General features: G+C 37.3%; 2 protein-coding genes across 2 annotated transcripts; one reads left to right on the top strand and one right to left on the bottom strand.

Annotated features, from left to right (window-relative positions):
• Positions 1-677: 677 nt before the first annotated feature.
• IMMP1L (IMP1 inner mitochondrial membrane peptidase-like (S. cerevisiae)) lies at positions 678-19,982 on the top strand. The gene is made up of 5 exons (XM_010191481.1): positions 678-819; positions 1,606-1,694; positions 2,555-2,681; positions 14,921-15,031; positions 19,822-19,982. The coding sequence occupies exons 1-5, from the start codon at positions 715-717 to the stop codon at positions 19,888-19,890; spliced, it is 501 nt and encodes a 166-aa protein (XP_010189783.1). The 5' UTR covers positions 678-714; the 3' UTR covers positions 19,891-19,982.
• Positions 19,983-21,040: 1,058 nt separating this feature from the next.
• On the bottom strand, positions 21,041-54,490 carry DNAJC24 (DnaJ (Hsp40) homolog, subfamily C, member 24). The gene is made up of 4 exons (XM_010191480.1): positions 54,358-54,490; positions 30,166-30,304; positions 22,161-22,229; positions 21,041-21,165 (listed from the first exon to the last, which is right to left on the bottom strand). Exons 1-4 carry the CDS (start codon positions 54,463-54,465, stop codon positions 21,041-21,043), a joined length of 441 nt encoding a protein of 146 aa, XP_010189782.1. The 5' UTR covers positions 54,466-54,490.
• Positions 54,491-55,604: the final 1,114 nt, after the last annotated feature.

Genomic DNA, 55,604 nt, shown 5'->3' with positions numbered 1-55,604 from the left:
CTTCCTCAGTTTAGCTGTGAGGATGCTGTTGAGTGTTCAGTTTTATATACTAGTGCTTGAAGAAAAACAGTGATTTAAGTTGCACTGTCTTCAGGTGATTAAAACAACTCTATCAAGTGTCATTTAATAAATAATTGCATCTGAGTTACAATACATGGTCCACTCAGGAAGTCAAAGCTTGCATTTAAAGGTATGAGTACAGCTTTCCAATTCAATTCAGCCCAACCTGGTGGAGGGGAGGATGTTCTGATAACTACTGCAGGTATTTGGATGTGTGGCAGGTGAGCCTGTCTGCCATCTCCAGCAAAAGAAGCCCAGCTGAGTCAGCAGAGAGCACTGACGCCATTCTCTCCCATTAGTTTCTCTAGTTTGGCAAAGGTGTTTTGTTTTGGTTTTTATTTTTGTTCTAGCTTCAACTCAACTGAATGTCACTAATAAGCTGGTGAGTGGGGTCCATTGGTTCTAAACATGTAAAGGTCTGTGTAGTAAATGAAAAGCTTCTTGGTGGTGTTTGCATTTAAACTATATTAATCTCCTAAGATATATCTGATTATTTGTTGGGTTTATTCACTGTTGTTTTATTTAAAAATATTGTCCATCAGCTGTTAGATACAAAAGATAGTTTTGTAAATGTTAGATTGTTTTTTATCAAGTGAATGATATTCTTCTGTTTTACTGTAGACTAGAAGCAGCTGAACGACGTTACACTGTACCATGCTTCTCAGTGTCCTAGGAAAAACCTTTCGATTTCTCGGGTATACTGTGCAATATGGCTGCATAGCGCATTGTGCCTTTGAGTACCTTGGAGGAATTGTTGTGGTAACTTTTCATTTTCCTGACTTTTAAAAGAAAATAAAACTATAATACTGAAACTGTTATATGCAATAATGCCAGTATTTCAGGTTTCTTCCTGATTTTTAAAGCTTTTTCAAGGTTTGCTTAGTAAGTGCCTTTTTTTTGGAGACAGATCCAGCCTTTATGAAAGTTATTTTTACTTTAGGTATTTGTATTTTTTGCCAAGTTACTGCTTGAAAAGTCACTGAAGCAAATGGGAAACATTGAGCATTTTGCAGAGTATATTCTTTCAAAAAGACCGGAGTCACAATGTCATATGAAATGCTCTTGTTTCCAACTCTGGGCACATTTCTGGATGGTTTATGCTGCCTCCCTCTCCTCCTCAGGTTCTAAACCTGGCAGTGCTGCTGCTGGACGTAGTGGAGTTTGGCTGTGAGCTGCTTTTGCAGCTTCTGTGACGATTCTCTTTTACAGAGCTGAAGAAAGGGGTAAACTGGCAGAGCTCCGAGTGCTGCTCCTAAGAACTTCCTGAAGATTTGGTGCTGAAATGAATCCATAGGGGCTCGCAGCACCTACTGCAGTGCAGGACCAGTCCTGAGCAGATACAGAGCTGTAACAGCAATAGAGGCACTCTGCAGGCTGTCCTCACCTTATAAATGTATCAGATGTTCCTTGAACGACTTCACTTTTTTAGTTGTTCTTTACATTACAGCTTTCTAATTTATTGGCAAATAATTTGTATATTAATGTATTTTAGATAAAAGTAATTGGAAATAGTAATTTCTTTTCTAATTTATTTTTAATTTGCAGTGTTCTGGACCTTCAATGGAACCAACCATTCAAAATTCGGATATTGTCTTTTCGGAGAACCTTAGCCGCCACTTTTATAGCATTCGAAAGTACGCTCTTTTGTTGAGATTAGATTTTACGTTCTGTTTGCCAGAGCTTGGCAATAGCCACATTCTATCCAACTTTTTCATATATTCTTCTGCTTCCAAATTACTATTTTTCATAAATCCCCTTTTATTGTGTCTGATGGAAGTTTAAGTAATCAGCATATACAGCCCATCGGAGAACTTGTCAGAACTTGCTTAGGATATAGCGTAAGTCACTTCTACAGCTTTGTCCAAAAATGGAAAAATTCCTTCCTTTTCCCCCCCCGAAAACAGTTGTATTGTGTGAATGCAACTTCTCTTCTCTAAGCAGTTTTGTCTTATTTGAAAACCAAGCTTGTAGGTATTGCTGCGCTCAGGTAGGTTTTTAGGAAAGTGATCAAGTGATGTAAGTACCACTTATCAAATGTCATTTTATTACTGTGTTGTAGAGCACAGTAGGCTCAGGGCCCTCACCCATTTTGTTGTGAACTGTTGCACTGTACAATCTAACGTATATAACCAGGAGGCAAAAGTAATATCAGGCTTTACAAATTCAGAGTAGACATTTGAAGTTTCATTTGAAGAGTAACATTTGGTCAACAATATTTAGGACCACAAAATCTGTTTTGTTCCATATTTATGTAGCAGCCGGAATGGCATTCATCTCATCAAAGCATTGTCAATTAAAGTATAGTCTTAAATGTTTCATAAATGATCCAAATAACAAAGAATCTCACCAAGTGTACTTTAAAAACTGTGTGTAAAATTACACCCTGAGTGAAACTGAGGAAACTCAAATTGTAGACAAGAATTTGGAGGAAGTATCTTTAATATATGTGAGTATTAAAGTTGTTTGTTTTTGTTTCTGTTTTTTTTCCTCTCAGAGGAGATATTGTAATTGTGAAAAGCCCAAATGACCCCAAATCAAATATCTGTAAAAGAGTAATTGGCTTGGAAGGGGATAAAGTCTGCACAAGCAACCCTTCAGATTTCCTTAAGAGTCACAGCTATGTAAGTATTAGTGTTTCTTGCTTTGTAAATTATGATATGTATCTCTGTATTTCAGTGTAACAGTATTTTCATTTTTCTGGGTATTGTTGGAAAAGTAGTAATGTTCCTAACTTGTCCGAAAGTCAGGTAAAAAGATGAAATAAAAAGAAAAAAATACTCTTAATGCTTACTTGTCCTTATGCAGATAGATTTAACAGAAGTTTGGGAAGATTTGTCACAAAATGTTTTCAGCAACTTCTTTTTAGGCTCTCATTAGAAAAATCATTAGAAATCATGATCACAGAAATGCGCTGTTTTATGGCATATGGGTGTTTTTCCTCAAAGCATATTTCACCATTACCCTTGTTCAGCACAGGTGTTTTGAATTTTAAAAGAAAGATACTATGTTGCCTTGTCATATCCTCTTCATCCTCACAGTTGGAATAAGAAGAATTAGCATCTGGCCCATCGCTGAAGTCCTGTGCTGTGCAGACAGGGAATTTCATGGAACAGTTCTTGCAGCCAGCCACCAGTTGTGGCAGATAAAGCTTTTAGGACCTTAGCTACCATAAAGACAGCCAACATCACCAGCGTGCTGTCACGTTTCGATGCTTCATTTGTGTTAAGCAGCTGATGTGGAGTCTGTCTTTACCAAAACCAATGGCAAAATTTTTGTCAACATTGCATCTAGATTCGAAGTCTGGATTTAGTCAAGACCTTGGACCACAAAGCAATAATATGATTCGTACCCTGTTCTGAGGAGTTGAATTCATTGCTTCTTCCACTGTAGTGTTGAGGCAAGACGTTTCAGGCACTTGGCTCTAATCTGCCCTTCTGATCAAGTGCCAGTACCACTGGAGCTTCTGTTTACACTTCTGGGAGTGGGAGTTTAGATGAAATGTGAATTTCCTAGAGCAGAATGAACTGAAATGGAAACCTGAATTCTGTGTATGCTGACAGAAGATGCAAACTGAGTTTCTCTGAGCATCTTGTTCATCACTTGTCTTAGGCTTGAAAGGAAGTCAAGGAAATATCCAACATAAGTTCTGCCCTAGGTGCACTAGTTCTTGTCTTCAATTTTAATACACAATATAAAGAGAATGAGAGGATGAGGAAGGCAGAGTCCATTTCCTGTTTTCTTGTGTATGTTTTTCATAAAGGCTAATGTGTGGAAATACAGCAAAATGACATGCAAGTTTTCTTAGTTCTTGCATCATAACTTGTATCTAGAGGGAGAAATTATCTAAATGGAAATGCTTAGTTAGTGCGTATCAGTTTTCCTGCTATCTTTAGTAGTTGTTGAAGCGCTGGATCTTTCCATCTGTTCAGGAGGCACTTCTGTATATTATTCTATCTATGTTGAGTATATTCTCAACATAGATATCTACACTTTATGCTCATAATTTACACTGGATTATTCACTAAGTAAATTGTTCTTGCTGGGGAGGGAAAAATGGTATGTGTCTGTTTAGGTAACTGTCTAATCACATTCCCTATTTTAGTGAATCACTGTGCTATGCACTTTTAATTCAAACACAGAATTCTTCAAAGCAAATAGCAGCAGCAGATATACAGAGAACTGGCTATTTGTTTTGTTGATGCTTCCTTGAGAAGAATTAACCTGAGTTGGGTTTTTGAAAAAGGAAAAAAAAAATAATAATGACTGTTGAAACTGCAAGGAAAGGCCTTGGCCAGGATCCCAAATGGCCCAGAGTGCTCCCTGGGGTGTCTAGCTGCCCGAGAGAGGTACAATTGCAAGCACTCTTTAAGTGAGCAAAGGCTAGAAATTTTCATGAGTTTTGTTGTTTATATTAGGCTAACTGCTCTTTTTAAAAACAAGAAATCTCTGATTGATACTTGAATACAGTGACTCCAAAGTGTGTAAGGTCAGAGGATTGTTTGTCTTTTATTACAGCGAACTGCTCAGCTTTGCTTGACTATAACTTGTCTCCCAGTCTGGGGAGCAATAGTGAATAGTTGCTGTGATGTGTGCAAACTTATTCCAGTGCAGTAAATACGAAGTATCGGATACCAGAAGTATTGCCAAATTAGGCAGTTCAGACCTCTGCTTCGTTCTTTGCTGGTGTTTGCCAGCCAGCGGTCAGGTGCTATGAGTTACTGGAGATGTCAGAATAATGGCAGTACCACCACCACTTTACACGGTTAAGAGTGAAACCACCTCTAAGCTGCTGCTCCTCTTGTCACCCCAAAAGGAGAATCATCGCGTTAGTAGGAATTGTGCTTAGTCTCCATTGACTGTGTCAGTGCTGGCATGTTTTACAGAGTTCAGGTTAGAGATTTTTGGGCTTAGAAGCACTCTCATACATGATTCTTACTCTGAAGCCTAAGAGAATGCTAAAATCAGATCCTGCTTCCAGTCCTGTTTCATTCATGAATATACTTCTCAGGATCGCTTATTATAGACAGGAGAATGGAGAACTCTGTTTACAATTTGATCTCTGTAAAATTACACAGATGAGATACTTTACTGCTGCAGACAACCAAGCAGATACCTGTAGATTAAAAAAAGAAACAACAAACCAACGTTCCAAGCTGTAATAAAAATGAAAAACTTAGAACTCATACATAAGTTGAATAAGTTGTTCTGAAAAGATATGCTTCAGTTGAGTAGAAGTGCAGTGTAGCAGTGGCAGTTATGTGAAGGTCTTTATAGTGGTATAAAAATACTTTTGCTGCTATACTTAGCTGAAGTAATACATCATTGGGGAAAAATTTTTGTCACTATGTGTAAAGCTGTAGCAAAAAACTGTATTTGATGGAGTCATTGTTGGATTACTGGCTGATGGAACTAATCCCACATATCAAACTGACTGGTGTAACTTAAGCATGTGCTTAACTTATAATTTAAGTACATTAGGAATGTCTTTACTTTGGACCCTTTATGGTACATATGCTAGAGGCTGGAGCTTATCTGCAGAGTAATAATGAGGGGAATCTTCCTATTTTCATGAAAGGGTAATGAAATTCCTTTTCCGAGTAAGCTGCTATAGTATTGCAAAGTTAGGAAAATGTAATTTTACTTTTCATTGCCTTTTTATCGATATTTAGTATGAAATGTAAGCATTAGGCATAATGCATAATATATTTTTACTGTATAAGAAGCAATGTGGTATGAACATAAAAATTAAGAAGGTAAACAACTAATTTTTCATGATGTGGTACTCAGACGTAGTTTCAGCTATTAAAATAGGACTTTGCTAATTTATTCATTTAACTATAAGTTCTAAATAATGAGGGTTAACAGGGAAATTACTCAATCACAGTAAACCCCTGAAATAGTCTTTAAGAAACACCTGAAAGGTTAATTTTCATATTTAGTTTTTTATTTCCTGTTTTTAAAAGTCTTAATACAGATCAAGGTTTATAATTCAGATTGAGTATCCTGTTGTTATATTTGAATTTGTTTTAATGCCATTTACTTTAGCTTTAATTTCTTTAGTACCATATGTTCTTGTGCTGCAGCTTCTATTTACAAATTGGAAAAAGTGAGGGGTAAGTCATCAGATTAAAACAGCTTGTATGCCATAAACCACCAATATGCTAGGCCTTTGTGTCACTTAAACAAAAGCAGTACCTAATAATGTCACTTAATACAGCTAGAGTCTGTAAATAAGGAACTGCCCTTTGCAAGTCATAGTGATAAAAAGCTGAGATACAAATCCATATCTCAGCAACACTGCTGGTAATCAATCACAGCACACCACTAACGCTGTGAGACTAGCTGATGTGGGGGAAGCATGTTTGCCTTGTGCTAAAATGAGGTTCATTGCGGAGATGGCATCTTTTTATCCTGTGGTTAACTCCAGAGCTAACATAATTCTGCAGATAATGCATCTTACTGTGTTTGCAGATTGGAGAAGTGGTGTTTTGCAGCGCTATTAACTCTTAAACAGTCCTCGTCAAATACAGTAAGAATATTATGTGGGTACTAAGAATAACACAATGCTAATGTAAACAACACAATATCTTAATCACTAGACAGTACTACAGATCTGGGATGCACAACGTAAGACACTGAAGAGTGGTTTGATATTTCAGAGCGCTCAGTACATTTGGATGGTCTCTTTAAAGGATCCTAAACAGCAACTGAAAATAAAGTTCTCAAAACACTAGTTCTTCTTCCTCTGTCCTTAGTATCTTAATAGCTAGTTTACAGTCATGGTTTAGTATTTCAGTAATCTAAGTTTTTATAGAGATCGGTCAGGAGAAAGGAAATATCCTACTCTTTTCTTCTTCTCCATAGTTTTACCGTTCTAGAGGCTTGAGAGAAAGTTAGGCCGTAATTTTAAGCCATAGTTACGCTAAATATCTGGTGGGAAGGGAGAATTGATTTGGTGTATTTGTTTAATTTTCGTATTTGTTTAATTTTCAGATTTGTTAATTTTGCACATCCCTCTATATCCCAGTACAGAGAGTTTGCCACTAGAGCTAATCTTTAATCTTCTGAGAAGTAATTTTAAACCAAACCTCTTGATTTGTCAAAATTAAATTATTCAAGGGAAAAGAAACACAGAGAATTTTATCAATCAACTTCCCAATATTTCCAGGGTTTCTTCTGCTCAAGTGGATTGGTCTTTATACCTTTGTGGTTTTATTTTTGATATTTCAAGAACGTACAAGTGGCGTGACGTGACAACAGCACTGGGACCATTCACCACAGCTTATCCTTATGTCTGTGGGGTCAGGGAGGTGGCGGCCAGACATGGGCATGCCCGCACCATAGCTCAGGCACGGAACAGCAGCAAGAGGCTCAGCTCCTGAATGAGCTCTCACCAAGGTCTCTTACATCTCTTTCTAACAGCTCTTTCTCCCCACAGTCTACACCAAGGTGAGACAGCTGCACTGTATCTGCTGGTCTTGCGTGCTGGCCAGCTATCTTAGGGTGAGGGAGAGCACTGCCCAGGCTCTGACACATTGCCCTGGTTCTTCTCTTCATCCAATGAATTCCTGAAGGAAAACAATAAAGAAATTTCCTCACTGATTTGAGGGAAAGTTTTTTCAAGATCATTAATTTCTGTATTTATAGCACTAGATGCTTTTCCTCTGTGGAATACAGTCTTGGCTGCAGTGGTCAGATCAGTTTGAACCTTCAGGATTTTATGATTCTGTTAGTCCTCTGTTCCAAGTTCAACAATAACTTCTAGGAAGCTGCTCAAGATGATGAAACCAACTACTTAAGCTCTTACTGAAGATTCTGAGCAGTTTTAGTCTGCCTGAATCAGCTTCCCGTCTGAATGAAGGACCTATTTCATTCTTTTCCTCCTCTATATGTACTAGCTAGGGCTTTCTGGATGTCTTACATGATGAGATCATGCAGAGATTAATCAGCAGAGATTCAGGTCACTCCTGATGGAGCTGGCAGACAATACTTTTAAGATTCCTTAACCCTGCTCAGAGTATTTATCGGCCATTGCTGCCACCAGGCTTATTAGCCAGGTCACTCTGTACAGGTATGCCTTTGTCCAGGGCATGCCAGTGAGGGGAATGGGTTTTGTGTTTTAACCAGTAAGTTCCAGCTGGGGTTTGAACCCATAGGTGTTTGTTCTCAAACCTATACTTTAGGGTGACCCTGTTACACCACCTGTTTTCTGGAGAAGAAAAGAATCGAATCCTTCTTAATGCTTGCTGTGAGAAAAGTCTGTGCCAACTGCTAAGTAATCTTTGCTGGATTTGCAATCAATACTTCTGTCAAAATACCGATGATCTGTAAATCAAGAAAGCTAATAATAGTCTGGAGTGATGAATCACAGAAATATTCTGAATTTTTTTTCAAGGGTTCCTAAATGTAGCTGGGAGATTTGGTTTTGAAAATTCTGGCCTATGAACATCTATAAGATAGGAAAATTTCAAAAAGCTTAGATAATTTTTCACTACCTAAGGGAAAGTGATTTTGTTTTCAAAAGACAACCATTGTTTTAATGCAAAGGGCTGTAAAAAGTGTGTGGAAAATCTGCACATTATTCTTCATGACAGTAATATTTGGTCACAGTTTTTATTCTATTAATTTTAACTTAGTTTTAATTTTAACTGATAATATTTTTAGAAAAGGAACGATGACTAATAATTTAAATTTAGCATTGCAGCTAGAAATTTTTAAAAATTGGATAGATAGCTTTTCAGGCTGATCCAGATCAGCGTATTTAACAATATGCTCTAGATCTGAACATTAAATGAGAATATTTACAGATGTAAACTAAAGAACACATGTAAGTATTTCAGTTATTATTTAACACAGAAACTTTTGCAACAGTCAAATAGTGATACTGAGAGAAAGTATGTATTTTTGTCATTTGACTGGCATAAATATTTCTGATTTGAGAATTCTGTGATGTTTCCCATAAAGCAGTGAATGCAGTGATCAAACCTTTCAAGTTCCAAGTAAGCAAGCTCAGGAACAGCAGCAGCTATTTGTGCATTACATGAAGTTCAGAAGGAGCAACAGTGGTTGAAAACCAAACATTCAAATAACCAATGAATGCTTTGACAGATTATTGTAATAGCTTCCCCAAATTTTTATGAAAGAACAAGGCTCAACTAGAATGCTGACACAATAGAGAAAAATGTCTTACAAATTCAAATCTAAGTTAATATACCTTAGTTTCCTCATAGCATAGGAGTTACCATTGCTACCACTGAAAGTTACGTGATTTGAATACTGGTTAATAACTAATTTAAAAACTTAAAAGTGAGACAAGTCTTCATATCTTACCTTTTTATAGATTTTCTGTTAAAACAACCAATTACTTAATATAGAGAATGAATTCATAATATATAGATATTTCATCACAGTGAATTTAATTTTTGTATAAAAACCTGTTAGTGCTTCACTGTCATCCTTTCTGATGATAATCTGGATCAGGTTCATAATATTTTCAATATGTGTATTTAAACAAACTGGGCCAAGTACATTATGCCCTTATTCATAAGCAGCTTAAACTTTAATAAGTAAAGGAAAATGCTGAACAGTTTGGAAGTACACTTAAGGTAAATTAATTGTTATATTCTATTAAGAAGTATTAAATTCCAAGTAGTTCAGCCTTTTAGTGATACTTAGTGATGGTGATTTGAGATCTGCTATACTGTTAAAGTTACAAGTTTGTGCTTTTTCGGGCACAAAAAATGAAATGTAAATGCTTACGCTGATTGTGAAAATACTGAGCTAATTCAGGTTGTTGGGTTTTATATAGATGGCAACCTTAACATGAACAACATTTATGATAAGCCTACAGAAATGGTGCCTAGAACAACTAGATCATTAAAAAACCTATCTGTTAGGCATTATTCACTCTTGGTTCTGGTGTAATAAATAAAGGATTAAGGAATAGTTATGTGAAACTTTAAGTATAGATTGATAAAACGAACTCCTGCATTTCTGTGGTGTATATTTTATCCTAACTAGATGCAATTTACTTAAATAAGGCAATTTAATCAGTATTTAGTAAATTTGTCATTTGATATTGTAGATTCTTTCATCATATTTCACTTTAATCAAGAAAGGTAACACCTGTGGTTTATTCACAAAAGCTTCTTTTGTTAAATGAACACCCGCAGGCCATGAAGCAATTACATTTGTTGCTTGTACCAAAGTAGGAGGCACTTAAACAGACCTTAGTAGGGATAGATGAGAACTTGCAGACTTTATTCTTTTGTCCAGGACTGAGATTAGTTCTTATCATAGCTCAAGAAGGAAGCCTCTGAACTGAAAAGAAAAGATGGGAAAGATTTAAAGTTCTTCTTAAGTTTGAAACTTTGATATTGCTTGAGGTGATGTGAATACCTGTGACCTTATGAAAGTTCAAACTTCATCTGCTCCCAGCTGATTGTGCATGCTGATGTTCTTTGGCAAACAGACTGTGCAATTGCAAAAGCAGAGATTGCAAGAGATTCATGTTTATAATTCTCCACTTATTAAAAATCCCCATTTCTCTGTCTTGAGTCATCCTCTTCTTCCCCCAAAGTCCTCCAAAATCACAAACAAAATAACCCCAACCCAAACCACAAAAGCCTTTCATTTAGTTGCGTTTGGGGGTATTTTTGAGGCAGATAATTTAATCTGTTAATCTTACTTGAAGTATATTAGCTTTCTACTGTGCCAGCTAATGCAGTGCAGGCATCACATCTCTTGAAACTGGTGAGATTACTCAAGGAACAAAGTTTGTTATAATCTAAAAGCACCAAAATAAGATAATTCTTTTGATTCCCCCTGCCCATTTATGTAAATTAACGTTTTATGCTAGTAAGTATGCCTCAAATATCTGACCTGTACTACAGTTTGCCACTTAACAATACCACGAAGTAAATGACAAGAGCCCCGCAAATGTAGCCAGTTTGTTGCAGTGAAAGATGCTTATTTATCTAAGCCAAAGCAGAGTAAGCTATTGCTACAAGCTCAGTTGTTCTGAGTGATAATCTTGCTCCCCTGGTCTATCTGCTGATGTGCTCCGGCCCTCAGAGCCTTGGAAGGGAGAAGGGGAAGGAGCCATGTGTCTGATCAGTGTCCTCTATTCTCATGCATATAAGCTGCACCTCAGATAACCGGTTCTGCCTGAGAACTCCTGTTCCCTGGAAATAAATCCCCAGATAATCTGCACAAAACCAAGGGCACAAGGATTGCTGAGGCAAAGGGAGTAGTCTGCAGACGATCAGAGGCAGCATGTGAACCTGCACTGCTGTGGAATCGCTGGTTTTGCATGTGACCCACTAGGTAGTCGTGTGGAAATTCAGCTGTTGGGCTCGTGAGATCAAGCTTTCACATCTTCCTTCTGGCCTATGTGTAAGGGAAAACTGAAGTGCTGCCCAGCCCAAGATAAATGCTGTTGACACTTTTGTCAATATTTTTTGTATCCACAATCTTTCCATGTGTAGTAATGGTAACTGTGATTTCAGTTGTACTTCTTAGATACATTTAATTTTGTTTAAAAGGTCCATGGCTTGTAGATACCAAACTGCCATGCTGTGAATTGTCAGGCTTTCCCATTGCCTTGGTTTTTTTTGGCAGTAGCAGCCCATTGGTGTACAATTAATGTATTCTGACTACAAATACAAGTTTTCAATAGTTCTTTTTTTTCTTTGGTTAAAAATATATCATATTTCCAGCTACTATGCTAGCATAGCTTTGAGGTGTTTCAGATTTGGTCTTGATTCTGCAAAGGTTGATACTCAAGGTTAACTTTATTCAATGTGAGTAATTCCACTGAAACCAGTGATGTGGTCTAGAAATAGCTTGGTGCATAAACCCTTGAAGGGTTCTCATTTTAGCCCTTATTTCAAAGGGGTCTAAACAACTTTTATTTTTTTTTCTTAATTAACAGTTATGGCCTGTCACTGGTATTTGGTTTTACATTTTCATGTAATTCATGTGATTTTTATTGCTTGTCTTAATTCTAGGTTGTAGTGAAGTGCCTAGGTGATGGACAGGCACCATACAAAGGTATTAGACTGTATTATCTCTAGATGAATCATGCATTGTGACAGTACTGTTAATGACAAACTTAGAGGTGTAGGGTCCTGTCCTGCCTTCCACGGAGAACTACGGAAGTTACCATAAGTGGTGAATTTCAGGATACAGCAATATACTTTATTGCAAATTTAATATCTAGAATACAAACTATGAACGTCTTGCCTAGATAACTAATTATTAGTAGCATTAGAAGTAGTAAGTGGTAATGTCACACCTGGCAAAAACACTTTATTTTTTATACTTTTGGAGCATGGAAGAAAGTTGGGAAGGTCTAGAAGTGTTTGGATGTACTCGTGTTATGAGTGGGTCCTTATTTCACATAGTTACAGGTGAGCTCCATGTTCTGCCTATCAATGAGGGAAGGTGAGACAGCATGGGAACCAGCAAAGTAGAAGGGGAGCTGGTAGAGTCCTGTGTGTGGAACAGTAGCACGTTTCAAGAAGTGATTCTTTCTCAGAAATGTGAAATGTCAACGTGGGTTTGCTTTTTTGTTTCATTAAAAAAACACAACCCTTTCATAGTGCATGCTTCTCCTTTTTGTATGTAATTCATGTAAGATGTGGTCACAGGGAATAGGTGGGTACACTGCAAATAGGTAAAGATGAATATCCAACTAACCTAACAATTGCTGCTGGACACTTTAAACAGGCTGTATACCACAGAATTTTAGAGGCAAATAGGAATGTCAGTACATTCTCAAATAGGGACCTATCAAAAATGTATGTTCACATGTGACAGATGTATATTCTACACAGGTCATTTGACTCTGGATGGAATTATTTGTTTATTTATTTTAAATTGACTTCTGGTTGGTTAATTTCTTTGCAAAGCTGCTTGGGTAGGAGGAGAGCCAAAGTCATCTAGCTGAAACCAGTTGGCCTTCCCAGAAAAAGCTCTTCCATGCCCATGCCAGCGATCTGATAAACCCACAAGGTAACAAAGGTGGCAGACAAGCTGAATATGGAGTTCCTGTATTGAAGGACTAGGAGAACAAGAAGTAAAGGACCTGGATAGAACCAGCAGATCAGTTTAAAACAAACAACGCAGCACTCCTTTATACAGGAGACTGTGGAAGGAGACAGTATCAGTAGGTTTCCAAAAGGTTTACGCACATTGCTGGTCTACAGCTCCACATACAGATTCGGAAATGATGAGGCAGGGATGCATGCCCTCCGACATGCCTGATGCACCTGCCCTGGATACCAGAGAAACACGGGGGTGGTGGGGAGAAGATGGCTCACATGTGCTTTCCATGATGAGTCTCTTTTTGCCACTGTCAGTGACAAACTTGGTTCTTGACCTGTGGCTTGTATGTTTGCCACAGCTCAACAAAGGGGCTCTGGGGTAGTGTGCGATCCTCAGATCCTGGTCTGGTGACAGGCAGGTGGGAGCACGACTAAGCAAGAGCCTAAAAAGCTTATTTAAAGACAAGGTTTCCAATAAGTGTTACCTGGCCAGATACCTATAAGCGCCAACAGTTACACTTCAACTGCATTTTCCTCAAATGTTTGTCTGGGGTACCTGGTTTTATTATTAATGTTTTACATGCAGACTTTACTACTAGAGCAGTTTTTTATTTTGTTTAGTCTGTTATTCTTGAATTCTGCATATGTAGACTACTGTATTTATGAGTCCATGAGGCTTACTGCTAAAACATCTATGTTTATACTGCTCAAACTTGCAGTTTTATTTGAATTTTTTGTTTCCTTTTTTTTTTCTACGAATTGTGGGCATAGTAATGTTTCAAATACATATTTGGTTTTGGAAAAATGTATGTTAACTTAAAGTCTATGTTAAATATTACCAAGATTGAGAATATTTTGCTACTTTTAAATTTTCATCCTGGTTTAGAATTTTAGAAACTGAAACATATTAGAAAAATAATTAAGCATTTTATTTGGTAACCTGTAAGAGGTTATTTATACTTGAAATGTTTTTTAAAAATATATCAGAATACTGTTGTGTACTCCAAGCAGAAATCTTAGTTTAAGACTTACAGTAGCAACGTTTTCATATATGAAAGCTTTACACTCTTATTTAGGTAACTGAAATAGCGATGTTGCTATTTCTTATTTTCTCACCAAGTCAGTCAGTGAATGCCATTAATCTATGGTATGTAATATAGTTAATGCATAATATATATAGGCAATGAAAGGTCTTTGTCATATAGTATAAGGTCACCATCATTAATTTTCAAATTATAAATAGGGATTTGCTGTTTTGTGATCATCATTATTGCAATATAATGTGTTGTGGATTCTGCCTGCACATAGAATGAACTGTGATCTTAATTAGAACTTTGACAAGCCTACTCCGATAAAATGATGAGATTATTCGTAATTGATGTCACAATCAATTACCAGTGAGTTCATCATGAATCTACTAACAGGTCTAGCCTTGGTGCTGGCCCCAGGATGTTGATGAGTGTGTGGCTGCCCTGTTCATGCTGTTACTGCGACAGGAGGGCAGATTTTCAGTCAACATCCTAATGACCTCTTTTGAAGTCTATTAAATTAATGACCCTGTCACATTGGTCTAACCTCTTACATCTTCATTTTGGATTTTTTGTTGGAAACCATTGTTTTTTGAGCACATACTTCAGAACACTCCTTCTCATCCCTCCAAATCTGGCACTGTGTTCTACGAGATTCAATAAAAAATGAGTGCATTATACAGTCATGAAATACAGAACACAGAAATCCAAACGCATATAAGGCAAACTATGCTTAATACCATTTATTCAGTTTTCTTTTTACATTTAAATCTTGCTTAATCATAGGTGCCTAAAGGACATGTTTGGTTAGAAGGTGATAATCTCAGGAATTCTACAGATTCCAGGTGCTATGGACCTGTTCCTTACGGACTGATAAGAGGACGCATTTGTTTGAAGGTATGTAGATATTTATAGTATCTAAAAATAGTTGTATTATTACATTTTTAATGCCTAAGTGTTAGGTATTAAAAGTTGCCTCCTTAACTGTCTGGCCAAAGCAAATGTAAAGGAAAGCTTGCACACGCTGGCCACTTGCTGTAAAAGGATTCAACAATGGTGGTGGTGGGGCTTGAGGGAGGACTTGTTTTTTGAGCAACACCCTTTGAGCGGTCACTGCCTCTGCAAACTGAATAAATTATTTTGGAAGCAAATCCAAACCTGATAAAACCACAAACATACACATACACCCTGCTGCACATTCCAGCCTTAACTTGATTCTTGCCCATGGAAAATGGCAGTTCCATATTTCAGTGCTGTTGTCACTTGAGCAGTGTAGTTCCATGGTTCAAAAAACAAGATGGAGGAAAAGGTTCTCTTTCTAGGACTTGCATCCACGCTTGAGGCACATAGACTGGCCTTGCTGCTGCTTAAACCAAGCCTGCATAAAAGCCTTAACAGTAAAGTCAAATCTGTGCCACCGTCATTGTCTGCCACAGTTTTATTTTTAAAAATGCTTTGAATTAATACTGTTTTGTATAAACCTCCATGGTCCCTTCTCTTTCTGGTTCAAGAATTCTACAGCTTTATTTCACACTAAATTACTTTTTCATATTGTCTGCGTTATTAATTTACTCATTTACCAAAAAGAAGAAACTAACACAATTTCCTCCTCATAAAAAGTTTACTCTGAGAAACAAAGGAGTATGTATTATAGACTTAAGCACCAGCTTCTAGAAAGCTAGACTGAAAATGGTGCCATTCAGAACAATACAAAAAAGGTTTTGAAAACTGTTCTTCATATATTGCAACACATCCACAAAAACATAATTTAGCACAGCTGTATGACATGCACAGGGAACATTAGATCTTTCCAATTTAACAAAGTTTTATATACTTACAGTGTCTATGGACACAACATGGGACTTTTCAATAAACTTTGCAGCTACTGACCATAACCAGTATTTGCTCACTAAACCTCAAATAACACGTCCTCCTCAGCCCCACCACTGAGTTGTGTCTGACCTCTGTTCTTTCTGGGTAGCGTCTGCTTTGAGTTCTTCCTGGTGTTTATAGAGCGCTTGGGGGATTGGACTAGATGATCTTTTGAGGTCCTTTCCAATCCCTAACATTCTGTGATTCTGTGTTCCTTCTCTGTATTGTTTGCCTTACCATGTACACCAGAGCAAAAATGACCCAAGTTTTAGCTTGGATTATTAACTGCTAAAATACAAATGATGCAGATATGCTGACAGCCCTTTTAATAAGAATGTGGTATTAATAATCTGACTGAAAAAACCCCAAACTTCTCTGACTGATGTGCTAGTAAGGAAAAACTGCTGTTTACTACCTTAAGGGGACTGTTAGCAAATAATGTGTTTATGAAGAACCTCTGTATGTGGACAGCCATAATTATTCACAGTATCCCTCCACAGCAATAAATGTGTGTCTGGCTTGTACCCCAACAGGGAAGATGTTTGAGGGACTTTAAAAGTGACTGACAAGACAGAACCCTAAATTTAGCAAGCAATAGACTCTGTAAAATGTATGGAACTTACACACAGATATTACATATTGAAGAAGTATTTCAGGCCACCAGAATACTGTCTGTTTGAAAAGACAGTATGTGATCATTTGACACTTAATGAAAATAATTATTTAACCAAATTTTATAGCAGTTGCTTTATGATGGTGCATAGAGTAGTGATTATTAACATTTTAATGAGATTTAAGTATATGGTACCTAACAGAAGCAAAAATTAGTTTATTCTTCAAATGAGTGTTTATGGTTTGGGTTGTTTCTGGTAATTCGCATTAGAATACAGTGATCCTGCTAGAGGTTACAGTGACAGGCAGCAGAATACAGCTAGTCCACATGGTGGTAGCTGATTAGTAGACCACTGGCCAAGAAACCTTTATATGCTTTTTAGTCTGCTAGAGGTTTGGTGCTTTTATTCATGAAAAACCTTTTACTGCCTTGAGAATGGATGCTTATGTGGCTTAATCTTAATGTGAATTTTGAAGGAGCAGATGTAACAATGCCTTTGAATGCTAAGTTACATTTTTAGTAATGGACGCAAAAAACCCAACTTAATTTGGAAGTAATGGATTTCAACAGAAGAGAATAAGCTTGCACCAAGTTTGTTTAGGCAACCTATGCTTGGCAAAACATAAATGTTCATTTTCTCTGTAGCTTATCTGCAAAGTTCAGACCTAAGATTCTCAATGTTGGGCCAGTTTTTAACCCATCCAGAAATGATACTACTTGATTATATTTGCTCCTTTTCCTCCCTGCCACCGTATCAACTGCCACTCAGAGACAAGTTTATTCCAAGAAAAGGCCACCAAGATGAAAGTAGCTGCAAATTCAGTAAACGCCTAGGGAGTCACACTTTGACAGAATTCATGCTTCATCCTGTCCTAGGTAGGATATCCTGTGCATTCCTTGGACTTGAGCTCCATGTCAAAAATAGACTTGTAGTGTATCTTCAAAGAGCTAGTTAGCCCCATTTATCCCCCATCCATCAGATCAAATCTAGGCCAAACCAAAGAGGGCAAGGGGAAATAGCTGCTAATTGGAGTAGCCAGTTTGAACGAACAAGTCACAGTCAACTTCTGTCATAACTTTAAAAGACTTGGGAATCACTACACAGAGTGGCACGTCTTTGTCTCACAGAGAAGGCTTGTTCCGCCTCCTTTTCAACCATGACTCTTGCTTTTTGCATTCTCTCCTGCATGCAGACTAAATAAAACATCCTTTTCATTTTATCTCTACCACTAGGATTATGGTAATGAATTCGAAACTAAATTGTCAAAACAGTATTTAAAACAAATCTGATAATTTTCACTGAAAGACAGACAAGTTGCAATAGGTACACTTGGAGAAACTTCCTTCTCCAGGTCTTTATGCAGATCAGCTTAGATCTGTAGTATGGGATATCTCTGTTCCTTTTTACTCCTGTTTGCCTTTGAGGCCACACAGAGACTTGACGCGCAGCCTGCAGCCAGCTTAGGCCCTCTGGAGAGCCTTTAATGCCATAGCTTCGCTTCTAACCAAGATCACAAATGTCCTTCTCTTGTTGGTTCATATCTCTGTTTATTTGCGTGGAACTTCTTAAATTAACTCACTGGCTGATATGCACATAGAGACAAGACGTTACCTCTGTGTGTTTCTGTACATCAGCAGATGTTCCTCATGCTTCTCCCTAACTGCACACACCAAAAAAGACATGTATTTTCTAAAATATTGCATAAGAGCGCTTTGAGCCTTTTTCAGATCCACATAACTTGAGCTCCTGAGAATGACTCATCTCTCTGTCTTCCCGAGGGCCCTGGCACAATCCAACTGATGGCAACTTAGCACAGTGCTGCGAGGGGCCTGGCAGGGGCAAGTCTAGGGAGCTTCTAGCAGTGCACAGTCCCAGTCTAGTAGTAAGTTGATGCTCCGTCTTGCTACTCAGCCTCCTGTCCTTAACTGCCTCTGCCTGTTCTGTCATTGTCTTTAGTGCTGAAGACAAGTCCTGGGGTTTGAAATGTTGAACCTTGGCACTGTGCTTCCTTTTATAAACTGAGAAAATTACTTTTTCACTCCACACAGGAAGCAGCAAATGCTCCTTGTGTGGTGTGGATATTCCATGAACTCAGTTAAAAAGTTGCTGTTCCTGGAAGGTGACTGCATACCTTCCTTAAGATCAAATTCTAAGGAAAAATGAGCACAATAAACATCATACCAACCGATGCTTTGGGAACAAGGTAGTGCATCATCTTTGTCTAGGTCGCTTCATCTTGAGCAGGGGCTGTGAGATTTTTATGGGATTAGAGCCACAGAGGGCATGCATTCTTCAACATCACCTTTTTCCCTTCTTCCTGCTGATCCCCTCGTGCCATCTTTGAAAGAACATGTAGCAGAGAGACACAGGCAGTCAAGGGAGACAAAGGACAAAGTGTAAAAGAATGTCCTTGATTACTGATTGCCTTTCTTTTGCATCCAAGACCAGCCTACGTGTAATTAGTGAATATTCAGAGGAAAGTCCTCCTGGGAGCATTCAGTAGTATGAACACCTATATAGTTAATTTCTGGCGAGACACTTTTTTCCATACTGGTGAGCTTCATTCTCTGACACTTCTACTTGGTCATGATTTGTGCTCCTCCTTTTTCCACATAGTAGCCACCTTCTCAGAGGAGTCCCTGGTTTGAGAGCCTTGATGATAGCAGGTGCTCCACCCCTTTATACCTATTTGCATGGTAGAAGCTTACCTATAAGCCAAGGTTTGGTGTTTGCAGTTCAAATGCCCATCTTGAAAAGACAAAATGTACACCTTCACTACTTTCACTGGGAGGTAATGTTCGTGGTATTCTTTCTTCTCATAGATGCATCAAAAATACATACTTTGTATTTTAAGTTGTTAAGAGGTTTACAAGCTAGAAAACTTGAATTTGAAAGATATTTTCTAGGAATGTGTTCATTTCCAAGGCTGAAAAAAATAATGAAATTTGTGAGGCTCTCCATAGCAAAGCATGCTGTGTATAAATCAGTGCTGTCTCTGGCCACTGTGGAATAATGACTGCTCCTGATAGACAGTATTTATTACTTCTGGTAAAAGAAACACACAGGTGAGAAGTTCATACACCCTGACAACCAAAGAGCTAAAAATTGTGCAGTTTATGAAACAATTAAAACAATAACAAATGAAAATACGGAACATTGAGTTGTGATAAAAATCTCTTGCAACTGTATTTTATCTTACAGATATGGCCTCTGAATGACTTTGGATTTCTACGTGCAAGCCCCAATGGCCATAGGTTTCTCGATGATTAAAAGATTTAACTGACTACTGCCAGCTTTCATAATATTTTCTACTAAAATCAATGGAACTATTTTTGTTTAGAATAAACACAAGTATTACTTGACAAAGATGTTTCTTTCTGAGAGTATCTCTAACTTTAAAGTGGGAATGATACACTGCTGTAATCAACAAAAACGACATGCTGCTTACGCTGTTTCCTCTGCCTGTTCACAGCAAGCACTTGGACTTATTAGAAAGGTTTGGTTTTGACTACAAGCCAAGGTTAGTATAGAGTGTTCACAAGGGACAAAAAAGGCACAATGAGCTGTTTCGTTGTCACACATAGGCTATGCCTACATTAGCAAGTAGTGTGGCATGCTAGGATTGGAACTGAACACAGCAACAGTGAGGTTCTGGATCTGCTAGTCACTTACGTCTGTTTTGTAGGGTTTTCCTTAAACTGGCTCTAGTTTGGCCCCAGTAGGGCCCAGGGCACAGCTTCCTGGTTAGTTTTCCTCTAAGGAACGAGGACTGTGTTTGTTCAGATGATAGTGAGGATCGGTCCAAAAGCGTGATTCTGCTCCAAGCAGAAAAGTGAATATAGATGTCGTGTTAGGGCACACTACTGGACCTGCTACCAGCCTGTTAGATCTGCAAGTCTCTGCCACCTCTTTCCAAGGCTCAAGTCCTTCTGAGGATTTAATGAAGTTAAATATTTAGCATAGAGATAGAAAATGTTCCTGTTTCTCATTAATGCACCTTACTCTTCATTGTCTTCAAACCATTCTCACATGTATGCCCCCTAATTAAATTTTGTCATCTGAGCTGTTAAAAGGATTTAACCTAAGGGGCAAGGCCCAAGGTATAGTTGATACAGACAGACTGAAAGAAGTTACTCTGTTTGCTGTGTAAGAGATGTCATTTGGACCAAGCGATGTACCAGTTTTACAGAACTTAGCGTTCTGTTCTGGAGGTTTTAAATAACTACCTCTTTAGCTGCAGAAGGGAAAAAAACAACCAGAGCTACGTTAGCAAACAGGCACATTTGCTTTCTTAAGCCTGACTCAACTTGTCCTTGTAGTGCTCCCCTTTTCTTTAACATACATTTCTTTGCAGATGCTGTCCCCCATTTGGCCAGTCTTTTCAAAAGCTCGTAACTCTCAATGTGCTTCACTGAAACAATCATTGAAGGATCTCGATAACAAGTGAACATGTGTCACAACAAACCAAAGACACATCTTTGGTTTCACTCTTGAAGACACTGTAATTCCCACCACATCGGCATGAGAGAGTATAACATTGTTCATCTGCCAAAAAAGAAAACAAAAAAGCCTTTAGTGCTTGAGAAGCGTCAAGAATTTATTTTTTATTTTCTTCACAAAGCTGCTTTTAATAGCAAAACATAATTTGTGTGTGACCTCCCACTGCTGGACTGCGAATATCAGTACTTGTGCTACCACTTGTTGCTCAAAAAATAACTATACTCTTAGTGTGCTTCAGTGACTGTGAGGCATTCCGTTGCCAAACAGCCAGGGTGAGCGTAGTCTCTTAAAAGAGCAAGTAATAAAAAGGTGCACACCAGTGAAACAGACACATGTTAAAAGGACTACATCACTGAATGTTTCTGCATGAGAACTGGATTCTGACAAAGTACCAAGATCTTCAGAGAACAATAGCAACAAACTGAGAGGTGTTAGTTACACACATGACAGGTCAAGGATGGTTCCAAACGGACTGCTAACCCACGAAACAAACACAGAACAGAGGAAAGTAGATAGGATTTCCCCCCTCACAGCTTAAAAACAAACAAACAATAAAAAAATCAGCTATTCATCCAAAAAGCAAATAATTTATAAAAGCCAGAGGTAATATAAAGGAGGGAAGTAACACACTGTCAACATGGAGAAAAGTGTGTATGAAAACACTCGCATTCTACCATCAGAGCAAGAAGATGAGACATGGGGAGAATTTGGAAATCTAAATGCTCAGTTATATCACAAAAAGAGAGCCAGGTGAAAAGTGGCACTGCGAGCTCTCCATGCCCAAGTGGATGTGGGGGAGGTGGGGGTGAAGGTGAAGAGGGAATGCAAAGTAAGTATCACAGAAAGTTAAGTTCCAATTCAGGTAATCACAGAGAACAGCATATCTAAATCTAAGGAAAATATAAATAAGCACAACTTACAATAAGACAACATAATGGTGTGAGATGCAAAAAAAAAAACCAGAAACCAAAACCCAAACAAATCAAATCATTTGTAGTGACAAGGAAAGGCACTGGGAACAAGCAATAAGGCACTCATACCTTCATTCCAGGACATATCCTCGAGATAAATTTGTGCGTGTAGTGGCCATTCTTTTGTCAGATTATCTTCTACAAGGAAAACATGACAGATGTTCAAACCTGACAACATACAGGACTTTATTTCTTCCTGATAAGTTAATATTTTTTATATACCTAGCAGTCAATCTGGGCCCTACTAGGGAGGCGTATGTAGACCACATTATCAGTTAAAAATGCAGTTCTCTAAAACTTTTGTTTCCATATCCCTGCATAAGCTGGAAAATGTCCTACTGTAGCCAGGAGAAGTACACGGTGAAGATCACAGAATATCAGGAGTTGGAAGGGACCTCGAAAGCTCATCCAGTCCAACCCCTGCCAGAGCAGGATCACCAGACCAGGTCACACAGGAACATGTCCAGGCGGGTTCTGAATGTCTCCAGAGAAGGAGACTGTACTGTAAGATGTAATGTAAGACGTATTACTGAAGTTAAGACACTACTGAAACCAGTACTTTGTGCAAACTATTATGTGAAATTAGGGGCAAACTTTTCTTTTGATGTAAAAACCTTTTAAAAGCTGGGCTGTAACCAGACTTCCACAAGCTGAAATTGTGAATGTCTGCTTACCTGTACCTTTCACAAAATCATGGAATGGTTGAGGTTGGAAGGGACCTCTCAAGATCACCCAGTCCAACCCTCCTGCACAAGCAGGATCAGCTAGAGCAGGCTGCCCATGATGACATCCAGTCAGATTTTAAATTTCTCCACAGATGGAGACTCCACAATCTCTCTTAGGCAACCCATTCTTCTTTAGAAAGGAGAAGCCAAATAAAAAACCCAGTAAGCACCAAGTAGATGTCAGGGTTACGTGTAAGAACACCACCCAGATTCCTGCAAAAAGATATTCCTAACAAAAGATGAATGATGAACACTTTTAGAGGAAGATGAGTCCAAGTGTTCTTTTATGATCGAGTCTGAGCACAGAGAGGTCAGTCTTGGTCTGCACCCATGAGTTCTGCTGCCATTTGATCCCCTAAATTCTTTCAACATTGAGTAGAGCATGAAATGAAATCCAAAGTGCTCAATACAATTGAAGTTATCAAATGCAAACTGCAATACAAACACAAATTGGTTTTTTGCAATTTATCAGCACACTCATATTTGATGTACAACGTTCACACCAAGATCTTTAACTTTAACAAGTTAAAATCTTTAACAAGATTTTCCCAACAAAGTTACAATTGAAGCCATACAACTTACTGCCCAAACCCTCCCAGCTGCTGCCTGACACCTGGAAGTTTCAATTCCCCAAATGCTGTATTTTAAAGAATAAGGAACACGTTAAAATACTTTTAACACCTACCCAGAAATGCCTTAGATTTGGCAAGACTCAGGAGCTTAGTGCTTATTTAAGGTTTAAATCAGGTTGTTATTGAGAATGTGTTCCTTCTCTTGGATCAGTGAGTTTTTAAGGAAGTTTTATAGTTAAATAACATCAAGCTTTCTAAAGCTTACATTGCTGTGTATAGCTTTCTCTGAAAAGTAAGTTGGCAGTTAAAAGAATTTCTTAATCGAGAACTACTTACTGAGCACTCGCTGAAATAGTCAGAGGCCCAGATTATTTTATGTTACTTTAATTCCCAAGAGATTGCCCTACCAAATCACTCGATTGTAGGGTATTCTAAATGTTTCCCAGCTTCTTCTATGTAACTGCTCTTTGTGCTGGACTGAAAAGTAGAAATAAGGGACTTCACAGGTACCTCCTCCAATAATACTCCAGAAAAACTGCACTTTTCCTGGCTAGATATTGTATTTCATAGGATACATCCTATTTAGCCACTTATTAAAAAAACGAGGCACAGCCCAGTATGAGTTTGGGGAGCTTTTAAGTAGAACTACAAACCTGATGGTTTTCACAGAGTGTGTTAGTGGCTAATATTTCTTGTGCTCTTCCTTATTTAATCTACACCATTATTATTACAACCACGACTCCCTCGTTAGTGGATCTCTGAAGTAAATGAGTGGCTGATTTTCACTCCCTTACCAGAGGAGGTTATTTGACACTGTTACTGTTACCAGTACTGAGTTACGTGGTAGGCTAACTAATACGTGATGTCTGCTCAAGCTGTGAGTACCAAACTACTTTCTGAACCACATTACTGAACATACAGGGAAAATAGTGAAGACTTGATCATCTACCGTAACTTGACAACCAAATTTCAATTCACAAGAAGTCCAGCCTGCCTGGCTTTGCCATCTATTGCATTTGTCTGACAACAAGAGGTGAAAGGATTCTGCAGCTCCATTGTCTCAACTGCAGGATCTAAGAAAACACTGGCAGGCTCATCAGAGAGGTTTATGAGCCTGCAATTCAAAGAGATTAAAAGGAAAAATCTACTGAGATTCTTTCAGGCTACAGAACAACATTAAATAACTATTAGCAGCTTGGTTCAGTAAAGCTTTCCTAGAGCCCTTGCTGGGTCATTCAGAAACTGTAAAAGAGGAAAGGTATTTAAGTTTCACTTGAGGATACAATAAATATTTCTTGGGCTATTTAAGGCTGAGTTTTAGGGAAAGGGTAGCAAGCAGTAAATGGAAATTTAACCCTTTTAACAGTTTACGGTAATAGTAAAAATAGTGATAGTACTTAAAAGATTTTTCTAGCTCTTTATCAATACATTCTTGGGACTGAGTTTGGTTTTTTTTAAACCAAACAAAAAAAGTTCAAGATACGTATTGTCAACCAAATACTGTTCACAGTATCTACTCAGTATCACAGTACTCAAAACCCGTTGTTTTTTTTCTCGTAGGGTGTTGAATTTTTGAACAATTACTTAAGTTTGAGTCTCTTGCATTAATTTAAAATAGCTGTGCTTACTTTAATTTGAAATTCTAAAAAAAGTCACGGGTTAAGAATTTTCATAACAAAAAGCTATGTTTGTTAAAAAATACCGCTTCACTTGTAGCCAATGCAGATTAGAATTAACTCAAAGAGCTATGGTAACAGGCTTGTGTTCCAGCACTAGCTGAGGGTCTACAGCCATAAAACCCATGGCTAGGGCATAACCTGGCACACTGAAAAGCCTGAAGTAACAGCCATGTTGAAAGCTTTATTTTAGTCTAAAAGCACTTTGTTTATGAAGGAATTTTCTTAACAGGGAACAACTAATGTTTTTAGTTGTTTTATTAGTTAATATATTATCTTCTTCCTTTATTATAGTAAAGTAGTCCAGGTGTTCAACTGCCATTTCCACTAGCCATTAAAGGCATTTTAGTAGGTTTTTGTCTTGCTTCTGCTTATTCTCATAGTGGATTTGTAGGGTTATTCCTCTGGCATCCTGCTTACGAAGTTATGTCAGGTATCTTGATGCAGTACCATCACTTTATTGCAGGAGCAGGGGGGAATGCCAGATTAACGGGAAAGTGACCATCTCCAAAGCAGCCTTTCCAGTTTACTGCACTGGGAGAGGAACGGGGCAGGAGCAGGGGCAGAAGGAGCAACCTTCTCTTTATCTTCATTTTCCTTTTCCTAATTTATGACCACACCTGTATAAGACTCCCTTTCTAAACCTGCAGTAGAAACTTAACTGAGAAAGAGCAGATATTCTCAAAGATTTTTCAGGTTTTAAAGAGATTGGTATTGTCAGAGAAAACTGAATTAGCAACCAGATATTTTAAAATAAGCTATTTTAGGCGAACTAAAGATTTTTGTTGTGCCTTACTGCCTAAAGGGAAGGTACAGAGAGACTGAAACCAGACTCGTTCTCAGAGACAAATGGCACAAGCTGGAACAGTGGTGATTCCAGTTAGGAGTTGTAATTCTTCATGTCTAGGAAATCAATCAAGAACAAAGGAAAATGATGCTGGAAAACTGCATCTGCAATATTTTTCTAAAAATGTAATTTAAAAATTGAATATCAAAAGTAGGTATGTGCTGAGATGTGAAACCTCCTACTGGTGATTACATCCCCCACCCTATAAACACTCAGGCTTTATGGACACCTGTGGCCATCCTCACATAAAAACATCTCATCCCTGACAGAACCTCACTGGAGCTCACATAGAGAACACCCCAGGTTCATGAATTTCTGCACCCTCTGCCCCCCAAACATGTACAAAGCAACTGGGTTTAGTGTCAATTCCATTACTAGCTTTGAACTATTGGCTACATTTAGTGTCAGAAATTAACCAAAGTCAACAGATTATTTATTTAATTTTAATTGTAACCTGTTAATCATTCAAGCAATAATTGAAATGTAAAATGAATTAGTAAAATCAATTAACTTAATTATGTGATTGTTTAGATTCACAGTTCCTTTGTATTTAAGTCAACAACAATCCACAAAAGTTGCAGGGCTGCTATTCAAAATGACCTTGATAGGATATAGAACTGGGCTGACAAGGACATCAAAGGGTTCAACAAAGATTAAGTCCTGCTTTTAGGATGGAATAACCTAATGCACCACTACAGGCTGGGAAACAACTGGCTGGAAAGCAGTTCTCCACATAAGGACCTGAGGGTCCTGGTGGACAACAGGTTCAACCCGAGTCAGCAGGGCACTCCTGCAGCAGAGGCCAATGCCATACTGGGCTGTGTTATGAAGTGTGTAGCCAGCAGGTCAAGGAAGGGATTAGTTTCCCCCCTCTACTCAGCACTTCATGAGATTGCATCTGAAGTCCTGTATCCAGTTTTGGTCTCGCCAGTACAGATCCCTGACATACAGGAACAAGTCCAGTGGACTGCCAGCATGGGACACATCGCACAAGGACAGGCCAAACGAACACAGGCATCTCCTTGTCTACAGCCACCTAATAACAGGGCGTAGGGAAGACTTCTCAGAGGTGCACAGTGGAAGATAAGTGAAAGGCACAACCTACAAAAAGAGTCCTGATATCTGACTTGATAGAAGGAAAACCTGTATTGCTTGGTTCCGAGGGGATTTTTTTACTTTATTTGAGGTTTTCATTCATTTTTTCCTACTATGAGCATGTTCCAACACTGAACAGAGCAGCTCTGGCATTTCCATCCTTGGAGATACTAAAAACTAGGCTAGAGAAGGTCTGAGCAACTGACCTATGTGGACTTGCTTGGAGTAGGAGATCAATCTCGATGACCTGTGAAGGTCCCTTCCAACCCACACAATTCTCTGATTCTAGAAAGTTGTTTATTCTTTCAGACTGTGACACGAAAGCATGAACTTTCAGGGTTCAGATGACTTCTAATATGAAAAAGGTAAAACTGTTTTTTTCCAAGCTAAACTCACTGAAAAACTTTTGGTAATTATTACTGTCAAACTTGATTTTAACTGCATATTCATCTTTTCTAAACCAAACAAAGAATGGAAAAAATCTCCAAGAAGAAAATATGTTGAAGAAAAAAAATGTACATTCTTAATAAGTAAATTGTTATGCAGCTTTTGTTTCCATCCCTCAAATTTTTCACAGGGATTGGAAGCAAAAGACAAGAATACCCTTTTATAATGGTGAATGTGTCATTAAAGATGTAACAAAAGAATGGCTTGGAAAAATTGTTTCAAAACATACAAAAAGGCAGTTCTTGTAAGATTTTCATACCAGAGAGGTTTGTGAAAATATTCGAGCCAGACTTCTGAACAGTTTGACATTTGTTTTTTCTGCTTTAATACTATGACCTAACAGCACAAAAAATAGTAGGAGATCATTGTGATACCTTCAGAGAAAAGCCCTATTACACTACAAAACACTTCACATTCTCAACGACTCAAACATAAAGAAAATGAAAACCATAGAGCCCCACAGAATTTCAGCTTCTTGGAACTTCTCTGGCCACTGAATTTCTAAGCCAAGTAATTAAGATTTAGTTAATACAACACAAGAAGGTACATGCAAGTAAACAGTCTGTGAAACGGAAAAACAGACTACGGCGCAAAGCACTTCCTGCTGCCTGGCAGCCACAGGCACACACACACTGGCATCCTTCAGATTCTGCTTCCTAGGCTTTGCAGTCTTACTGACTCGCTGTATTCTCCCTCTCATCACCATTCGCCTTAGCTGCTGTCTTAATTCCTTTGCTTCTTTGAGCTTTTACAGCAGTGTCTACGAATTTGTCTAGAATCACGACTTCAGAAGCAGCTTGACAGGAATTCAAAGAACTATAATTTATTTCACCATCATTTTGCTGCCAGGGAACATGCTGCAAAGAATGCAGCAACACCGCACATGTATGTTTCATGTGGCTTAGTTTGAAATGTTGGGTCCTCTGCGGATGGCACCCTCTATATTAAAATATATCTATGCTGTTACCATACCATTACCTATGTAAATAAATGGACAATTTGTTTTCTTTATTTACTAAGTCTTTTTAACAGAATCTTGAGATGGCTTTTCAAAGAGCTCATCTGGATGCAAAAGAATATCAGGATATATTCTGCAGTATTTTAAAGGTTATCTACAAATTTTCGCAAAACTAATTTATATCAATGTCCTTAAATTCCATAGGAAAACAAAGTAACTTACTAAATCTTGATGTAGCTCTCAACTTCAAGGGATTAACCTGACCCAAGCAAAATGGAACTTCATAGTCTGTATTTAAGCTTTAGGTAAAAACTCACTAGAGACAGAAAAGACTTCTAACTTAACCTCTAATATTTCTTTTTTCCTCTGCATGTACGATTTGTGAAAACTGAATACACAGTCGGTACTACAATGCTAAGAGTACAAACGGATGAGAGCACTGGGTAGCAGAAATTTCTGTTCTGGCATCACATTCAGGCATTTAAAAAAAGTTTGAGATGAAAAATTTATTTGTTTGCTCTTAATACTGTTTACATAACAAATTAGCACAAGATCCATTTTTTTTTCATTCTTTTAAAGTATTTACTGAACAATTTTGTTTTCACCCCTCCACCCTTTTTTCCCAAATGCACACAAAGTCTGAAATACAAGATTATTTAACTGCAGAATTCATACTGTATACAATTATATATCACTCTTTTTATCCTGCAGTGATGCTTATCTGCCAGAATGACTAAGCCTTTGTCTCTCAAAGTTCTGGTATCTGCAGCGGCAGGGGAGTTAAAAATCAGCACAAGAGAGAAAGGTCTGATGGTGTGCCAATGTACAATGGAAGAGAATTCAATAACAAGCTGCAGAGACAGTGGGCTTTTATCAGACACATTCAGAAGTGGTGGTGCCTACACGTCAATGCCGGACCAGAGTGTGTTACTGCAGAGTGCGACTGAGTGTTTTCCCCACAGGCAATACACTATTATTGACTCCCCCCATTAACATGTAGGGTGGATATACATTTATTGAAGGTTCTAATGGAAGGCTGAGGGACTCCTATCCTGAGGCCAGAGCAGAAAGACAGCCTATCACTTCATGTAATGGTAGCCCATGTGTGACAGACCTGACCTACATTTCCCCCCTTTCTTTCTCACAACAGCCTGTCACTGTTTTAAGAAGCTATTTTCTGAGAGGTATAAAAAGAAATGCATGCTGGAGCTGCCTAGTTAATGTGTTATATTGGAATATTATTTATAAACCTGCTTTAAAAAGACTAGTTTAGACTACAGATGAATTATGAAAGCTACCATAACACACACACAACCAAAAACAATGTCTTAATGATTCTGAAGCGCTTTTAAACCCATACACATTGAACACTAGGTATAAATGGATTAATACCTACATCCAAGGTACTGCAACAAAATGTAGTAGAAGACTGAAAATTAACAACACTTAATGAAGCTGCCTTAATGAAATAAAAAGAGCTAAGGTCTGTAATTAGTATAAATTTCATATTCATTCAAATTATTAGGAATAATGCCACCTAATGCTTTGTTGGAAGTAATTCAATGTTTTCACTAGCTAATGTATGTGTAGCAAAAGCTATAAATAATGCATCCACATTTGAAAGTAGGACAAGAGCGAAAGAAACATTTGGTTCAGCAATAAACAGCATTTTAAAATACCATCTAACTACCACTCCCAGACCCTGCTTATTTAAAGAGCTGCTGCCACTACAGCACTCCTTGGCAGGAACCTACCACGCTGCTGCAGGTCATACTCTTTTTTTGTCTCTTCGTTCCCTAGAATTTTCCACGCTTGATCAATTTCGATGAACCTCTGCACGCGCTCCTCCACTTCTCCTGCTGGCACATCTGCCTTCTGTTTGTCTGGATGATACTGCCAATCAACAAGAAAAAGATTACAAAGTTGGGGGGAGTGGAAGTGAGGAGGGTGGAAGAGGAGCAATCAATAATGCATTTGATATTCAGTTAAAAGGACAGAGAAAAGGAGAAGGTCTGAGCTAAGGTGCCAAAGGAAGGGAGACAGCAACGCTGGGCACAAGAGAAAACTGCCAATTTAATTAGACCACTGAAATGGCAACAAAACCACCGGTGGCACAAATGTCACCATGCGCACTGACGGCATTTTCTGGATAATTTGCTGATGGAATCATTGGTCTTATGGACAATTTACCTAGAGAGGATGACTACCACAAACAGAAATAGGTACATGCAGAGGAGCACGACATGGGACAAGAGGAGGTGCTCGCAGCTCTCCTAATACCATATGTAGCTGATTTAAACAATACCACCAGTGTTTAGTTAAGGCTACTGCAGTTAAATTGAATGCTGTATTACATGTACCTAGCTTTTAAAAAATTATTTAAACAGTAAACAGAACATACACGATCAAACATAGTTTACAATGCATGTAATTCTACTTTTGAAAATACGCCTCAACATCTTTAATTTCTTCCAGTTCAGTGAATCAACAGCCCTTCCAAATATTTAAAGTCATGGATCACTAAATACAAAATTGTGTCATTTTATTTAAGAAATGGTTATTCAGGGACATGGCTGCAAGAAATCCCACATTAAACAGGCAATAATGATTAAAATGGTAACATGTTTTCTTTACCATTTGTACTACAGGTTCCAAACAGAGCATTCAGACTTCTCTCTGGTTCAAATGCCTACTGAAAAGGAACCCTCCAAGAGCAGTCTCCCTGTAGCTTTAATTCATGTCCAGTAATACTTTTTCGGTATTTTAAATTACACAGGATAAGTGATGAAGCAAGAGGAAACAACATTTAAGATCAGAAAGTTGCAATATGGTCAGGCCCATAAGCTGACAGCTGTGTTACAAATCAAGACATCCCTTATTCTGGAGCTTTACCTTGTGCCCTCTGTACCAACATGAGTTGGGGCACTGAAAGGTACAGCAGATTTTAAGACTTAGAACACCTGTTCTGCAAGTGTTTGAGCAGATTTCTGATTAACTGAATCTCTTTGTCTTAGTTTAGAATTAATTTTGAAAAAGAAAGGAAGGAATACTACTATCATGTGTGCTTCATAAAATTCAAAAACTTAGAAGGACCGCTTCTACCGGCATCTGTTTGCTCACTGATGTATGCATCTGTCCTTTGCACCAATGGGTGTTACCCGGATAAATCTGGATGACAACAACAGAATGTACGTAAGAGCAAAATGTTCATCTTTGACCTCAAGTTTTACATTTATTTTCCCACATACAGATGAACGTACCTGGAACCTCAAGAATGACAATCTGGAGGTGAATGTGTCTTTTTTGTTCCACCATATGAGTAAGCAGACTTGAAGCCATCTCTGCATTCAAGACTCAGGACTAGCCTGTAGCTTAATGCAAATATGGCTGAAGCACAACTGTGATTTGTAAAGGTTTCTCTCTTACACATCCCTATTTTATCTCCCCAGCTGAAGATGAGAAAATACTAAAGGCGCAGACAAATAAGAAAATTTTGGTCATTGCATTTAGTAATTGTATTCTGAATAGCTAATTACAAAATAAGTAATTACACCATTACTTGGAAGGCACTACATGCAGTGTTCTGTCGGCATGCATCATGTTGTACTGTAAGAGCTATTTGAATGTATTATTTGTTTTCAAATCAATTTTTCTGAAACCTTAGCTTTTCCAGTCATATTCAATTTTAATAGCATTTTTAACATTGGTGGTTGATTGTGTACCACATTTGTGAAAGGTCATTTAAAAAAAAATAAATCAATGTTTAATAAGCATACAAGGCAAAACCGATCACATTAAAGATTTATATGGTTTCCTTTTAGCAGTGTTACCTATTTTAACAATTATGTTTGAGGTAAGCATCCAGCAGTTCCTCCTCAAAGCAGTATTAATCTAAAAAATGATGCTTCACTGTTTTAAAATATTTCAGATGCTATGTTTAAAATTTGGATCCACCCCAAATATTGGAGGGTTAATTATAACAGCTAAAAAGCATTATAAGACTGCTGTATATTTCACTCTATCTGGATGATACTGTCTGTAAACATTCTCCTACAAACGTACACCCAAGAGGATGTGAAGGCCTAGCCAAGGGATATTGTATCCGACTTAGTACCACTGAAACTGCACTAGATTTGAACAGCACCGCCACAAAGGCTGTTGCATGTTTGGATTGGCCACAGGACCACAACTTCTCAGATCAGTTTCGTACAGATAGCTGAAAACATTACTGACCAATTGCCCAAATCAACACTAAGAATACCACCAGCTTCTCTCCTCCCAAAGATGATGAGAAAACAGCCCCACAGATTTGGTCACACTTTTCCTTCGCTACGCCAAAACTTTGCCTGACTGAAAAATAAATTTGGACTACACTGGAATTAGTGAAAAGCAGTAAACCACAGATACCAAAGAGGTACTTTGGAAAAATAATAATCAATGCAGAAAAGGCTATTCTGTTCATTTCTTAAATAATGGAGAAAATTTATTACTCTTCAGATTTATCATTTAGCTTCTAACTTCTTTCCTTTAGATTTGAAAAAAATATTTGTAGCACGCAATTTTCATATTTGAAAGACTACAATTTCATGTAACTAATAACTACGTTGTAGGGGTTCTACTAATTAAAAAAATACATATATATGTACCTATTCTGGTCTCCATACTTACTGAAATTATATACTCCTTCGTCTGTTGGGCTTATTCCTCTATTGCTATCTGATGCCTTTCATAGTGCACATCTACACTAAGAAAAATCCTCAAACCTCTGCTCTTTTACTCTAATCTTTTCTTTCCCAATGACCCCATTTCACCTGAATTCATTATGTACCTATTCTCATACCTTTACCTACTCTCCAGCTCGCTGATCAAAATCCAAGAATGCTTGTGTGTAGCAAAACTCCACTCTTGATTCAACTGCCCATAGACTTGCATCTGAGACAACAACGGAGGTGTCCTCTCCCCAGCTGTTTTAGACCCTGCTCAGCCAGCTCAGACACCAACCACAGAGCAAAGTTTCAACCAACCTAATAGCTGACATTTGCAGTACTCATGTCCTCCATCAATACTGCAGACATTAATCACCCATACTTTTTTTTTTGCCATCTTCCTCCATTCTTGGTTACCATATTCTTGCTTCCGATTCTCCTCCCTCTCCAGCGTACCCTTCAGAGGAGCTGCCTCAACAGGGCCAGGGGTTGGGTTTGGTTTTCAGGGAGGTGAAATACGATGTACGTTTCTGATCTCCTCCTCTTTTCCCATTCAGCCTTATTTCTGGCTTAATCTCAGCTGCAACCGTGTCCAAGCTCCGTAATGAAAACAGACAAGCCTGTTTTCTACTCGACCTATCTTCTCCTCAGCTGCAGTATTGTTCATCTCTCCCTCTATGCACCCAGTTGTAAGTTCTTACTCAAAATGCTAGAGCCCCCAGTGTCTCCTGCAATATCACTTCTTAAAATCTGTGCAAGTTTTCTTCATGTCATTCATACCTGCCAGCTGAGCACTATTTTCAGCTGTGTTACTGCACTTCAGATACACTGAGATCCTTCTGGCTGCATATGTGTAGTGTTTTAAAGAAGCAATACTTCCCTAAAAATAGCTTTTCACTGAGTGCTCATCTTGATTTTTGAACACAGTAACTTTTACTAACATGTTACTACTTAACAGGACTTTATAAAAACACTACAGGATATTTTCTTGAGTCTGATGGGGGAGGGGAAAAGGAAGCAGGTTAGAGATGTATGCCCAGTCTAGTTTTCCCTTTTTTTGTATCTCTGCTAGAAGTCATTCGCTGAATACTTCCCATTACCAAAGATTGTCTGGAATTTATATCACTTTACAGCTTGTGATGCTTTAACTATTAAAAAATAAACTGATTGATAATGAAAATGTGTTAGTTTATCTATAAAAAATATAGTTCAACTATAACAAAAATACCTCGCACATACATACATGTTACACTGCTCACTCCCCTGATGTTTATCGTAAAAGTCACATTGTCATACTATTTCTTGAGGACTGTACTTCTTGGTGTAAAGGTTTTTGTTGGGGGTTTTTTTGTGGTTTTGGGTATGTTTCAGTTTTTACAATCACCAGGAAAAATCTGAAAAAGCACAAACCTTGAAGTCCAAAGCTCAAATGAGTAACTCACTTTAAACATTATCTGTTGGAGACTTGGTGACATTTTTAGTGCTGCAGGGAAGCAAAACTGCAGGCTAATGTAAACTTAACCTCATGCACTTTTCAATCACAGTATCATTATTTTACCTTTCTAAAACAACTGTATAGAACTGCCTTATTTTTCATACACATCGGACTGCACTTTTCAGCAGTTTGGGTACAGTGGGGAACATCAGATCACCTGGCAAACTGACACACACTGACACACAGATACAGGGTCAGTTCATAGCTATGTAAGTATCCAAAAATTCAGAAATTTTTCATGGAAGTCTTTGTTTAGGTAAATTACCTGTATTTCACCATGTTAATCTATTACCTTTGATATCTACTACAGAATAAAAACCAAGCAAGTCAACAAACCTTTTCTGTCTCAGAAAAAAGGTGTTAATGTTGTTGCATTCACCAAATAATTAGAAGTGTAGACTCTCTGAGAAAATTACATGAGTCCCATCATCTACTGATAGAGCTCAAACTACTTGTCACTACTTTCTTACTGATTCTTGCAGCTGATGCAGACATTGCTTTACATTATTAGCCAAGATCCTCAGAACAATAGTTGCAAACTTTTGCTTTTAAATTACACTCATCATTAATGAGTTCAACTAACAAGTCAAATAAAACGATCCACAAATTCAAACCTCATGACTTCATGACTCTTAGCGAACTCTGACATTTTCATTTATACATCCCACACGTATGGTTTTCACTCACAGGGTTTGTATAAGAATTTGGAACACACTACAGCACATTCAACTGCTGTGTTCTTTATTTCTGCCTCCTTTTTACTCCATGAAGTTTGGTCCCTTCTGCACTTTAAGAATTGCAAAATTAACCCCTGTACATTAATCCCTGGAAATTAATAAAGACCATTTGGTCAAGAACTGTAATGGTATTACATCTCTCATATCACAAGATGAGAAATGATGATAGCTGGTTGAGCCCATCAAGCCACGTGGAGGTGACACACAGTAATGTCCCTGGCCTCCTAACACTTGTACAGACTGCTTAGCTTTACACAATAAATCTAAGAGGGTTGATTGATTTTAATCAAATTCAAATTAGTAAGCAGAAAAGTTCTATTTCAGTCAATCAGTTTAATGCACATTTCCTAGTAGTGCTCATGAATTAATTCTTCAAAAAAAATGTACAGCACCCAGTGAGAATCAACTTAATACAACAACTTACAGGGAGGGGAGGGGTGAAGCATACAGGCATAGTTTTTACATTAGATTTGTAATCTCTCGCTAAGCTGTGGAATACACAATAACGAAACTGCTCAGTATAGTCAAACTTTTACTCATAATTACTTTTCTACATGAAAAACTGAAAAGGCTAATTATTTAGAAAAGGTTAAAAAAAGTATTATTCCTTCTCATTTATTACTTAAAACATTACCATGGTTATTTTGCCTTGTGCTTTCACTTTGAAAACCAAAGATGCGCCACATCCTCAACTCCATATATCAAAACAGGAGGCTTTATTTTCTATGAAAACTACTGCTTCCAAATTTCTATTTAAGTTATGGAAAAGTGCTTTCATTTACTACTACGTATTTCACAGATAACTGTAAGGAACTCCTCTCCCCTAAAATTACACACCTTTTAATAAGCCTATTTATAATGTAAACTTTCTATCTTTTCTGACTGAGGAAAATGAAGTAGATCAGCTCTAATTTTTTTCCAGGGCTGAAATAAGGAACATGCTACGCTTTCTACAGCTTTGTCTTTCCTACTTCCCAGTATTTCATGCAAAGCTGTCAAACACTTGGAGAAAACTTCTGCAGCAAATAAAAAGTAATATAAAAAGGATAAACCATATGTGGCTGCATTAAATCTTAACTTTCTCTCCTGTGACAACAATTTTAGAGAAATATTTTAAAACTTTTACATTTTTATTATACACTTCTTAGTTGTTTTTTTCCATAGGGAAAACCATTAATAAGGTTCAAAAATTAAAAAATAGAGTCAGACATAGGACAATTATGAAACCAATATTGCTAAAATATTAAAAGGTTAGACGATTCTGGACTTACTATCATGAGTCATAAAGTAACCACTAGGCAGTCAGTACTACCAATAGTTACAGCACAGTAAACTTCTGAACCATCAGATTTATTAAGGATTTTTAACTCTGAGATTATCGACAGTCTCATGGGATCACCTTGCTAAATTAAACGGACAAGCTTAGACAAGTCTTGAATTTCTGCTTCATTTCAATAGGAGATGGGCACCTGTATTTGAATTAGAGATATATTTAAAGCTAGAGATGTGTCCTAAGTTCCTGAGTAAATTAAACAGTAAGATTTTAACAGGGGTTTACTTACATCCATTCAATACTTGTGCTTTTGTAGGAACTACATCTAATGACTAAACCTCAACTGTAAATAAGAGTCAATGTAGAATATTAACATCTAAAATCCACTTAGTATCTCTTAGCATCCTTATCCCTTCCTCCATCTTCAGCACACAGTAGTAGCTATGATAGTTTTATAGCCTGGCAATGTTTCATGTAATGCAGCTAGAAATAAGATTTCCAGCCAAGTATGAATTATCTTTGTTTTGTAACAGAAAAAGTAACAGGAAGCCACAGTGTTCATTACCTACACTACAACTACAATCCCTCCTGGAACTTGTACAAAGATATGTATTTACATTAAAAAATAAGCAGTGGTGAAAGACACTCGATAATGGTCAGGGAAGAGAAATTCAACCCCAAGTTTACAAATAGAGTACTGCTCCATATCTGGTGATGCTACGAGTTTTGATGAATGACAGAATTGAACTAAAATCACTAACAGAAGAAGTAAAAGTCGTGAAACTGGTATGCAAAAAGGGCCAGTTGGATTGACACTGCAAAACTGAAAGCCACCACGGGTAAGCATTGGATAGTGTGAGACAATAGCAGCACACATCAGTGACGTCCATTTCCGCTGATGGGAAGCAGAGTTAGAGAAATGACAGCAAGTGGACACACGAGTTGGATACGATGCTGTCCACAAGAGAAAAAGAAGCAGGGGGAAACACTGGAAGCAGTCGGATGAAGAGGAAACCCAAGCCACTATTTTCAAACAACATTGCCAGACTCATGGCTGGGAATACAACAGAATGAGACCGACTCCTTACTGGAATTGCACAGATAAATACCAAGCACTTTTAAAAGTTACATTATCAGTATTTAGGGCATTCAATCTATTTATTCTTTTAGCAAAAGCTCAATATTAAGAGACTATATATTCACATTTCAGAATCAGAATTCTGAGAGTCAATATATGACAGTTTATTTGGTTAATAAGTCTAAACGACTATTTCATTTATTCCACATTATAACATAAAATAAGTTAAATTCTTTTAAAGACAAAATGGGCACAAGCAAGAACAACAGAAAGCCTAACACAAACAGTCTTGGTCTATACAAGTTTAGCAACAACTAAGTGTGCTGCACTGAGACAAAATGCACAAATCATTACTAGTATGTCCCTTGCAATATAACGAAGTGCCTCCTTTTAACAAAATAAGACGAACAAAACACGAGGGATAACAATTACAGTGGATAATGTAAGTGTTGTGTAACACATCAGTATGAGAACTGTTTTTAAACAGTTTCCAATTTTGATATTTATATGTTCATGTTATTATCTACAGGTTAAGCTAATGAGGTCAGGACAAAAACTGTCAAGTGTTCTCATCTGACAGAAGCATTCATAGGTTCATGCAAATTTGTCTGTGGACTACAGAGCTCATCATAACACTTCATATCATATTAAAAAGAAGCTGCAAAACAGTCAACATTAAGAAGAAAAATATTAACCAGCTATTTCCTATTTAGTTTCCAATTGCAGTCTGAATTTTTCTTACATTTCCTTGCCTTAGAAGAAAAAAAAAAAAAAAAAGCAAGCTGTGTAAATTTAATGCCAGGCTGTTCTTAGGCTGAAAGTCCTTTGGCCCTGCTTACAATATACAAAGTAAATACCAGTTTTTACTAGGACTTGCCAATAAATCTTACCCCCTGTCACAGAGTGTCTGTTCATACTCAGTTTTTGGCTGCTCTGCCACAAATGCCAACAAAGGGACCAATTAACGAAAACTTTCTTGATACATTCCCAGTGGATCAATGTCCGCCTTGCAGAAGGTACCTTGACAACATTCATCTCGCACAGGCCAAATGGTTGCTCTGTGGTAGCAATTAAGACACCACCAGCCTTGGCTAGATTTAAACCAACAACCAAATCTGTGTAGATCTGACCAAATGCTCACAGAAATCTGAAGACGTTAACTCTTAAACAAGGGCTGGATTGGGTCATATAACTGCATCCATTTCTCTAGTTATCTACAGACCACGTGGACACATTTTTATTAGGAAGAAATTACAATTCTTAAAATGAGATTCCTTAATTCAGCCAATATAACCACAATGTTTAAGCCACTTCTTTAAATATCCAAGGAATCAACAACTCCTCTAAATCATTTCAAGGAACAAAATAATATGGTTGGCTGACATTCTCAGGATTTGTACTCAACTTTTTTCTCTCTCCACAAAAAGCTGCTGTTCAGTCTTCACATTCCCATAGCTTTGGAGTCAAGCTTATACAATTAAGCTCAGTACTGCATCCCTCCTCTTTCTAAAATTACATTTGGAAATACCAGAGCTTTGTGGCTTTGATCCAGAAGTGCCCATCTGAAAGTCTCTTACTGCAGACTGTGAACGTTGAGACTAGCGCGATAGCCAGTGGATAAACCTTGCTTTCATTGCAAAGTTCATACCGACTTCAGGTTTTTGACAAAGGGTACCCTTCCTGAACTATCTGTCCTCAGGCAATTTAAAGTGTGGCTGGTCAAGGCCCCAGACCTGATGATCATTATCACAAATGCAGGCATTCTGCTTCTATAGGTCTCAGGGCTCAATAAATTTATGTTTTGAACTATCCATGATATGCAACTTGTGTATCTGAAATACTACAGTTAAACTTAACATGGTATAGGACCGCACATTTCCAGTTTTGCATTCTAAGGCTTGTAGCAATATTTTAATCAAGTTATGTGGGATGGTATTCCTGATGGACACAGCACAAAAAAGGAACCATATAATGCAACTACAATGCTCCAGGAGCTATATAATTGCATTTCAAGCTAACACTTTCCCTAATTTTACATACATTGTCACACTGAATAAACTACAAATCCCTATCAGCATTTCGTAGAATTAACACAGATATTTGGTATTACCCACCCCATGTACACGACAGCTATATTTGAGCAATCAACCACACTGACTCCAACTGATCATTTAACTCTGGTTATGGGCAGCACGATACACAGATTAAGATCTACATTAAAATGTCGACGAGCTGTTATGCTTTAGGGCTGAACTCTTTTTCTGGCAGAATCTATTCTGTGGTGGATTTAAATCAAAACACAGACTGAATTAGAAAGCTGTTTATTAAACTGGAATTTGAATTTTTTCGTAACTAAATTTAAGCAAAGCACATGTTTTAATCACCTGTGCTGGTCAAGAAAAAGGGTGACAAACATCCACATGGCCCCTACCCTGTGACACTCACTGAAAGGTCACAGAAAGATGACATTTTCCAGCTTCACCAGCAAAACTCATTAAATTAGAGCAGGATGAAAAAAAACCACTCAAATGTTTTACAAATATTTAAGGGATTTATTCAATAAAAGTATTCTAAAACAGGAAGTGGTTTATTTCAGTAAGAAGAAAGAAGCTTAAACTGCAGGACAAAACGAAGTAATTTTGAAAATATGTTTGTTTCAAACATGTAAACATTAAACTTTCCTCCTATCATAGGACGAACAGCATGAATTAATTACCAATTTATTTATGCAAATGAATAGAAAAAGTCCTAATTATCAGTAACCAAATAATTCTGGCAGTACTACCTTGCTAGACTTGAAGTGCTTTTCAACTCAAAATTCCGTGATTTTCACCTAAAAAACTGTTACAAACTAATATGTAATAGAAAACCAGTTAGGGTGGAACCTCAGTGTCTTGTGGTGCTTCCTGCTCTTAACTTCGAATGATTTTGCTTGCCATTTTATCACATGAGCCATCAGGAAATATTACTGCCTTAGTATTTCTTTCTTACTACTCCAAAGAGCAGGAAGGAAAATTACATCGTTTCATTTAAATAAAAACTATTTCATCTGTTTCCATAATTTGTAGATCACCTCTTACATAAAAAGGACCTGAACAAATGGCTACATGATTTTTAAGAGCAAGACTTGTACAAAACCCAAGCTTGATGCCCTGATACATGCCCCTTCTATGAATTATTAAGTATCCCTAGCTTTCCCCAAGCTTACAGTAGAAAGAGAAGTTTTTCAGCAGTGTTGATTTCCTTCACTGGAACTATGCAGAAATATTCTTTTTTATCTTTTCTACAGGTTTATTTTGCATATAAAGGTCTTGTACAGGAGCTACCCTGAAGACACATTACACTCTGGGCTCTGTGGCATACACGGTTCATCAGGTACTAATTAGATAGCATGTTCTGTCAACACTTTCTTGCTCTTCTTCTATTAATTGATCATCCTGCCCAGTTAATGCAATGCAACACCAGTTCCAAACTCCTTGAGATCCTTTACCTGTAAGAAACAAGGATGATGGGAAAAAGCCTCCAAAAAGGTCACAAGGTAACCGCACTTGTCTAAGATCTGGAGTGACAATAACATCACTACACCGAAAGGTTAATTATGTTCCTGCCAACATTCGCTTGAGCTTAAGTTCTGTTTTATCGAAGAAAAAAAGAGTAAAGCCAAGGAGACAAACATAATTCATCTAGCAGGCTACATTACATTTAGAAACAGTAACCGTTTATGAAAATGTAAAGGCTGTAAAACTAAACCGAGCTATTAACAACATATTTCTCATCAGAATATTTGCAGTTAATATTATCACTGTTAGATATTGTGTATCAGAAAATAAATAATGAATACTGTGCAGGAACTACAGTACGCTAATCCCACCTATGTATACATGAGCCCAGACAGCGGCTGCCTACAGTCACACAGTCAGAACAACCATAAATCAGCATTTCATAAAAACTATACAGAAATAAAATAGATGTTTTCTCCATTTATTACACTGCACTAAAGATTGCAGGAGATAAAAAGCGAATGACAAAGCAGCTGCCAAATACAACACACTACTGCCACCTAATGCTTACTAGGAGGTTACATCAAAAACGTTCCATTGTTTCTCTGCCTACACTGCCATGATGAAAGAGACCAAAGCAAATAAAGTTTCTTATTATTTTTAAATAGCTGCTTCACATTTCCTCCCCTACAGACTTTCTAAATTGATGCGATGTGATAATATCCTTTCTTGTACACACAAAGACTGTAACAGGCAAGATGTATGTTCAGTGGGCTAATTACAGGACTCACATTTCACCTGCAAAAATATCAGGAGTGTAATACATGCATTTCATTAGGATGCTCACTTAAAGAAGTAAGTACATTCACTAGATCAGGTTCCACACTTATCTACATTTCTGTAAGCTATGCCCTGTTAAGCAACTAGCACAACTCAGTACTGATAAAGCTTCAGACAGCAAGTATTTGGAAAGGGGCGAGAGGGGAGCAAAAGAAAAAAAAAAGAGAGGTGTGATCTTAGGCTAAAACAGCACAAAACAAAATTACTTTGAAGGTGCTTTTCTTATTTCAGTGATTCTGCAACAAAGCGCTCTCTCTGAAAAGTGAAACTTGTTCACTTTCATGAAAAGAATGATTCCAGGTCTTAAACTGGCTTTCCTAACCCACAATCAATCTTTTCAACATGTTCACTCAGTTGGCAGAAGTTAGCAGGGAACATGGAAGTAGCTGCTTATTCCACATGCAAAGAGGAGAAACAGAAAGTGAAGAGTTCCTTGGGACATTCAATCTTTTCATACAGAGATTTAAACTCCCCCAAAGGATGTCTATCCAAAGACAGCTTGACAAAGGAGCAAGGAATTTATCTTCTTGATTCATTACTTCAATCCATCTCTTTTTCCTTTTTTCGCCAAACACAAACAAACTTTAAGCTTTTTAACAACTTTAGCCTTCTCCTACCTGATCTTGTTATCTCCTTTGACAGATTCCAGTCTTCACTGTCCTTCTCTGGGATGATTCTTATTCATAGGAAACGTTCCTCATTTGAGGAAAAAAAAAAAAGACAGTTTCATTTTCTTTCTGATCTCTTATACCTAATCCGTTCCACGACACTTTTCTAACCTTGCGCAGTGATCAGCTAGCTGGTCAAAACTGTGTCCATTCTTCTTCCTTTTTTCCTCCTTACAGTCTGCCAAATAAATTGCTGCAAGTATCAATCTGAGCTTCCCGTGCAATATTCAACTGTTGCATGTTTTACACACATTATTAATCTTTTCCATACCTTCAGGCCAGAGATAACCACTGCTGTACACAACATCCAGTACGGCACACTTCCAACTGCAGACAAATAAGAACCATCAGAACAGAAATATTTTGGATAATAATATTGCTGTCATAACTGTTTCTGTAAGGAAATATTTGCTGTGACTCAAGGTATTTGCAGCAAAGCATCATCAAGACAGCACATAGGAGGAAAACTGAATTCTTCCATAACACTTTAGTTAATCATGACCCAATGAATAATTTTTGAAGAAAACACCCACAGACAACCCAACTTGCTATTCTAAAAACAGCCAGAACTAAATAAAAAGTTAGGACTAAATGGACACAGCAATATGCAGCAGTTATGCAGAACACATAACTGACATTCACTAATAGCAAAGACACAGAGGATGAGACTATCAAACCAGTGCTACAAATTCTTGAAAATTACTGGAGTCTTTTGAAGTGGAATTAAAAAAAAAATAAGAAAAAAATCACAAAATAAATGACACTGCCATAAACTCCTAATCTGCATCTTGGATTTTTTAAAGTTATCTTGCTTAAACTTACTTTAAACTTGCTCAACCTTCTCTCTGATTAAGCCAAGGATTTTACAACATCATCTTTCACATTTAGATCATACAGGTTGATAACCTTAATTTCTTAACAGAGTTTTGAACAGTTCTACTATTCATTGGGAAATCTTAATCTTTTGTTAAGTTGGGCATGAGTCTGAGCTGAGAGCCAGCCGAAAAATGCTTTTCCTCCTTTATACTTAAATCTTCACCTTTAGCATACTTTAAAACATAAATTTAACTGTAGTAGCAGCAGGATTGCCACTGTAATTTTGACTATACTTTTATAGAAATAAATTTCAACTTCCATGGAAACAGTCACTTTCAATTTGATGCTACCTATAAAAGTCCTGTGATTGCAGAGCTGGTCTTACACCAAGAAGTGATTTCTAATGAAAAAATACTTTATCCTCTGCAGTAAATATTACAGTCTAAAGACTACATCAAGTATGATCAGAAACCTTTGCTAATGCAAATGATTTTATCATGGTACTACTACTCTCTTAGTGTTAACTATTGCCAGTGGATCTCCGTCTTGTTCCAGGTAACACTTCAGTAATCTGCTACTTTAGAGCACTCCAGCTCCCCTTGCAAAAACAAGCAATTGCAGATTCTTGATTGAAATCTTTCTCAAAATAAGAGAGCCTATTGCACTGGCAAGGGAAATGGACGAATTTCATGCAGGAATAACTAGTCCATCTTAGTTTTCTCTAAGTAATGAACTTTTAGTCCTTCCCCCCTGCCTTGTTCCCCAGTTGTAAAACCCTGTTAGACTGAGAAGGGTACAACAAAATAGTGAGTAATGACCTCACATAACCTTCATGTTAAATGTTCAAACTCCTCATTCTTTTCAGATTTTGAACAAACTTCATGCTGAAATGAAATGTAAAAGTTTCAGCTTCTACCAATGAAAAATTAACTGCTGCTGTAGAAGAAGCAAAGATTAATTTGGCTAATGAAAGCAAGAAAATTAGGAGAGAAAACAGAATCTGTGGTTACCAGAAAGTACATGTTCAGAAACAGTTTCTCTTTCATTTTCTTCTGCTTCCACGGGTCCTTATTTTCCCAGGAAGAGCTACCCAAAAGCCTCAAAAGCTACCTGAGAAAAACTTTCGAAAACTACACCATACAGCAAGAGAAGATAGAGGAATAAAAAAACAAAACAAAACAAAACAAACAAAAACCCAACAACAAACCAACCAAACCTCACCAAAAGCTAGCAAAGGATAACTGGAAAAACTTAGAGGAGCATAAAGGTAAAAATAAAAAGGGAATTTTAAAGCTCCTTTTGAAATTCTGGCCCCTGTGCTCAATTTAAGCTGTTAAATGTCACATTAAACGATGTTCAGTTTTTCAGGCAAAATTTAATGTGGCCCTAGCCACACAACAATGCCAGTTACACAGATGGTTATGAAACTAGTTTAGGCAAATGCTATTTTCATGTGAAAGCAAAACCCAGAATCCTGTACTGTATTATAAAAAAAAACTAAAACACAGAACAACCAGGGTTGCTTAACCTACTGAAAAAATGGGCATGAACTTTTCCAGCCGACACATACAGGAGTGGATGAAGGAAAACCCACAGGATGCTATTTCCTGGCTGAGTAACATCTGGCAGAAGGGCAGGGACAGGGAGGCGGGGGCAGCAGTCTTCAGCTGGCACCATGACTGGTGAGATGAAGGCCTTTCTGCAGGCTACCCCACAGCTCCTCAAGAACTGCTGAGCACAAAGGACAGGTGTTTCTGTGGTGTGTGTCCCCAGCCCCAGATGATTGTCTTTAAACCAAACCAAAGTACACCATTAATTTTCAAAGTATTTGGAATACCTAAAAACGGACTGACACATTAAAGAGGTCAGATTTAAGCAGGTGGTTTGGGCTTTATGTTTTCTTTAAAATATTTCTTTCAGCATTCCCTGTCTCTAGGAGCAATAGAGAATCTCTGCAGTATTTTAAGCCATTCACGATCTCAAAATAACAGGTTAGGCACCAATCAAATTACAACTTTTAAAATGAACATGAAAAGCTAAATATTAACAGAATTTAGCACTCAGTTTAGAAAACAGTTGTGTGCAAAACCTATGAAGAAACCCCTATCTTTAATGAGGCAGCTTAACTTGAGAGATACACTAGTAAACATACTACACTGTATCCAAATAAAAACAGGAGCATCATATCAAAGGCAATGCCAGATCAGCCTAAAGCACCTTGAGAAGTTTCAACCATTAAATCAGAGGCCATGAAGTATGCTACAACTACTGCACAAACGCTCCATTTCATGGATATCAGACCAGTATTTAAAACAAAACAAAACCCACAGAACAAAACAGAAATCCAAAACACATCAGCATTCCTTTATTTCAAAATTTTGTAGCCATAGTGACAAACAATTCCAAGCGTAATCCACAGAATCACGTAAACTTTGCATCTAGTTCAGATTGAATTTACTCACACCGATGGCTTAAAGGACGCATTCATAACTGGGCTGATCACTAGTTTGGTGTTAACTTCTAATTGGAGGTTGGTTGTGGTTGGCAAATTCTCCCTTTGCAGCAGGGGAACAACCTTCAGAGTGTGTCCTCGTAACTATGAAAAGGACACACTTTCTAGATGACTCAAGGAAATCATGCCACAGCAGCATACTCTGCTCACTTATCCAAGTTTATTATTGATCTTTTTGCCATTGGTATTCAATAAGCACTCCATATAGATGGTCTCAGCCTTTACAGAACTTCCCCAATTTAGGAAGGAATAGTCAAGAGACGTAGATGAAAATTTAAGGTCATCACCCAGGAGCGATCAGCAACTGCAGACAAATAATCTAATGCTTTCATTAGCTGAGTTTCAACAGCAACGTTTACAGAAGCCATAGTTACACTAAGAGGATCCTGTCAAGCCTGTAATTTGCATTGCTCTTCTGTAGCAGCAGGAACTAATATGGGATTGCTGGCATGCTCTGACAGAAGGTAAGTACCGCTTAAATGAGGAACTCTTGTTCAGACTCTCCTCAAACACCTAATTAGTTACTATTTAATGTTTATGTCAAGAAAAGAAAAATGTTTAGCTAAGATGCTGCTCAGAAAACTCGTTCATCTTTACCTTCTTTGACCTAGATTCTTAGGTCATAAATCCAACCTAGACTTTGAATTTTTCATTGTTGTTGTTCCCAAGAAATCAACAATAAATGGTCAAGTTTTAAAAATATCTGAATATTGTCTTTTCAACCTTACAGTGTTACTTTTAACATACTGAAAATTAAATGACCGTTTATCCAAATGCCTGGCAGACTGTAACAAAAAAGCTGAACTTTCCTACTATAATAATAAAAACTACCTGCAAAGTGTCCTACAAGACAGCCCTTCAGGTCGAATAAGAATTCACTTCTGCATTAAATCAGTTCAAATGAGCTCATGTCTGCTGAGCATTTGGCTGAATAAGAGATGAGAAAGCATTCATGATCAACTGAGGCAAGGAGAAGATAAAACAGGGAGGGTGGGACAGTTCTTATGTCATTCAGATCATGATTCTGTGACTCTGAAGTGTTTAATGATGAAGGAAAGAAGCAATGTGTTGCTTTCATAAATTTCCACAACAGTTGCATTATGCATTTTACACAGATAATTTATTTCAATTAAAAAAATTAATACACAAGTCCCCAGAACAGTAAGATTTTTAAGGTACTACACCATACTACAATATTTTAAAAATCTAATAACTATTTCAGATTCAATTTCATTCAACGGCAATAAGAGATTCTTATATAAACACAGTTATTGCAAGATGATTGATTCTATGCTTAACATTTATTATCCTTCAAACTCATGTTCTGCGATTATAGCTTCTTTAAATAGCAGACCCAGTGCTTAAGATTTCAGAAGGAGGCACTTAAACACATAGTCCGGTCTGAAAATGTTGAACAACTAAAGGTAGTTTTGACTGGGGCTGCTCAAACGTCAGAATAATCAGACCATTTACTTATGTGACAACATTATGCTGATCTTTTTATCTTCCTTCTTTGTGCTTTAATTAGTATCTTTCGCTACATGATTTTTATTTCAGACATCTCATTCAAAAATAAGATAAAAAGCACACTGTGCAACATAAAACTACTTCAACGTGTCTTCAAAAGTGCTGCAAGAACACTTGCAAATATTAAGTAAAGAATCATCTGTATGGAATTTAACAAGCTAGTACATAAAATTCTGATTAAAAACAAAGTCTGATTTTTATAGTTCCTCTGGACACTGAGTATTTATAAGTATGCAATGCCTTTCACAAAAAGTCTACCAAAGACAGTGTAGATTCTATTTTTAATATATTGTTATAATCAGTAAGCAGTGCACAAAATGTCCAAGAGGCATCAGACTCCTTTGCAGAGCATAAATGACATTAAAGGCCAAGCACACAGTAGCTGAATCTCACATTTCAATTGCCTGATGCCCATTTTCTTCTTACGTATGTACCTTAAAACTACAGAGGATGAAGTATCAGAAGCTGCTCATCATAACAAATAAACTGTGGACAATAACCCAGTAAGTAAACAGATTAAATTTAGAGACAATTTTCCAAAATAACATTACTGTTACAATTGGCTGAACTACCTGGATAAGCAATATATTACTTGCTGCCTTATTCTGTGATGCTATGGGTTTTCTCATATTCTGTATAACAGTTAAAAATAACTTTCTGGTATAGGGATGTTCACACCGTGCACTTGTTAAAATTCACCTACATTTTTAAAAATCAATACCAAAAAATTACACATTACAAAGTAATAAAGTGTGAGACATCAGTCCACATAAACTGAGATATGGTGGACACCCACCTCTAATGAAGGAGCACTGCACACCGCATGCCAATACTGGCATATGCCCCTTTTCCTACTATGATACCTTCCCACATCCTTTTTCTCTTCACCTGCATCCATGCCCTCTCCTCCCTGCATCCCTTCTGCAAGTCGGGATACCTTTCTCAGCCTGTTCTTGTATAGGACATGTCCAGAGGACGCCTTCCAGCTGGTTGCTGACCAATCAGAGCACTACTTGGTTAATCACTGCATTTCATTTGATTAGCCAGCCACCTAAATGTATAGAACACCCACTCCCATTGGCCAGTTACCCTGACAGAAGCACGTAAGGCCCAAGGACCAACTGCCACCAGCATTACCTCTTCACACAATTCCGACTGAAAAAAACAAAAAACAGGTAAATGAATGGAACAAAAGCTCTCATAGCTTAAACAACACTGAGGTTCATTATATACTAGTACGCTAATAACCAATTTCACAAGTCCCAACTTGAAAATATGCCTGCTTGTATTTTAAGGTCATAAGTAGTAAATCAAATGTAAAGAACAGCTCCAAATAAAACTACCAAGTGCCAAAACAACAGTCCTTTGTATTCAACATAGTGGCTTACCTTCCTCTCTTGTAATTATATTAACTTCAGACAAGCTACAACCAGGCTGCACTGAACTTGTTCTGCTTATACTGTCAAGTTACAAAACCCATTTTCTACAAGTTAACTGAAACTGGAGTTAGCCAAACATGATAATCTGTTAAGTATCTCAAACGAGTATGCTGCTGTTCAAACAAAAGTCAAAAATCTGCAAAAACTATTAAAAAAGGAATACACAAACTGCACAATTTTCATTAGGAAAAGCATTACTATGAGACTTCTGATACAAAGCTCAAAGTGGTTTCATTTTAAAGATTCAAATTCTCAACTTAAACCCAGCATGAAAAGAAGTTCCTCAGTTGGCAAGTGCTTTCAGGAGTAACACTCTTCTTCTTGAAGTTATTTTTCTTCATTAAATTAAATTTCTATTAATGTCCTTTTTTATTGTTACTGAGAGTCATTCTCACCTATGCCTGATGCTCCCAGTTTTCAAATTTTCTATACCTTCAAATAGATAAGTGATCAGTGTTTTTATATCTATACATCCCCCCTTCTGATAAAAAGATAAATCTTTGTAATGCTACAAGTTAAACAGCACATTTTATTTCCTTACCATATTAAAAATAAACGCTTCCTGCACACTCCCTGCTCAAATTACATGGATTTTCTTTAAGATTAGGGCACACATTGTAACAGCAGCATATAATTTTCCTGCACAATAATTTTTTTTCCAGTTGAAAGGTATCCTATAATATCATCAGCAACAACAGGAACAGACACCTGATTTTCAGCTAGACAATGCTTATGCATTTGGTGACTTCATTCCTTGTAAAAAGCACTTTTCAGATATAGAGCAGCTAGATGAAAATTTGAAAACAATCTGGCAACTCATTCTTTGACCACAAAGTGCAAGACCAAAAGGAGATGTAAAAATTGTGCCAATAATAAGATGGTACAATGTTTTCCCCTCAATATCCTATTTTTGTTACTCTAATTTCATCCTCTGTTAATTTTATACACATTCAGAAATGTCCTTCCTAAAAGCTGTATTGATTCCTTGAAAAACTAAGTATGGAAGAAAAAAACTTGTTTATCCATTTAAGAAATCTTGTTGAAACAACTATGTACATAACTGCGGATAGAAAGGCTACACATATCCCAGATATATCAAAATCATCAGCATGTTCCAAAGACGGAAGGTTAAAGACCAAATTCCTACTACCTAGACAAGGTATTAATTCTCATAATCTGTTGTGATTCCTTTCAGAGTATGGAAACTGCAAGTCACCTGTGCTTCAGAAAAATACTTCAGCATGAACTTAAAAGAGCCAATCAAGAAATCTCTACATTGAGCTACGCTGGTTACAAAATACACATTTCTCTTTTTTTTTTTATTCCTTTCAGAATTACCAGCTGAAGGTCTGTGCTACAGAAGACACCGAAGTATAAGCCAACATACACAAAAGTCTGATTTTGCTTTAAAAACAAGCTATTTATAAAATTGCCAGTGTCAACACATCTTGTGCACAAAAGTCTGTCACCTTCAGCTGCTATTGACTGTTACAATCATAAAGTATCAAGATGATCCAGGTAAAAGAGCCACATAAGTACACAAAATTTAAAAGAAACAAATATAAGTTTTATTAAGTTACAAGGAAATTTCATAAATATGAACTTTTACTTTAATACTTAGAAGGTGAGAAGAAAAAAAAACTGATTAAAAAAATACTACTACTTTTAGGCCAAAACGGTGCTATTTTCTATATCAAATGCATGTTACTCTTAAGGATGGAGCTGACATTATTTGTAGTAAAATAACTCACTTAAACATATGTTGTAACTTGACCAAATAAAAAAAAAACCAAAATATGGCAACACAGTAAGTAAATGTATTCATTTTAGTAGGGTGCATATGCTCAGTTTTATTTTTTATGGGTTATCAGTGTTCTCCATCAATTTGCTAGAATTGACAAAAAAGTTATGCTTCTGTAATTAATCAGTTTTAAGCTAATTTGTCCTTATGAAACCACTCTTACAAGCCTACAATTCAACCATTTTTGTTGCATACTACTTTGTATTATTGAGGTCAGTCCTGAGATTTAACCACAAACATAGTTATCTTTTGGAGGACATATGGCAAGATCTCCAACTCTTTGTAGCTTTGGAAATTTACATCTGCCTGTTCATTCAAGATGCTAAGCATACATGTGTTGACAAATAGAAAATAGCAGATGGCAAAAAGCAAATGCTCAACATGAAGCACTGGGGATCATCTGAAGAAGGCCAGGACTCAGACATTTGCCATTTTTATTTTAACAGCAGAATTATTTTTAAAAATAAATTCCACTACCTATTATGCTTGATTCTGATGAACATCTGTGATCAGAATATTCACGATTATAGAATGAACATCATAGTAATAACTGCTGTTGGTATCCAAGATACAAGTTGCTTTAGAAACTTTCAGATATTGAAGTAATTAGCACAGTACAGATCTTCAGAAGGTTAACTTCTGCTGCTACACAAGCCAGAAAACATTCTGTACTGACCATATAACTTGTCATTAAATCTTTTAATAGGCAATACACAGCTGTGCTCATCTGCTATTCCAGATTCTGAAGTGGAGTTACTCCAATAACTGACTACTACCACAGCACATAATAACACCTGCATACAGACTGGTTCTCTGCCCACACCAATAATTCTATTACTTCTACCACCAGTATCTCCAACGACAGCTTTAGAAAAACCAAAAGATCACTTTATCAGGGGTGTGAAGCTACCAAGAACTTCAAGTACAAGCTCTACTTGGGCAGCAAGGGAGTTACTTCACATGAATAGGGCACAAGAGACAAGATGAGAGATCCATCCAGTGCTACGTCTTTTACTAACAACAAACACTGGATGCCTAGGGAATAGTATCAGGATAAGACAAACTTACAACTCCTTTATATGTTCCACCAACATTCCGAAGTCCATAGCTCATGGATTTCTGAATCAGAGAAAGTGTTTTTTTGTGTTAAGATGCCGTGACAGACTTTTCTTTCATGAACATCTGTGGAACCTCTTGGACTCAACAACATCTGTGGCAATGACACTGTAACTACGTACTATATGAACACCTTTTAGTGAAGGTACGTAAGTGTAGTCTCCAGTCACTCCTATAATCAATGAATTTTTAAAGTGCATAAAAATGATTACTGTTTTATTATCACCATGCTTTCACAGACTTTAGACTGACTGTGGTAGATGCTGTATTAGTAAGTGGACAAACAAGGTGAGTCTGTGACAGCTCAGCTAAAAAAGACAGGACACATGGTAATAAGAGACAAGCGGCAGATCTGCCTTGGAAAAAACACCTACAACTAAACATCGGTGTGGCTGTTTAGTCAGAGAGATTTATCACAGGTAGCAAAATAATTCTGAGCCAAACAGCAAAATTAAACAGCAAAATTTACAAAAAAACCCCCAAACCCAACAAACCCAAATATCTTCATTTTCTCTAACATTTCTCACTGACTTTTCAAATAAAGGGCAACAACAAATTAGTTTGGAAATATACAGGTTCTAAAGAAAAGCTTTTATATTAAAATAATATTTTCATGTTCTAAAACTACAGTTACAGAGGTAAACAGACAGTTGTAAACTTCAACAATTCTCACTTCATACTTTTATTACACGGAGGTACAGCACTGTAACACAGAGGGTCAGCTTCACTTTTAAAAAAAATTCATACAGGAAAGGCACTACATAGTTTCAGTTCTGTGGCAAACAGCTTTGAACGATACTTTACATATGATTTTAAATCCATTATTATACATAGATTCATAGTGAAAGATACAAATTCATTTACAGTATTCAGTTTAAATTAGTCTCCTATCTGAACAGCACTTATTTTAAACTGTGATCCTCCTATTGTTTTCATTAAGGAGAAACAGATCATTATTATTATTCACATTTTATTAGTAATTCAGTAAAACAAAAACATTAGGAGGTCCAAGAAAACAATTATTTCTATTCAAAGCACAACTAAGCAGCTTAGTTTCCAAAATGCTCTCCTACATTGATTCTTTTGATGTTTAACAGTGAGCACCAATGGATTTATGTCCTATATTTGCATGCAAACATTTTGTGTTTGTTTGAAAGTGTTGAAACTTGAGTTTCAGACAGAAATAAGTTAGCCTGAAGCACTGAGAAGGAATAAATGTACAGCAGGACAGCTTAGGGAATTCAACTGAAGAATAACAAAATGTGTCAATTTAGAGCATACTGGTGAAATGACCTTTAAAACAGTTTTCATAGGGACTAGAAGTAAAAAAAAACCCAACCAACTACCCAGACAAACAAACAAAAGCCCCAACACCAACCCATTAATTTATATCAACTGTAACAAAACTCAGTCTCCTGTAGATTGACATTCTCTTTACCTCACTTAAAAATCCCAGTAACTTCTCACATTCATTCTGACACCTCAAACTTAGCAAAGTCTGCCATGCATGCGCTCCCTAATGCCCTGCCAGTGCTGATAGTCCAGCTAGCAGCTACCTAAAGGAATATATAAAAACTGAATTCTGCTCACCCTTTCCCTCTTCTCTACCAAGCTGCCAGTTTTCAAGAAACTTAGGAATTTAGCTACCTTGGCAATTCTATTTGTCTATCAAATGTGGCTGAAAACAGTCAACAGTATTAAAAAACAACCACACCCCACTTTCCTCAGAAAGCCAGACCAAAGCTTCATTTCAGCACAAAGCCTGAATTCAGGGGAAGGAACAGAACAGAACAACCAAGAATCACACAATGTAATCTGGTAAAACTCATTCTTATACAAGCATACCAGGAGCACAGGAAAACCTAAGAGAATTCACCGAGTATCAAGTCTTAACGCATTACCAAAACCAGGACTCTACAAAAATGCACCAGAAACTTCCAAATAAATTGAATATTAACATATTTTCCTCAGACGTTTTGTATGCCATTACCACAGCCTATCAGGAAGAACTTTTTTTTTCCTCTTTGCATCTGGTCTTCATATAGTCAAGGGTTGCACTCAGCACACGAACTGCACGCACGACAGTAAATACCAAAAGTATCAATTAGCACATTTCATGACTATGTGCTACAACGACCTTCATTGACTTGTACACCTGATTATCCAGCACCTGAGGAACAAGCATTTGACTCAGTTCATTCATGAATGTTTAGTAAAGCTGGGAGATATACCATTGTTTTGTAACCAGAAAAACAACCCCTTTTTGTGAAATATAATGATAAGTCATAAGCTCCAAATATTTATTTCAAACTTAAACCATCCTCAGTGAACTGATACTACAATCACACTCTGATTAATCCTATTAATACCAAAAAAAGTAGAAACAAAACCTCTTCTCGGCTTATAAAATTTATCTTAAATAACAAAAACATACTTACTAATAAAGCAAGTTTTTGGTACTTCCGTTTTAGTTCTGCCAAACTGTCCGATGGATTTGCGCCCAGGATTTTGTACCAGTCCTTTTGTGTAACCCTTTCAAAGGCCATGGTCCGACTGGCTTTGAAATTACTTTCTTAGCACTGCGTAAGAGAATTAAATAAATATAATTACAACTTGAAAAAGAAACAGTTAGAAAAAGCAAAAATTAAGAACTGTGAGAAGCTACAGGATCATGAAATAGACTGCAGCCCTCAAACACATCTATTCCCCTACATAAGATCTCTAGTGTAAAAACACAGGTACATTCACACAGCCATTGCACCCCACAGATGGTAGTAGATGAAGTGATTTAAGTTATATGTTGTGTTTCCTGTCCCAGTTCCTTAGTATATCATGTTTCAGAAATATTTCTAAATACACATTTTTATTTTGAAGCAATACTGTCCTTAATATATGAAATGAAGTACATAAAAGTGACATTTTGTCAGTTCTGGAATGAGATACAGGCAAGAAGACTAGAAGGTATGGCTTGGGTTTCGCGCAATGATATTCACAGTACGGACCCTTCTTACCCATCCTGCTGGCTAAGAAGACTCAACGGTTCAATATTAAAATACAAAAGTATAAGAACAAACAAACAAAAATGAACCAAAGCACATGAAGCTAGCACAGGTCCCTAAGTAAAACCTAACTAATCAAGAGCTTCTTTATTGGCCGTCTATCATCAAGCTAATGACCCAAAATGGAAAAAACAAACAAAAGAATTAAATGCAGGAAAGAGCACAGTAATGCCTGAGCTTCAAGCTGATTTCTAGGTATCCTGAAATTTCAAGCTTGTAGTGGCTCATTTAGCATGAACTTCCTGACAAGAAGTAATACTGTGTTCCAGTAGAGTTTCACAAGCTCCGTCTTTTTGGTGTTTTTTTGTTTGGTTGGTTGTTTTTGTATCGTTGGGGGTTTTTTTTGTGGTTTTGTTTGTTTTTTCTTGAAAGGAAGAAAAAAATATGTTTTCCATTTCAGCACTAAAACTGGCTTCTGGTGACTACCGTCATACTTCAGAATAACTCCTTTTTCATGGAGGAAGAAAGCATGCTTTTCGAACTTCGCAGAGCCACAGTCGGGAGGACATACCCGACTGCAGGGTGGTCCCCCATCTTTTGGGAAGATACCATGTCCGTATGCCTGCCCCTCCCACTCTGCACCTTTCCCCGTGAACGCACCTTTCTCCCCAAGGAAAAAACACGCG

The sequence above is a fragment of the Mesitornis unicolor genome, unplaced genomic scaffold (assembly GCF_000695765.1).
Source record: "Mesitornis unicolor isolate BGI_N332 unplaced genomic scaffold, ASM69576v1 scaffold27119, whole genome shotgun sequence".
In the NCBI taxonomy this organism is placed as follows: Eukaryota; Metazoa; Chordata; class Aves; order Mesitornithiformes; family Mesitornithidae; genus Mesitornis; species Mesitornis unicolor.
This window is presented reverse-complemented; position numbering and strand designations above follow the sequence as displayed.

Excerpts from the sequence above, each read along its gene's own strand:
- IMMP1L (XM_010191481.1), top strand. The coding sequence starts at position 715 with ATGCTTCTCAGTGTCCTAGGAAAAACCTTTCGATTTCTCGGGTATACT. Across the intron at positions 820-1,605 it reads ACCTTGGAGGAATTGTTGTG|TGTTCTGGACCTTCAATGGA; the intron begins GTAACTTTTCAT and ends TTTAATTTGCAG. Across the intron at positions 15,032-19,821 it reads GAGGACGCATTTGTTTGAAG|ATATGGCCTCTGAATGACTT; the intron begins GTATGTAGATAT and ends TTTATCTTACAG.
- DNAJC24 (XM_010191480.1), bottom strand. The coding sequence starts at position 54,465 with ATGGCCTTTGAAAGGGTTACACAAAAGGACTGGTACAAAATCCTGGGC. Across the intron at positions 22,230-30,165 it reads GTATGACCTGCAGCAGCGTG|AAGATAATCTGACAAAAGAA; the intron begins GTAGGTTCCTGC and ends TTTTCCTTGTAG. Across the intron at positions 21,166-22,160 it reads GGATATGTCCTGGAATGAAG|ATGAACAATGTTATACTCTC; the intron begins GTATGAGTGCCT and ends CTTTTTTGGCAG.